Below are 72,089 nucleotides of genomic sequence, written 5' to 3' on the forward strand. Positions count from 1 at the left end.
AGAATAGATAAAAATCTATATCTGTCTCGATTAAGCTTAGGTGATACAAAAAACTGTTAGGTGAACCAATCTATAATATTATACTTACATATGTATGTAGCAACATGTTGCGAGAGTATAAAAAGTACAGCAATAAGCACTGTAATACAAAACTAACTTAATTATTATTATTAATTTCTGTAAATAAGCAAGTAACATTGGTATAATATTATACATATTTAATGCTGCGAATGCTGTTTATCCGTCTGTTAAAGGAAACGTAGCAAAATATTGAACAGAGGCCTAGCCCTGCGCACTGTTATGTTCGGTTTCATAGCTAAAAAAGTTATTAACCGATTTACGAATGCAGCTCTAATATACTGAACATAATTTTAAAATTACTTCTTATATCGTATATGAAGAAACTCGTTTTTGTGACAATTTTCCGATTCAAAAAGGCGATATAGTTATCAAGCTTCAAATTATTCTCAAGTTATCACTCGTGTTTTCTCAGGTTATCACTCACTCACAAGTCATTCATTCTTTTCGTTATTTTTATTATTTGGTTATGTATTGACATTTCCAATTCTTCTCCATTAATATTTCCTGCAAATACCTGAATTATTATAATTATATTTTTTATTTACCGTATTGGGAGTTTCCCTTCACTTTTTCTCTCATAAATTTTTGATGTCACAACGTCTCGAGCAAATCCAAAATCTGCAACTTTACAAGTGTGTTCATCAGTAATCAGAATATTCCTTGCTGCCAAGTCTCTATGAATTATCTAAATAAGGAAAATACTAAATATTAATGAATTAATATAATATATATAAAATGTACATATGTATACATATATACAAGCTCGCATGTAACCGAACATTTTATACCTCCAATAGCGAAGAAATAATTTCATGTGCTCGTAAAACTTCACTGTATGGTTAACAAGTTTGGGAGTAACCGAACCTCTCTTATAGCCTTGACAGACGGCAGCGTTAATCCGGATTAACTGCGCACTTAATCAGATCCAAATTTGTAGGTGACAAACGGCAGCTATGCGATTTTGAAACTCTCATAAACAGCTTATTGTCCTTTTTATAATATTTTCAATGAAAATTGATAGAAGATAAACATTACGGTTGTTAGCCGACCAATTTTTACCAAACCAGTTTTTATTACAAAAGCATATCAACACATTATTTTTAAAACTGCATCATAACATAGAAGTTTTATTGATATTATATTGAGAATTTATAAACAGCTGTCAGGGTTGCTTGAATTTCATTCACAATAGATGAAAATTGGCCATTTTTAACAATGTTGCCAACGAAAATCTCACAAACTCCCTAAAATTTTGAGAGTTATTTTTGGATTCAGCAACGGAGTTAGCTGTGGTAACTCCTGAATTAATCCCGAAAAATGCAATTAATCTGGTTTAACGCTGCCGTCTGTCAATGCTATTAGTCTCGTATTGACCCCATTTTATTAATTCTTGGCGGCAGAACATGATATTACCAACATAATAGGTATTAATAAAATTATAATAAGACTGTTACAACCGTACTGTAATTACTATATTATTTTATTGTGAATTTTGAAATGAAAAATATTTTTAATCGATCTGTTTCATCTAATGCTAGCTTTTCTTTAAAGTGTTATTATTTTTATTGATCAGTTATTAGTTTTTACTACATAGTACCTTTCACAATTACAGGTGTCGACTTTGCTGAGCCTTTACAGATAAAGGCGTCCTTGCTAAGGTCCCTCACCCATAATGGAAGGCTATGTGGCTTTCTTTGTCTGTTTTAAGATAAAAGCACATCGAGATTTTTACGGATCTTACAAAGAAGTAATTTCTCGCGCCATTTTCTCGCTTTGTCAGACGTCAAATACTAATGAGCGATAACGGCAAAACTTTTATTGGGGCCCTAAGAGCCACTAACAAACAGTTTTAATGTTTTATTGTGGACGGTTTATGGTAATCAGCCTTAAATATTATTAATCCCACTTCAAAAAAGTAGATGAAAACTATAAATTTAACTATGAACCAGGACATCTCAAAAGAGTACATATTCTAGTCTTCGCTGGTCGAGGCGTGGAGTCGCTATCTATATTGAATCGATGGGAAAGAATTAAAATTCTCTATCACCACCGAATGTATATATGTACATACATACGTGTAGTTGATCCCCACACAAGAAGCGGAACACTAACCAGACTGCTTGTGAAACTATATTTTCTGCCATATAATAACGAAACCGCAAATAATGAAAAAAATTCACCGATACTACAGCAATGCAAATTAAATATAACGTACCGATAAACCCACAAATAATAAATAAGTTAAAAATACTACAAACCTAACGGTCGGCCTACATGGCGACCCATTCCTGCCACATAACGTGGCATAATCGCCATATAAATCTGAATGCAACAAATCTATTATCATAACAACCTCTTCATACAGATCAATATGGATATGGATATTCCGACAGTACCCACAAAAACAAAGAAATCAACCATTAATGTGCTGCGCCCAGAGGCAACTCTAACGCCACGAGCCCCAGCGGCAACCGCCACAGTAACCGCTCCTCGTAGCGGCACCCGATCACTACCACACTCATTACCACGAGCAACGGAAACTTAGCGCAGCCGATGTCTCCTCTGCCGCCGCTGAACAAAACAGCACGGATTCGGCCTATTTACGTTTGTGGGTGACCCCTTCGTAATACCGTGTGTAGTTGCATTGCATTTTTTGTTGCTCCTTTTGTAGTACCGTGTACAGATCACCAGATCCTACAGTTAACTCATTACGATTATTTTATGTTGTTGTTCGTGATTTTTTATTTTTTTGTTTTATTTTATTACTACATTGCAACTAGTTCAGACAGAAGAAAGAACTAAGAATTTGAATATGTTTTAAACGTATAGTTATTACAAAATTACAAAACTACTCTGAGAGCATTCAAATTAACAAAAAGAGCAGTACATTTTGTTTTGCAGATTATTAAAGGTGAATATTTTCCGCGTTGTGTCACATACTTTTCTGTTTTTTTTAGCGTGAAGAACACATGAAAAAATTCAATTGTTAACAAAAAATTATGTAAAATATTATTATTTAAACAAATGGATCCTGAAAAAATATCTATAATATAGCACAAACATTTTTCTCTGACTTCACAAAATTCCATCAATTTATCTCCAGTAGTTTATGAGAAAAAAATTAAACAACTTTATCGTTCTCTAAATTTCAACCTTCAATAACTTTAACAAAAAAATAATTTTGACGAAATATTTATATCACATGGTATGCGTCTGGTCTCCTTCCTAATGAACTGCTTTTTCGGACTTCAAGCATTACTTGCTGCAATGCTATAGCAATGTTGGCCATTGTTAGACCATCATTGAAATGTTCCATAAGTCTCTTCATATGTTTTACTATGAAGGCAGAAACTTTGTTGGAGCAAAAAATGAATTGGCAGAATTACGCCAACAGTTTCTGAAGCAGCAACATGTTGAAGCTGTTTACCGGCAATGTTTTGTGGCATGTCCATAATAATACTTGATTTATTAAAATATAAAAAACTGATAAATATGATTAGAGATAAAAAGGGTAGAACGTGTTTGCAGTCGTGATAATGAGCGAAGATGGAAACATGAAGGTGGCACGTTAAAGTGATAGCTAGGCGAGTCTGCGCGTTGCGATATCTATCATGATTAATTTCTGCAGAGTTACATTTATGGTTGTCACAGTTTTATAGAAGGGATTGACTGGAAGTTTATTCCACCTCGGTCTCCTCTCTACAACGGCCTTTGGAAGGCCTCAATTAATTCCATTTCTAGCGAAATGTTGGTACTACAGTACCCACTTTTGATGAACATAGAACTCATAGTATGTCAGATCTCAGCAGTCATTAACTCTCGATCACTTAACCAATTACAGCCCCATTTCTTATTGGTGCAACACTTACATCTATACCGGAACCAAACCTTCCAACAAAATGCTCAAAAATTCTTTCGCGACGATATGCAGTGTTTATTTTTTCAGTAATAATTAATTGGATAAAATCGAAATTGAGAGCGCGATAAGTGGCGAGAGAAGGTGAGCGATTATACAATTATGGTCTCTTTTTTCTATTCTATTGTGCAATACATCAGCTAATATGTAAGTTATTTTAGTGGAATTAAGTGATAGAATAATATAATTCCACACTTCTGACTAATTGCAACCGTTTTTCAATTTCGCGAAGTAACGAATATAAAAATATTTCCCGGCCTTTGAATCATTTAAAATGGTAGAATATAAAATATTCGGCTACACCTGAACTTACTGATTTCTTTCTCGTTTATTATTGAGTTTTCAATACTTAAAAATTCAAGACATCGATTCTTGATCCAAATTTAGTGCTTACTTTTTTATACGTATTACTTATTTATGCATACATATTTGTTGCATACATTAGTTACTTACCCCTCGAGAAGTTAAGTAATCCATACCTTTGGCTACTTGATACATAAAAGAAGTTAAGTCACCCGAGGTCAAAGTTTTAGATTTTCCATGAGTATTCCCATAGTGCCTATTTAAATAAAAATAATACATAATACATACATACAAAATTGCAAAGTTGAGTTAAATTATTGAAAAATTACATATGTATATTTCTAAACAATTTTCTATTACTGCAGAGGAATTTCGTGTTATTACAAAAATGTGCGATTCTGGTTTACCACCATCTCCTTGTCAGTAATGAAAATCTATTACCATAACTGATTTAGACAATACAAAGAAAAAAATATGTAAACAAACAAATAAATTAAACGCAATGAATCAGAATTCACATGAAAATAGACTTTCAAATAAAAAACTGGGTCCATTATTTCCATTATATGGAAAATATTTAAAACAATACGACTTTTATAACAAAATACTATATAAGAATGTTTTCCTTTAATAAAATATGTAAACAAACAAATAAATTAAACGCAATGAATCAGAATTCACATGAAAATAGACTTTTCAAATAAAAAAATGGGTCCATTATTTCCATTATATGGAAAATATTTAAAGCAATACGACTTTTATAACAAAATACTATATAACAATGTTTTCCTTTAATAAATATTAAGCGATTTGAACTCTCCAATGGCAAAAACATCTGTTTTATCATCTGTCCAATGGCAGTGGGAATTAAATTAGATTGAGAATAAATGTAATCTAATCACTTAAAATTTTTGGTGGAAACATAAGGGGGCTCTTTTGCTCTTCCAAGATTGCACGATGACACAAAATGCAACAATTTGTGCACGTTCTGTATTCATTCTTAACAAAAAACGGTAACAAATCTTTATAATTTAAGTAGAAATTATAAAATATATTTAAAACTTACTGTTAACAATTAATAATAAATTCACTTAATTTAAATGATTTATACTGTGCAATTTGGCATCACCATTAGCCAGGTACACGCTGCCCTATCTGGCATCACCGTCAGGTGACCCATTTTCGTTTTGGCATTTCTACTGTTGTTTGGCTCAGATCATTGTGCAGTATACAAAAACAACTAGAAATACCATTATCGGGACCATTGTCCCGAATGCAGTAACAACATTATTACTTTTGCCAGTTCGCTTACATACTATTTTTATACCCTGAACAGGGTTTATTATGTTTGTCACGAAGTTTGTAACACCCAGAAGGAAGGGTTGGAGACGCTATAAAGTATATATATAAATGATCGAGCTCGTATGTCGAGCTGAGTCGATTTAGCCATGTTCGTCTGTCTGTCCGTCTGTCTGTATTTATATGAACTAGTTCCTCAGTTTTTAAGATATCGTTTTTAAATTTTGCAAACATCATTTTCTCTTCAAGAAGCTGTTCATTTGTCGGAACTGCCGATATCGGACCACTATAGCATATAGAGCTGCCATACAAACTGAATGATCGGAATCAAATGCTTGCATTGGAAACTTCCTCATTTGACGATATATCTGCACGAAATTTGGTATGAGTTACTGTTTATAGAAATAATGTAATATCAGAAGAAATTGCTCAGATCGGATTACTATAGCATATAGCTGCTATACAAACCGAACGAACGGAATCAAGGGGTTGTATGGAAAACTTTCGCATTTGACGTGGTATCGTTACGATACCATCTCCAAAAAAATTGTTCAGAACGAGTTTCTATAGAATATAGCCTCCATACAAACTGAACACATAGTTACTAAGAAGGGTATTTAGCTTCGGTGCAAACGCAGTTAACGTTTTTTTTTGTTCTATATAAGCTTGAGTTAAGCATAAGATTGGGCTCAGTTGTCCTTCAAATGAATTGGATGGTACTTGGAGAGTACCAAATAAATACGTGAATAAATTAATACTTAAATCCAATCGTGGTTTTATTACAGTGCAAATATATAACTTGTGTGTGTTAGTGCAATCCTAAACATTTTTGGTGCTTTCTGTGAGGAAGTGTATACCGTTTAAATTGCTGGTAATAAGTCAGCATTAAATTTGCGGACATCTATTTTGCTCATCTAGACTATGGGTCGGGCAGTGAACGAGGGCAAGACGAAATATCTCCTGTCATCAAACAATCAGTCGTCGCACTCGCGACTTGGCTCTCACGTCACTGTTGACAGTCATAACTTTGAAGTCGTAGATAATTTCGACAACAACTGATGAGTCAAAGTTACGAGTTTTCGAGAGAAAAGTTCTGCGAAAGATTTATGATCCTTTGCGCGTTGGCCACGGCGAATATCGCATTCGATGGAACGATGAGCAGTACGAGATATACGACGACATTGACATAGTTCAGCGAATTAAAAGACAACGGCTACGCTGGCTAGGTCATGTTGTCCGAATGGACGAAAACACTCCAGCTCTGAAAGTATTCGACGCTGTACCCACCGGGGGAAGCAGAGGGAGAGGAAGACCTCCACTCCGTTGGAACAACAAAGTGGAGAAGGACCTGGATTCGCTTGGAATATCCAATTGGCGCCACATAGCGAAAAGAAGAAACGACTGGCGCGCTGTTGTTACCTCGGCTATAATCGCGTAAGCGGTGTCTACGCCAATAAAGAAGAAGAAGAATACTATGTCGAAAGTGAACAGCTCTTGGGTAGTGCCCGACAACATTTCTCTCGTTTTATAGAGAGAGTTTTGCCCTCGTTTCCAGCGCATATGGAGCCGAGATGGCAGAGTATGATGATATGCTCGCTTCAACGGAGGCGATTTTCAACAACATTTTAAATCAAAATGTGAACGTTTAGCGAGCTTCTCAACCAGGAATGCAGTCATGCACCAGACATGCGTTTGGAACCCGTTTCAATTCCCAATCATTGACGAACAGCCGTCTAATTGGTTAGTATTAAGGATATGTTTGAGACGCTTGTTCAAAACAGAGGTGACTTTCAGCCCACCTATAAACTGAGAAATTGCGACAATTTGTGAGGGCGGAAAATGTTCCATCAGTCGGTGACTTGCACACTGGTGGGTATGAAGAAGTCTGGGCTGAACTGAAACAACGTTACGACAATCTTCGTACTCTTTCGGAGCATCAAGTTCAGCATCTTCTAGATTTACCAACCTACCCATCAGAATCTCGAGCTACGCTACTTAATTTTGTGGGTGATGTACGTAATTCTTTCAGAGCGCTTGAAATGATGAATGTGTCAGTAAAACAATGGGATGCTATAGCCATACCACTGCTATTACCGAAACTACCGGCTGTTACCCGAATCGAGTGAGGAATGAGACTAAAATCCAATGACATCCCGAAAATGCAAAAGGGGGTCATGTTTAGAAGGTTCTCGCAAGTGAGGAAAGTTCTCTGATCGCCATTCACTTGGGAGTGGCCAGAAACGATTCTTCTACACATAGCTCAAGCAGCTCACTACTTCCTGTCTTTGACCAAGTATCCTCTGGGTAGCCTAAGAACATCCGTTTGAAGCTAAGCTAAAGTGAGAAGGCGAAATATCTCCTACAGAGAGTAGTGCGTTGGGTTTGGGACCCGCCACGTAAAAAATCATACCAACGAAAAGGAACAACAAGTCTCGGATGAGTGACCCCCCTCTTGATGACGACTATCGCAAACGAAATTATGACTACGAATTGAGGGCATGCACCTGGAATGTCCGGTCCCTTAATTGGGAAGGTGCCGCTGCCCAGCTGGTTGATGTCCTCGTTAGAGTGAAGGCTGACATCATCCTCGTCCAAGAAATGAGATGGATGCGGTATAAGGGAACTGCGGGACGGCATTTCAAACTCCTTGCGTACACCTGCAACCGAAACCATTGGTTTTCGGAAAATGCAAAAGAACAGCAAGTACGACGTGGAGTGCCGGGTTGCGATCGATCACAACATGTGCGGGATGGGATAGATACCGAGAGTTGAAGAGGAAAGCGAGACGCACTTGCAGACAAAAAAAGAAAGAGGCCGAAATGCGTGAGTATGAAGAGCTCGATAAGCTGGCCGACAGGGGTAATTCTCGAAAATTCTACGAAAAGATGCGGCGGCTAACTGAAGGTTTCAAGACCGGAGCATACTCTTGTAGAACTCCCAAAGGTGATCTAGTGACCGATGCCCAGGTCCAGTGCCATACTTAAATTATGGAGGGTACACTTCTCCAGCCTGCTGAATGACAGTGAACGCACAATGCCAGGAGAAGGCAATCGATGATGATGGAGCAGAAGTTCCATTGCCCTACCATGTTGAAGTTCGAATAGCAATTACCCGTCCGAAGAACAACAAAGCAGCGGGGGCCGATTGGATTGCCGGCCGAGCTATTCAAACATGCGGGCGAAGAACTGATAAGGAGCATGCATCAGCTTTTTTATAAAATATGGTCGGACGAAAGCATGCCCAACGATTGGAATTTAAGTGTGCTCTGCACAATCCACAAAAAGGGAGGCCCCACAATCTGCGCCAACTACCGTGGAATAAGCCTCTTTAACATTGCGTATAAGGTTCTATCGAGCGTATTGTGTTAAAGAATAAAGCCCACCGTCAACAAACTGATTGGACCTTATCAGTGTGGCTTTAGACCTGGAAAATCAACAATCGACCAGATATTCACCAATCGCCAACCAGGTCTCGTAGAATTTCTGAATGGTGTAGATATTTGGCCTGCCCTCGTATTAAACGACGTTGTTGTCGGTTCTCATGCAAACCATGTGCATTACACACCCGTCTGGGATGGGTAGTTCTTGGTCCAGAAGCATCGAACGAGTCGGAATCAACCATTTTCCCTACAAAATGGATTGTTTTGAGTGATACTGCAAAGTTATATGATCCACTGTGGATGCTGGAAACAGTTGAGGTGACGGTTAAGATGTTTGTTCAAAATCTATGGTTGGCGAAACTGAGTTGGGATACGCTTCTACCACTTAATCTTCGAGAGACTTGTATGAAATACCGGAATAATTTCCAGGCTCTCGAAAGGATCAAAATATCACAATGTCTGGGGATCAGAGAACATTCTGTATCGACACTACAAAGCTTACGCAGCAGTATTTTACCTACGAAACACCAACGCTAACGGATGATCTCATACATATCTGATTTGCGCAAATATAGGAGTTTCTCTGTTAAAAGAAATAACTATTCCCCGCCTTGAACTTTCTGCGGCTCAGCTATTGGTTACAACTATGAACAACATACGTCTCGACTTGCAGTTGGAAGATACGACTTACACTTGATGGAGTGACTCAACAATTATTCAACGTTGGATTCGGAGGCAACCCTCTTGATTGAAACAGTATGTGGCAAATACGATAGCTCTCATACAATCAAAATCGGATATAAACGCGTGGCGACATATTCGATCAGAAAATCCGCCGACTGCGCCAGCCGCGAAATTACATCGATAGCAATCATGGGGAACGAACTTTGGTGGAAGGGGTCTCCTCTCATTCATGCGGTTTATGAATCATCATCAGCTTTACCAAGTCTCACAGCTGAAGAAAATCAAATTTTTAACGGATAAAGCCGCCCGTTAAGTGTGAAATCTTGGAGTTAACAGCGGGAAGTGTTTACTGATGATATCCTTTCGAACACAACGAATACCTTTGGTAGCAAGGTTTAGCCGTTTGTGTGCCTTACTGAATATGAGTTGATTACTGCTAAAAGGAAGGAAGGGCACTGATCACACATATTCGTCAAAACCAAGGTAATATGTATCATTCTAAAATTAGAGCACTCAAATCTCGTTCCAGCATCGACTCCTCAAGCAAATTGCTTCCACTGAACTCGATTTTGAACGAAGAAGGCATAACGCGTATAGGTGGTCAGTTAACAAAATCGGAATACCGTAAGAGCAAAAACATCCAATCATTCTTGCCAATACCTGTTCATTGGCAAAACTTCTCGTAAGTGATGCTCACAAGTGCTGTCTTCATTGTGGGATACAGGAAATGTTGCAGTACTTACGCATACGATTTTGGATTATGCATACACGTCAGATTGTAAAGTCATATCTTCATCACTGCGTCGTATGCCATCGACACTCGCGAACAACTCAGCAGCAACAGATGTCATCCCTTTCGAAGTCCCGGGTTGCGCATTTATCGATGTGTTTGATCGCTTCATAAGCTGCCGTGGAATATGTTTGATCCTTTAAAGCGACAACGATACGCAATTTGTAGGTCGAGTTCTATATCAAGACCTTCAAAGTTGGAGAAATATATATGCAACTCAGCATATTGGATCTTTCGGCACGCAATGGAAATTCATCACTCAAGCCGCACCCGATCATGAAGGTTTTTGGGAGGCAGCTGTGCGTTTAGCAAAAAAATATCTCTATCGCACAATTGGTCGCCAAGTCTTACGTTTCAATAAACTGAGTATTCTACTTGTTAGGATTGAAGCTTGTTTAAATTCTAGGCCACTCGTTCCTCTTCGCAATGATCCCAATGGTAGCTAAGCACTCACACCTGGCGACTTCCTCTTTGGTCGACCGCTCAATGCTAGACCAGAGCCACCTATTGGTGATATTCCAGAAAATCGTCTTTTATACTCTCAAAAATTACAAAACATGTTCGAGCTTTTTAGGAAGCGGTGGAACCATGAATATTTATCCAGCTTACAGGCGGGTCGCAAGTGGGAAGGGGGACGTTAGAATCTATAGCCAGGATATGTAATACTGATTCAGAATGATAATCTACCCCCGACGTATTGGCGCATAGGTCGCATCACTGAAGTTCACCCAGGCAGCGACGGATTGGTACGAATAGTAACTGTTGAATATAACAGTGAGAAACGTACACCTGAAGGACTTTTTGTGAAGCACCACTGCCAACATCCAGTGCAAAAGATTTGCCGTCTTATAGATCCAAATCGAGAATTTCTGAAACCTGACGGTGCAGGCGGGGAGGAATGTTAACGATTAGTAGTAAGTTCACTTTATTTAAATGATTTACTGTGCAATTCACATCAAATCTTAATTTTACATTTTTATTCTACAAATATTTTCTCCATACAATTGGGAATTAAGGAAGGGCTACGTTCGGGTGCAAATGAACATACATATTATACTCTTGCAACTTACACAAATCAAAATACTTTACGGTGTAAAACGTCAATCAGAGGATCGAAATCCAAACAATTTTATATATATAGTACATATAATATATATAAAATTAAAAACTAAATGACATATTCGAAAGAAATAAGAATGTCATTATACGAGTATATGGGAGTTGGGGTAGTATCGACCCGATTTTATCTTGTTTTGCCAATACCACATTCTTTTAACATGACACAAATTAAAAAAATGTTCCCCGGGTTTCATTAAGTACCTCACATACAATAAAAAATCATATGGAGCAAAGTTAGACGGATGTTCAAAAATTCCTGCTTATAGTTATATGGGGGCTTTCGCTAAAATTTTTCTAGCTTAGGCACAAAGATACACTGTTATGAGTGAAACAAGTTCTCCCATTTTCATTGCGTTCAAATATTGGCCGATATATCGGGGATTAAGTCGCCAGGAAGTTCGAAAATCTTTATATTAGGCATTAGAGTCTCAGGGAAGTATTGACCTGATTCAATTCAATTTTGATATACAGAATTACTATTGTCAAGAAATAATTTTGTCTAAATTGCAATTGTATATCTCACACATTGACTAAAATTTTCGGTAAAAAGTAAACTATAGATATTGAGGTCCACATATTCGGTACCTAGGGGCTTGAACAGTTTTGATTGGATTTGGACAATTTTCATAGATAAGGTTGCATACTTTAAAGGAATTATTAGTGCACAGTTTTGGCCCTTTATATCAATTACTTCCTGATTTGTGTATGGAAAATGAAAGAATCAATTGGAATTTAAAATTGTGCTATATGGAAAGTAGGCGTGGTTGTAGTCCGATTTCGCCCATACGGTGGTATAGAGAAATGACAAGAATGCCACGTACTAAGTGTACTCGAAATCGGTGTGTCGGGATTTGAAATATGTGATTTCACCAAAATTTTATTTCACAATGTCGTACAAAGGTCGATTATTACAAATTAGCTGGCCAAAAGTCCATTTTTTTAATAAAAGATTATCAGGAAATAGTACCTACGATAGAAAGAGAAATAGTCCAGTAATAAAAATTTACCACTTCCACCCACCAAATATGCACTGCGTTCTTGCGCCCGCACTTCGAAACTTGATCTTCGCATTATTTGTCTGATACTGTTGTTTGTGATCTCAATTGACGAAGTTAAAGAATCATTTGGGGTACTCACAACGTGCATACTAAAATAAGTTTACGCAAATACAACTCTGAACGCTATGTTTTCGGATCGTTATAACTTATAACTTTATGAATCTATGTGAAACCCCTAATTATTTTTGTGCTTTTTAATAATTATTTCGCAAATATTTTGATGGATTTCAGTAATTCAGGTAAGATTTGTTATATTCTATGGCCTTTCAAGTGTGTTAACTTCATTTCATAGTAACGGTTCAATTTTGAAACAGAGTATGTAGGAAATATTTTTTATTTTCTCGTCTCCTCTCGCGTTTTGTATAGCTTTTAATAATAGACATATTAGGCTAGCGTACGACACATATTTTAGCTGCGGATAGCTGCGGATATGCGACTTAAGGGGGTATTCTACTCTAGAATTTTGAAAAATTCGATTTTTTTTTCATATATTTAAAGTTTAGAACATATCCTCCAAAGGATTTTTAAAAATTAAAATTATTTTAAGAGCTACAGTTACTTTAGTGACGCAGTACCTAGCCCGGTTCGGCCGTATCGAATTTTTTAAACGCGTTTTTCTCGAAACTACTTTTTTCCACACGGTACCGCCATTATCTCAAGTTCTATAGAACCGATTTACTTGAAATTTTGTGTGAACCTTCTTTATATAATCCTTTATCGTTCATATAAGCATCGTGTCAAAATTTCTGTTTTTAATATTTAAAAAAAAATCAGGAATTTCAAAAATAGAAGCGTAAAATATGATTTTCATTTTCAGGCAGTCGCCATTTTTCCAAAAAAGAATTTTTCGTGTTTCCTGAGGTAGGGACTATAACAGCATCCTTACTGATTAAGAATTTCTTTTGCCTTTGTTTTGTCAGACCACTAGGAGAGTCAGGATCAATGTCACCAGGATGCGCTATTTTTTTTACACCTGTCTCTCCCCCCCCCCTCTAATTATTTTAATTTTTAATCTTTGTTTGTAAAATTTTTTTTCTCTATTCACAAGATATCAATAAAAAACACCATAAAAAAATGGATAATAAAAATATTAATTGCCTTGTTTTACGACACTTTAAAAATTAACTGAAATTCATGCTTCTAGAGTAGAATACCCCCTTAAAGGCTTTTTATGTTTGGAAGCCATACAGAAATAAAATAATATGTTTCTTTAAAATTTTATCGATTGTTTATTTTTTTGGCTTTAGGTACTTCTGGCGTAAAAATAGCGACGTTATCTTTACCTTGGATGAAACACTAAATTATTTTAAAAATTACCTTTTGGCCTGTTATGGTGACACATCATATAATATAAACAATTTGAAACAAACATTTTGGTATTTTAAAACATCCATCAAAGAAAAATGGTCTAAAGCACACAGAAAAGAAGCTATGTTCCTTAAAACGAATAAGTGTTGGTTAAGCGGAACGTCCGACAAATGTTGAAAATTGACCAGGCCGGTCATCAAATTAATTTAGCGATTGTAGTGAAAGAACTAAACGCAGAAGAACGGAAAAAACTAGACCTTTTTTAGTGAGGACGCCATAGTTCACGCAGCATACACCACACTACAGGGTCAAGGAAAACGAAACGCTTCGAAAATACTTCGAGACATTAAAAATTCTCCAACACGTGCAGGGAAATACAGAAAAGCTTTCAAAATAGCAAAATCAGATCAAAGAGAAGTTTCTTGTCTGTAAGTGGGGTTGTGATGGATCGCAACAGGCTAAATATAAGCAAAGTTTCGAAGATGCCCCAGACACAGACTCCAATATGTTTCTGAGACCGTTTGTTACTCTTAGAATAACTTATGGAAGGGAAGGAAAAAAATTATATGGCAAAACCCTACACCGTCATCGCCTATACATTGTAGACCAATTAGGTTTCGGTTTGCTAAAGAATCTGTGGATGTAAAGCGCCCAATACACTACACCAGCATGCTGGCGCAATCACCTGATGGTGCCAACAAGCTTGAAACATACACTACTGCAATATTATTTTTTTTACAAATTGTATGAATATGGAAAAGGTCGTAATGGACGGAGACAAAATTATTATCGCTATTATCTTAAAAAGAAAACGAAAAGAATGAAAGAAAAAAGCGTGTTTGAATTAAGGATTGGTTATAAGACAAACATGAATTAGGCAATACTAAACTTTTAAGACGGTTGGAAACCAAAGCCAAAAAGGATTTCCTTAATTTTGCGAGGATGGATGAAAATCAGTTTTATCAGTTATTAAAACCATTATGGAACCATTAATTAGGAAGGAAAGAACAAAGATTCAAAATTTTTCTACAATTTTGTTGTAACACTTGCTTTTTATTTCGCGGTTACAATATTTCGGACTCTTAATTCTCCACAGGCACGGCATTGATTCATATAGATCAATAAATTCTCCCCAAAATAGTTTTTCCTTTGAATTCATATGTTTCTGCGATGTTCAATTTTTGAAAATTCTAATTAAGTGCGGTAAATTCACAATACACTGCACTAGCATGCTTGTGCAATCAGAAAAATATTAAAATCGTTTTGGTTTTGCTCCAGCAGATGGTGCAATCACACCGCAAGTACATACATACACGATCAGTCAGCTGACACCATCAGGTGATTGCGCCATCATCCTAGTGTAGTGTATTGGGCGCTTAACAAGTTAAATTGCATGAGATTAAAAATTTCTTTGGACATGCACTCGCGGCAAACCTTACCACTCACAATTTTCGCGTATTGTGCATATTTTACTACATTTTATAGCAGTACTTTTTGCGGTATAGAAATTTTTTTGGTATAGAAATTAATTATTGAGATGTTATTAATCAAAAATATTAAAAGTTAAAAACAAAACACATTCAGCTATAGGTAAATCAATTGAAAGATAGTGAGTTTTACAAAATGAGCTCTAAATGTAAGAAATTGACATGCGATGAAAAATGATATTTTTTATTTTTTAATTTAATTTCATTTACACTATATTTGAAATTAATATTTTATTTACTTTTTTACTTTATTTAAACTCGAAGTTAAGTTGGTGTATCAGTTTAAAAACAATAAAATCGGCCGCTTTTGTATAAACACAGAAAAGCTAATTTGTGTTTTATTCATTTAACGTAATAAATTAAAAACTATAATTATAATTAGATAATATAATTTAGTGTAACGAACGGAAAAGTCCGAAAAAAATTTAAGAAAGTATAGTGGCCACGAGAGTACATACAAGGTGCTTTCCAAACGGGTCTTAAAAAAAACAGAACAAAATCAATTTATTTTATTCAAAATAGTATCCTTCTGCTTCAATACAGCTTTTTTCACGGTCCAAAAGCATGGCGAACGAGTGTTTTAGCTCGTTGGCCGGTATGGCCGCCAATATTCCGGTGCAAGCCTTTTGAATGGCCTCTACGTCTGCATAACGCTTTCCTTTCATGGGCAAATGCATTTTTCCAAAAAGGAAGAAGTCGCACCGTGCAATATCAGGTGAATACGGGGAGTGGTTAATGGTTAAAATGTGATTTTTGGTCAAATAATTGTCCTTCGAGTGTTGGATTCTGAGCATTTTTTGGTCGTCACACACCTTTCGCAAGCCCAAATGTTCAGTCAAAATGCGATAAATCGATGTTTTGGAGATGTTTAATTCCATTTCTGATTTTTGATGAATTTTTGCACAGTTTCGATGGAATTTCCGGTGATCACCGATTTTGAATGGCCCACATGTTGATCGTAATTTATGTCCTCACAACCACTTTGAAAACGTTGAAACCACTGGTGCAATCTGCTACGGCATAGGCAATCATCGCCATAAACTTGTTTCATCAATTTAAACGTTTCGGTAAAAGTTTTAGCCATTTTAAAACAAAATTTAATGTTGGCTCTTTGTTCGAAGCTCATTTTCGCACCGATAACACAAACATACTGACACTTAAAACGCAATAACTTCACTTCCAATCGATGAAATGTCATGAAATTCACTCACTCACTGTCACTAATGCACCTCTCTGCACATAGATGGCGCCACCAAGGGGCGCTAGATTCAAAAAGTCCTGTTTACTTTGGAAAACACCTTGTATGTATATTTAAAATAACGATAGTTGATGGCAAAGTGTATAATGCTGCAACTGATACCAAATCAAGAAGCATGTTTTATATTTGTGGAGCCACATCTTAAGATTTTATTAATCTGACTCTGAAATTACCGACAAGTTTTAAGGCTTTCGAATTTAGACTATATGTACTGCACGCCAGGATTTGACTTTCGCATTTTACATCTGGCATACAAGTTACCTGTAAAAAGTATGGACAAAAGAGATCGAAGGTAGAAGCACAAACAAAAAAAATATTCAAGAAAGACTTCGCATAGAAACTGGATTGTTGGTAGACATGCCGAAAGCTAATTTCGGCAATATCAATGATGGTAATACAAGTAGGAGATTTTTTGAAAACCCGCAGTTAGCTGCTGATATAACAAAAGTTGATTTAATCTCATCTATAGATTAAAAGTTATATTGGAAACTATCTAAAGTGGACATGAAATAGACACCAAAAGATTTGATGAGTATGCTATGGCAACAGTCAGATTATATTGTGATATCTTTGAGTGGCATCCCATGACTCAGACTATGCAAAAAACATTAATACATGGCGCAGAAATTATTGAAAATGCATTATTGCCAATAGGACTGTTGTCGGCGGAGGCAGCCGAAGCAGGAAATAAGCGTTTCGATTTTTATTTATTTATTTATTTATTTAAAAAAGAACTAATTATAAATAATTAATCCACTTGTAAGAATCAGCACTAGCTACCAGGGCCTTCGGCTCTTAATACTAAGATTATGGTAAAAAGAAAATATTTAGTAAGGTTATTTAGTTGTATGTGGTGTTATATGTCTTTGATGTTACACAGTTTAAGAAATTTATTAATGGCACTGATGTTATTGCTATTTGTTGCTTTGAAAAGGTCGGAAGGTCTCTTATTCCCAAAGGTTGATTTCCTTAATCAATGCAGTGCAGGACATTCATCGATGTGGTGAATGACTGATTGGGTGGGGGCGTTGCAATGGTGACAGCTTGGTTGATCGGTACCGTTAAGAATATGGCTGTGAGATCTTCTTCTTCTTTAATGGCGTAGACACCGTTTACGCGGTTATAGCCTAGTTAACAACAGCGAGCCAACCTTTTTTTTTCAGCGATTTGGCGCCAATTCGAGAAACCACGTGCAGTCAGGTCCTTCTCCACCTGATCTCTCCAACAGAGTGCAGGTCTTCCTCTTCCTCTGCTTCTTGTCGAAAGAGGACTTTACTTCTTAATTGCTTACTAAGTCCAAAGTAGCACCTGTTGGCAAGAGTTATTCTGCGTTGGATTTAGAGGCTGACATTGTTGTTGGTGTTAGTACTGGCGTGGGAGCTATGTCGCGAGTGCGACGGCTGTTTGTTTGATGACAAGAGATATTTTGTCTTGCCCTCTTTCACTACCAGAGCCATTTGCTAGTAAATGCTCGATTAGGCTCTGCAGCTCGAACTAGTTTCTCCAGCAGCAGATTGAAGAAGTCGCACGATAGGGAGTCGCCTTGTCTGAAACCTCGTTTGGTATCGAAATACGCACAAAAAGTTTTGCAGTACCTGCAAACATTTCGCTATCTTTATTGTTTTTTGCGAGAGTTACACTCGAACTTTATTTTCTCAATTGCGAGAGTATAAAATATTCGATTGCCTCGAACTTAGCTGTTCGTACTTGATATAGCAAATATTGAAAATGAAAACTTAACTGAGCATTTGGGCGGCTGTTAAACTTATTCATGTTTATTGAATAAAATTGTAAGCAGCACTCTTTTATTATTATTAAATAAAAGCGACAATTCAAATCATTTCAGTTCAGTAGAATAGAGCTTTGTTAAGCTCACTAATTCTGAGATACTAAGTATGTCACTATAAATTTAAATGGAAAGAATGATGTGTAGGTATTGTGCGGTCGGCAGGTTTTCATATACCCTAATATTAAATGTGCAAACAGCGAGTTGCTGGTTACCTTATTTACATTTGCAAATATACTTACATTTCAGCACGTGAATTTCTAAGGTAACTTTGTAATTTACCTCGATTCACAAATTCAATAATCACAAATAGCGGGTCCTTGTCGGTGCAACATGCAAGTAATCGGACAACATTGATATGAGGTTCAAGTGACTTCATTACCTGAAATTATATAAAATCAAGCAAGTATATTTATTTATTTAATTTATTAATAATGAATAGTTTAGTTTGGGCGTATTAGAGAATCACACTAATAACTAAAAAATATAGCATATTAATAATCGTGACTTGGACCACTATCTCGTTGCAGCGAAAATACGCACCCGCCTCTGTGCAGCAAAAGCCACATGTGAACAAACAGAAAGAACTTGCTTTCTGAGAGTCATCATCAGCAACACGGTATAAGGGAACTGTAGGACTGCATTTCAAGCTCTTTATGTACAAGTGCAAACAAAATAGCGAGAGCTGAAGAGGGAAGCGAGATGCATTTGTCAAAAAAGACAGATGCCGAAATGCGTGAGTACGAAGAGATTGAGAAGCTTGTAGACCGGGGTAATGTTCGAAAAATGTACGAAAAGATGCGGCGACTACCGGAAGGTTTCAAGACCGGCGCATGCTCTTATTAATCCCAAACACGTGATCTAGTGGCTGATATTCAGAGCATACTGAATTTGTGGACTTTTCCAGCCTGCTGAACGGCAGGAAAAGTGTAACATCTGGACATGATGAAACCGATTCCCCAATCGATTGCGATGGAATAGGTGTTCCCTTATCTGATTATGATGAGGTTCGAATAGCGAACAACACAACGTCGGGGGTTAATGGAAAGCCGAAAGCTATTCAAATACGGCTGCGAAGAACTGATAAGGAGCATGCATCAGGTTCTTTGTAGCATATGGTCGGACGAAAGCTTGCCGACGATTGGAATTGAAGTGTGCTTTGCTAAATCCACAAAAAGGAAGACTCCACAATCTATCGAGCGTACTGGGTGAAATATTAAATCCGTCCGTCAACAAACTAATTGGACCTGTGAGAAAAAAATGAAAAATCAAAAACTGACCAGAAATATTTCCTGTCATCAAACAAACAGTCATCGCATTCGCCACTTGGTGTCGTAGATAATTTCAACTATTTTCTATTATTACTCTTCCCAATTGGTGCTACTTCGAAGTGATCAGGCAATTGAGAAGTCAAATCCTCTCTCGAAAAACAAAGACCATTCTGCTATAAGGTGCAGAGGAATGGACTATGATAACAAGTGATGATTCTGAAAATTTATGGTCCTTTGCTCATTGGCAACGGCGAATACCGCAGTCGATGGAAGGGTGAGCTGTACGAGATATACGACGATATACGAATGGACAAAACAGCAGCTCTGAGGATATTCAACGCAGTACCCGCCGGAGGAAGTAGAGGAAGAGGAAGACTTTCTTTCCGTTGGAAAGACAAGAAGGAGAAGGACTTGGTTACATTTGGTATTCTCCAATTGACGCCAAACAACGAAAAGGAGAAAAAACTGGCTCCCTGTTGTAAACTCTGCTTCAACCACGTAAGCGGTGTCTACGCCAATATAGAAGAAGAATAGTCGTCAATTTCAAATAGAAGCGAATCGAAAAAGGATACATTTTAAAACTATTATGCTTGAAGATCATCGAATATTCTTTGATGGAGGTATTTTTATGTGAAATTATGTTAAGGGTTGTTAAATAATAACATTTTCAGTTTTGTCGAGCCAACAAAAAAAACGGCTGGTAATAAAAAATGTAACGGCGATGATGATGCAGCGATCAACTGAAATGCACCAGCAAACACCCGGACAGCGAAGGAAAACAAAATGCAAGGTGACAATGTACCAAGCAAAAAAGGGCCATTTGTTCAGACTGCTATTGTATTGATCGCTATATAAATGTAAAAAGGAAATTGAGTCCAATTAAATCAGCGGTGAATACCAAAAACTTCAACTAGGCACGCCAAATGGTAAAGGGCCAGAAATTCTTAATGCCAATAGATTTGCCTTACTGAGCAGAAAACCTAATGATGATGCAAATGGTACCACCACAGTCGTTAATGCCAAACCTCCTTCAATATATTTGCGAGCGCGTAGCTCAAATGCGCTTGTCTGAAAAGTAAGTACAATCGCGAAGGAAAAAAAATCAGTCCGATTACTTTCCGGACAAACCTTGTATAGTAGGAACAAACAATTTTTACATTAAGATAGATGTAATAAAAATTCAAACCTGCACTGAAAAAAGTTGTATGTTGTAACATTCTTATCAAATGATAACATGAATTACTACCCTTACCAACTGAAGAGCTCTAAAGGCCTAGGACTCTTCGGTTGACTCTAATGATGTTAAGGAAGCACTGGAAGAGTGTGGTTTTAGTACAAAATCAATATTCAAACTAGAATTGATCATCACATCCGATTTACAATTTAAAATATCCTCTCCATCGCAGAATCACTGCTGAGGAACCACATAAGAGAAATGGTAAAGTACAATGTACGAACGGCCAAGAGTATGGACACACGAAACGTATTGCAACCTACGCAGTGTCTGTGTGGTATGAGGTGACCTACATCCTACTTTAAAATGTACTCTCAAACATGGATTTAAATAAAAAAATTAGTAATTGTGGGGGAAATCACACTGTAAACTATAGGGGTTGCCATGTATATAAAGACTTAAAAACGAATTTGTCTGTCGGAACTCAGGCACGTCGCACAATGGGTCAGAAACGGCATTTTTCGGCAAAAATGTTGTACTTATTTTAAAACTGCTTGCTTATATAAATTTTATTGATAAGTGTGACTTCTTAGATCTAAGAAGTTGGTGAAAATATATAGCGAGCCTATAGCCTGTTGTAGTAGAGGTTGGTTCGCCCAAGATGAGCGAGACGAGTTGAAAAAGTAAAATGAAAAATTAAGTCACCAGTTGATTTTTTAACTTTTTAATAATTTAATTATACAGAGTATTCACTTTTTTTGGGTCATTATATAACATGTTTTAACAGGAATATCTTACACAGTGTACTTTTCATAGCAAGAAAGTGACTATAGAAAAAGAATTAATAATAACTGTTATTTATTAATATTTATCAGAGAATATTTACGATATATTAAATATTTACTTAACACTATCTAATCGCTCTCATTTTATGTTGATTATAATAAATAGTAATGAATACTTAAATCTAATAAAAAAATAAAGGCATAGTGAAACAAAATGATAACATGTAACAAACAAATTTAAGATTATAAAAATAATACGTTCTCATTTACTAAGTTTGAGATTTAATTTAAAAGTAGTCCTTTTGCATCTTCTGATCTATGTGCTTTATTACAGTTGTAACTCTTACACTTGATAAAAGTGGATCAGAAATAACTAAGAGTCTCTTTAAAATATCTTCGTTAGTTGAAGTTCGACTGCATTTCCTTGCGTAACGAAGGCGATAGTTTCTATAATCCTTAGTGTTGGCAATATGTTGCTTATGGTTTCCTGTATCCTTTCGACAATTTCTTTAGTATGGTTTGCGGTTTCCTTAGCATATTCAAATTGAATCGGCCGACAAAACTTTGTGGAAGAAGGCCTAAAGTTCTTCCATAACGTGTCTGTTTGGTCTATAGTTTTAAGCACTAAAGGCACCATTTATTTATGGTAAATTTGCATCAGATATACCATCAAATTCGTTAGGTATGAACTGGTGGTATTGACTTTGATTTGACGAACCGTCACAACCCCATTTCGATGTTAGAGTCATTATTTCTGGAACATGAGCTAGATTTGTGAAGTTCTCGGCGGCCAAAATAATTAATTTAGCTGACTTGTGTAGATTATGGTGTAATAGTAATATTTTCAGGGTAACAATGCCTTTTTTCCTCCCGAACTCTATAATACGGTGGCAACACATCACATCCGAAGTCTTTAAGCACATTTCGAACAACTTCATACTGATGCTTTGATAACTGTGCATCAATTAACATCGCCAACGCTTTTTGAGAATCTAAGTATGTCTTCTTATTAGCTGCTGATCCAGCTGCGGCCTTTAATTCTAGTTCAGAGTACTTATCTCGAAGTTGTTGGACCTTGTAACGTTTAGCCCGTTGACTACATTCTTCAATTTTCTTTACCGGTCGTCCAGCAATTAAACTACGTTTACTTGAAGTCCCGGGTAATAATTTATCAGCCATCTCTACAGTAAAATTTCTACCCAGCCATACAGAATGATTTTTAAATAGTACGTTTTTTTTCCTGTGGCACTGGTTCCATTTTGAACTGAATGAACTTATGTACCTATTTGTAATTTGTTCTAAAATTAACTTCACCTTATCTTCACTAAAAGAAGGGAATTTATCGCTCAAAAACTGCGTCAACATATCATTTTCTCGGCCGCACCGAATAAATTCTTCAGTAAGCTGTCGATTACTTATGGAAACGGATGACATTTTGCAAATATTATTTGCAATATATATTTATACAAATCACACTTGTTAAGAACTGTTAGGTTTTTATTACGCAATGAATTTCGAAATTACACAAACGCTGCTTTAAATTATCAATATGTGAAGACGCGCAATAAGTTAAACAATTGCGCCCGTTGTCACAACAACCGTTCATAGCTATCTTTGATCCTTATCCGCACGTATCCGCAGTTCATTTTTTCGTTATCATATTCCTTAAAGTGTACATAAAGTATTAGGACTAATTGGACTATGTGGGTACATGTAGCTAATAATCAAAACTATAATTTTTATGTAAAAGTGTTTAAAAAATGGTTTTATTTTAAAACTTTGTCAAAATTGACATGAATTAGGCCGATGAAATGAAAATAATTATTTTATAATATATTATAATATATATTAGCATAGACTTTAAAGTCACTTCTTAGTGCATAAAACGTCGAAACCCCATACGTCTGTCTTCATACTTTTCTCAATATTTTTCACAATTTTCAAGAGTTCTATTTTTTATTTGACTTTAAAAATACGTTGTTATGTCAGTGAAATGTCAATTTGCAAATACGTGATAAATTAAACTATATTCATTGTCTATAAACACTACTGGAATGAAATTTTGTTAAAATTAGATAGTTAAAAATTACATATTTTTTCCGCCTTTTACCCACTGTGCGTCGTAACCAAATGTTGAATTTTCCTCCAAATGAAAATATTGAAATCCCCGTCAAAACGCGTAAATCTTAAAGACAATGCTACACAAGGGAGCTATGCAAACTTAATGAAAAACAACATTGCATCAACTTAATCGCCCCAAAATCAAACACGTTTTTCAATCTTACCCAATATATGACACAATTTATGTTTACAATGCAAAATATAATGCAAGGGATAATCCAAGAATAAAATCAAATGTTGCAAACTTTTTTAAGTGAAAATTTAGTGTATTGAACATTTGTATGTGGAATGCTAACGGTGTTAGCCAACACAAATTGGAACTTATTAGATTTCTGGATGAAAATAATATAGATGTTATGCTATAGTCAGCAAATGTTGCAAACTTTTTTAAGTGAAAATTGAGTGTATTGAACATTTGTATGTGGAATGCTAACGGTGTTAGCCAACACAAATTGGAACTTATTAGATTTCTGGATGAAAATAATATAGATGTTATGCTATAGTCAGAAACTCAACTTACGAATAAAAACAATTTCTTTATACCGGGATTTAGACTCCATGTCACAAACCACCCAGAAGGAAAGGTACATGGTGGAACAGCAGTGTTGGTTAGAAAACGATTAAATCACTACGCATTAGAATCTCATGCTACAGCGCAGTTACAAGCTACATCAATATCAATAAAAATCGCTGCGGGCTTAAACCTGACGGCCATATACTGCCCACTTCGATTTAAAATTACAGACATCTAATTTAAAAACTTATTTGGAACGCTAGGTCATAGAATTCAAGCAGGTGTAGATTACAATGCAAAACTCATGTGTAATTAATCCGAACCGACAGCTGTATTATAAATAGGCAAAATAACTTTGATATAACACCTCCTGGTAAGACATATTGGCCTAGTGATCGTAACAAAATACCAGATTTAATTGATTTTGCTGTAATCAAAAATATAGATATATCGCACATAACATTTGATACATGTACTGCCCTATTTTCTGATCACTCTCCTGTACTAATAGAAATAAGTGAACAACCCATATTCGTTAATCCAAAAGTGGGCTTAACATCTTATAAAAGGAACTGGTTAAAATATAAAAAATACGTGAGTAGCCACATTAACGTTGAGTACAAAATAAATACAGGGAGAGATATTGACGAAAGCATAACATAACTCAATGATATAATAACTAACCCAGCTGTCTAAGCAACACGAAACAAAAGCTATAAGCCGCATGGTTTCAGAAAAATCACTAAAATCACTTCCACTCAGATTCAATTGAATTTTTCTGTAAATAAATTAAAAAAGGGCTTAAACTCGAGGAAGAAGTCCACGCTGAAATGTATATAAAGAGTCCAAATTCTAGCAAGCCCAAAGTCCATGAACCCTCCGTCAACTCCGACATGCCTACACGAAACTTGGGCCCGAAATGACGAGGAAATGCTAATTGTTTTGTAAATCACCTAGAAAAGGTATTACAACCTAATTGTCCAATAAACAACATTAAGCTGCCAATCTTACCCAACACAGCTAATGAGTCGCTCGAGTCTTTAAGACTTCACCCTCTGAAATTATTAGAATCATAAAAGAACTTAATACAACAAAGTCGTCAGGACATGATAATATTACCGCAAAAATGCTGATTGAGTTAACAGATATTGCGATAAAGGTGCTTTCTTTGCTCTTCAATGGAATTATGAGTTTCGGATACTATCCATTTTCATGGAAAAAGTGGCAGGTTATCTTAATAGATAATGATAATCGTGAAAAACATAGCACGACAGAGCAAATAAATAGAATTACGAACGAAATAAGAAAAGCATTTAAGCGCAGAGAGTACTGTATGTACTAGTATGCTTAGGACAATCACTTGTTCGCCATGGTACATGCGTAATGAAAATATCCATTAAGATCTTGGTAATCCTATGGTAAAGAAAGAAGTAGAGGACAGCAAAATGAAATATTTATTTAAACTACGAGATCACCATTACCCACTGCGATCAAACACACCTAAAAAGAAAATATAAGTATGCCTGCGTACTAAAAAGCAACGTTTCACCAAAACAGCTCAATCACTTGAGCTTGTTTAGTTTTTAAATAGATTTAAGATTTTATAACTTTTTGTTAGACTTTTAAAACAAAAAGTAGATCAAATAAATAAAGAAATATTGAAAAAAAACGGCCGGAATATTTGACTTTTAAGATGGACATATCCGCTGTTAATTGCTGATATTTATAATAATATAGTGAGTATTTATTATCAAAATGATGGAGGTCTTAATACAAAACTAACTGAATAGTATTTAAATATAGTTAGTAATTTTAAAACTATCGCTTTCACCGAAGTTTAGCTAAAACCCCACATTTTTGAAAATGATATGTCGAATAGCAAATTTGAAATCTTTAGATATGATCGACTGAGCAGAATAAAAGGTAGTTCAGTCAAAATAGGCTAAATTATGACACAAGTTTGCATTAATTCCCAACAAGCTGGATTTTTGTGCAGGCCTTGGATCCATCATTACAAATGACATGTTAAAAGTCCCCATCGATCCCACCCACTTGTGCGTTGTTTTTTATTCGAGGTCAAAGGTTACAAATTTGCGTTTTTTGCGTACATCTCTGAAACATTGAGAGCTAGCGAAAAATTTTTAGATCGTAAAATTGTCTACAAAACAGATCTCAACACTTTTTCTTTTACGGTGCACTGTTCTCGAATTATGGCTATTTCAAACACAGAAAGTCAGTATGTATCATCAGGTTAACCATTTGAGCAAAAAACATTAGAACATAGTTTTATTTGCTCCATGCACACAGGTACTTGAAAAATATACAATTCTGAGTGAGTTATCGTCCGTCCCTAATTCTATTGGCCTTGAGAAATATTTGCCTGCGACTGTGATGATTGTCAATTTTTAATACAAGAATTGAAAGATATTTGCAAAGAACCATCGATCGATAATAGAGCAATTAAGTCAAAACTCAAGTTAAAGGTATATCGAACATGTAGGTGGAGGATAATTATCAGAGTCAAACACTATCGACTGATTATCTTCTCGAACCATTGCTGTAGCTCCCTCAAGTATTCTTAATGTATGTATGTACGCAAAAAAAAAAACGCAAATTTGTGACCTTTGACCTCGAATAAAAAACAACGCACAAGTGGGATCCATGGGGACTTTTGACATGTAATTTGTAATAACGGATCCAAGGCCTGCACAAAAATCCAGCTTGTTGGGACTTAATGCAAACTGTAATGTCCATTTTGACTGGATTAAGGTGATGGGAGGATGGAGTCATGTGTAGAAGTTCACGCAAGTGAGGAAAGTTCTCTGATCGCCATTCACTTGGGTGTGGCCAGAAACGATTCTTTTACACATGGCTCAAGCAGCTCACTACTTCCGGTCTTTGACCAAGTATCCTCTGGGTAGCCTAAGAACATCCGTTCGAAGGCGAGCTAATGTGAGAAGGCGAAACACCCCTACATAGGGTTGTGCGCTGGGTGTGGGGCCCGCCACGTAAAACGCAATACCAATGAAAACTAAACGACAGCCTCGGATGAGAGATCCCCCTTTTGATGACGACCATAGCAAACGAATTAAGGACTACAATTTGAGGGCATGCACCTGGATTGTCCGGACCCTTAATTGGGAAGGTGCCGCTGGCCAGGTGGTTGATGTCCTCGAGAAAATAAAGGCTGACATCACCGCCAAGAAATGCGATGGACGATACAAGGACGGAGACGAGTAGGTCTTTTTGGCATTTACTACAGTGGCCATATAAAGGAGCGCAAGTATGGTGTGGGATTCGTGGTGGGAGAGAGACTCCATCGCCGAGTACTATCATTCACTCCGGTGAATGAACGTCTAGCCACAATCCGCATCAAAGCGAGGTTCTTCAACATATCGCTGATTTGCGCCCACGCCCAGACGGGAGAGAAGGACGATGTGACCAAAGATGCCTTTTATGAGTGCTTGGAGCGCACTTCTGAGAGCTGCCCCCGCCACGATTTCAAAATCGTTCTTTTCGACTTTAACGCCAGGGTGGACAAAGAAGGTATCTTTGGCACTAAGGTCGATAAATTCAGCCTCCACGACGAAACATCCCCAAATGGGTTGAGGCTGATCGACTTCGTCGGGAACCGAAATATGGTTATCTGTAGTACTAGGTTCCAGCATTAAAAGATTCATCAAGCTACCTGGCTGTCTTCGGAGCGAAAAACTACCAACCAGATTGATCATGTTGTGATAGACGGAAGACGCGTTTCCAGTGTTTTAGATGTGCGTGCGCTCCGAGGTCCTAACATCGACTCGGACCACTATCTTGTTGCAGCCAAGAATCGCACCCGCCTCTGTGCAGCAAAAAACGCACGCCACCAAACACAAGGAAGGTTCGACGTCCAGAAGCTGCAATCACAACAGACAGCCGAACGATTCTCTACTCGGCTTGCACTCCTGCTCTCTGAGAGCACTCGTCAACAACTCGGTATAAGGGAACTGTGGGACGGCATTTCAAACTCCTTACGTACAGCTGCATCCGAAACCATTGGTTTTCGGAAAGTGCAAAAGAACAGCTGATACGACGAGGAGTGCCGTGTCGCAGCGGAGAGAAAACAGACTGCCTAACTCGCAACGTTACGATCGACCGCAACGCGTGCGGGATGGGATAGATACCGAGAGTTGAAGAAGCAAGCGAGGCACATTTTCAGACAGAAAAAGAAAGAGGCCGAAATGCGAGAGTATGAAGAGCTTCATAAGCTGGCCGACAGGGGTAATGCTCGAAAATTCTACGAAAAAATGCGGCGGCTTACAGAAGGTTTCAAGACCGGAGTATACTCTTGTAGAACCCCCAAAGGTGATCTAGTCACCGATGCCCAGAGCATACTTAAATTAGGGAGGGAACACTTCTCCAGCCTGCTGAATGGCAGTGAACGCACAACGTCAGGAGAAGGCGAACCCGATTCCATAATCGATGACGATGGATCAGACGTTCCATTGCCCGACCATGAAGAAGTTCGAATAGCAATTGCCCGCCTGAAGAACATCGCATATAAGGTTCTATCGAGCGTATTGTGTGAAAGATTAAAGCCCACCGTCAACAAACTGATTGGACCTTATCAATGTGGCTTCAGACCTGGAAAATCAACAACCGACCAGATATTCACCATGCGCCAAATCGTGGAAAAGACCCGTGAAAGAAGAATCGACACACACCACCTCTTCGTCGATTTCAAAGCTGCTTTCGACAGCACGAAAAGGAGCTGCCTTTATGCCGCGATGTCTGAATTTGGTATCCCCGCAAAACTAATACGGCTGTGTAAACTGACGTTGAGTAACACCAAAAGCTCCGTCAGGATCGGAAAGGACCTCTCGAAGCCGTTCGATACCAAACGAGGCTTCAGACAAGGCGACTCCCTATCGTGCGACTTCTTCAACCTGCTTCTGGAGAAAATAGTTCGAGCTGCAGAACCAAATGGAGAAGGTGCCATCTTCTATAAGAGTGTACAGCTGCTCGCGTATGTCGATGATATTGATATCATCGGTCTCAACACCTGCGCCGTTAGTTCTGTTTTCTCCAGGCTGGACAAGGAAGCACAGGAAATGGGTCTGGCAGTGAACGAGGGCAAAACGAAATATCTCCTGTCATCAAACAAACAGTCGCTGCACTCGCGACTTGGCTCTCACATCACTGTTGACAGTCATAACTTTGAAGTTGTAGATAATTTCGTCTATTTAGGAACCAGCGTTAACACCACCAACAATGTCAGCCTGGAAATCCAACACAGGATTGCTCTTGCCAACAGGTGCTACTTCGGACTGAGTAGGCAATTGAAAAGTAAAGTCCTCTCTCGACGAACAAAAGCTAAACTCTATAAATCGCTCATAATTCCCGTCCTGCTATATGGTGCAGAGGCTTGGGCGATGACAACAACCGATGAGTCGACGTTACGAGTTTTCGAGAAAAAATTCTGCAAAAGATTTATGGTCCTTTGCGCATCGGCCACGGCGAATATGGCATTCGATTGAACGATGAGCTGTACGAGATATACGACGACATTGACATAGTTCAGCGAATTAAAAGACAGCGGCTACGCTGGCTAGGTCATGTTGTCCGAATGGACGAAAACACTCCAGCTCTGAAAGTATTCGACGCAGTACCCGCCGGGGGAAGCAGAGGAAGACCTCCGCTCCGTTGGAAGGACCAAGTGGAGAAGGACCTGGATTCGCTTGGAATATCCAATTGGCGCCACGTAGCGAAAAGAAGAAACGACTGGCGGGCTGTTGTTAACTTGGCTATAATCGCGTAAGCGGTGTCTACCCCAATTAAGAAGAAGAAGAAAGTAGTGTGTTGTTGCTTTATATTCTTCACTTGCATCTGAAGAAGTCGATGTTCTTCATGCAGATTTCACTGAGTTTAAGTATTAATTAATTGTATTAATAGTGGTCATATTTACTCAACTTTATCATATATACCGCATCAATCATACTTATCTGTCTATACGCCGGGTGTTTCTTTAACAAATAATGTTTTCTCCATTACGAACAATACTGATTGTTTTGGGAGATTTAAATCTGCTGATTACCTCGTTTTTGTTAGTATGTTTTAACGAGTTTTTAGATGAAATGTCGGAGTTGGTTCTTAACCAAATTAATTTAATTTCAAACAAATTTGGTAAGTTTTTAGATGTGGTTTACGCTGATAACGCTTCAATATTCAGATGTTATCCATTGGTTCTGCCTGAGGACTCGTATCATCCTGCTTTGGAAATTAATATCGAAATCATAGCCAACTTATTTCATAATAATACAGCTACATTAGACCATTGTTCTCGGCTCAAATTTGCGAAAGCTAATTTTAAGAAGATTAATTGCGAACTTTCTACAGTAACTTGGCCAGATTACTGTGGCAATATTGAGCTTAGTGTCTCTCATTGTGTTGTTACTGAAAGAATAAGTTCTAGATTGTGGGTTTTGAGAGTGTTATGTAAATTAAAAAAAAAAAAAAGTTCCGTGCATTCAAACGTAAAAAGAAAAACTGGCTTAATAGCTTTTTGTTTAAAATATTCTAAATTGCGCCAACATTTTGCTGAACTTAACAAAATATGTTATAATAAGTACATAAACAAAGTAGAAAATAATATTGTATGTAATTCAAAATCGTTTTACAGCTCCAAATACAATATTCCTAATTTTCCATCCGCGATGAAATATAAGTCTACTATGTCTATTGACAATCACATTATGTCTTATATGTTTTCTGAATTATTTAGGTCCAATAACTCCTTAAATTCTCCTAAAAATGTTCCGTGTCAGCAAAAATTATGTCCGATTTCTGTAATTAATACACCTACTACTTTCGAAGTAGATGAGTTAAATATATTACTATGTTAGAACAATCACTTAACCATCATCGAGACCAACGGGTCTGCCCAGGCATATTTTGTTTTTAAATGTTATTTAAATATATTTAGAGTGTAGCAAACGACTTGCGCTTCCAGGTAGCTTCCTAGAATTTTATTGTCTATAGAATTCAGAAAGAAAAATTCAAGGATATGGTATCGAGAAGGACGAAAAAAGGATATTATAATATTACACTTTAGTCGAGACCAATGGTGCTTGGCTAGAAAAAGAGGGAAACAGTCAAAAGAAGAGTGTGTTTACAAACAAAAACAAGATTTTGTGTGTTTATTTTTGCTACAGTATTCTTCTTCTCTCTCTCTCTAATGATATCGTTTTCTGTATTATTTTATATTATGCAAGTCAGTTGATGACAGATAGTTGAACGCACAACATATTACTGTGAAAATACGCATATTTCGCGCCAGTTCTCATCTTGTTTTTTATTATTCTGTTCGCTTTGGTTATAATAATGAGTGATGAAGTGGAATATGTGCATAATACACGATTACGTTCTAGAAACATCAGTGCAGATTTTTATGATCGCTTAACATCAGCATTGGTAAATGACATTAAAAATGAAAATAATGATCTTGTGCGTGAAGAAGTGGATCCATTCGAAAGCGATAACGATGACAGAGATGTCGATTATGTGCCATTTGAAGATGCATCGGATATTGAAAATGAAATCGAAATCGAGCCGAATGAAATACTAGATAGCGACGAAGAGGAAGTAATCGATGGTGTAGAAGAAGAAGAGCGCGAAACTCCAGCTGCTACTGAAACTTCTTACTACTACTAGCCTAATGAAGCAATTCGTACTCGTGCACACTATATTATGCGCTTTAAGCTTGGACTGAAGCAACAAAACTCTGTTCCCATTGAGGCATTCAAACATTTTTTTACTACCAATATTTCATTCATTATCATCAGTCAAATAAATCGTTATGGAAGAGACCAATTTGCAAAATGGAATGCAGAAAATCTAACCTCAAAACCTAAAGTTTGGGTGGATTTCACTAGCACCGAACTTGATGCATTTATTGGCATTCTTATTGCTTCTGATGTAACGCACAATAATATGCAGTTTACACCACTTTTGTGGCAAACAGATGCTCTTCTCATCTTTCGAGCGGATAAAAAGGATGCACGACGCACTTTTCTTTACAAGAGAACATTGGCAACGCCCAATATCGAAAATCGTATGAACAATCCCAATGTCATCAAACATCTATCTTGTCGTTTGGCTTTTGAAAAGGTGCTGATACACTCAAAGGAAGGAGAGATTGCAGACTTTGTTTGCAAGAAAGCGATAAATTGCGTCGTAAAACTCGATTTTTCTGTTCTAAATGTTCAAATCCAGTTTGTCAACAGCATTCGAAAATTGATTACGTATGTTTTTTTGTCAGGACCCATCAACATAAAATCAATTGAAAAATCGCTCAAAAATTATTCATATGCTTCTAAATAAATCAAAAAATGAACGAAAAGGAATACGTTGTATTTCTTTTTAAAAGCCGCATACGAGTTTCATTTTTCTTTTTCAGGTAGTTCAGAGTATGCCCAAACCAAATCGAGAGGTATGAAATTTCAAAAATGTATCCAGATTGTACATATATGAGCGTAAATACAACACGTATTTCCATACAAATGTATGTAAACACATAGGCCTAGCCAAGCACCATTGGTCTCGACTAAGTGTATCAGACCGTTGGTCTCGACCAGGATTAATTATAGTCCGAATATGATTCCCTCAAGCTTCTTTAATAAATGTGCCAAATATACTATATACCAACCCTTAAAAAAACTATTTAATGTAACTCTTAGCAAGGCTTATTTCCACATACTTATATGAAAAAAGTTATTTATAATTCCTTTACATACTCGTAAGAGTGGATTTAGGTCATCCATTGAAAGCTGTTGGGGAATAGCAAAGTTATCAGCAACACCTAAACTTTTTTTTAGCAATTATAACAGATGAAATAACCTTCTGGATTTCTCCATTAATTTCTTATTCTCAGCACGGTTTTCGTAAAGGGAAATCCACAGTCAATAATTTGCGAGAATTTGGACACATGTATCAACGAGCTTTGCGGAGAATAGGCATACTGATGTTATATGCACAGATTTTAGTAAAGCTTTTGATAAAGTAAACCACTCAATTCTTTGGAATAAACTGAAACTTCGTAGTTTTTACCGACATTTCTAAAATGTTATATTTCAACAAGTTATATTTAACGATAATTTTTTCGGTTTAATTAATGTCCCTTCAGGAGTTCATCACGGTAGCCATCTTGGTCCAATTCTGTTCTTGTTATTTATTAATGTTATGTCTTCTGTATTAAGTATTCAATAGTTTTGTTATATGCTGATAATGTAAAACTTTTTAAGTCATGTACTTTAAATAGTGAAAAATGTTAGTTGCAAACAGACTTAAACAACTTAGAGTCTTGATGTGTTAGAAATAAAATGCCTGTAATCTGTAGATCCTACTTCATACGTTATACAAAACTTTAGCTTAGATCCAATATGCCATTAATCTTCATGCATTTTCCGTAGTTTTTAAAGCTAAGGGGCTCTTAGTATTGTTAAACGTTGGTCTAAAGAATTTAGGGATCCGCATACTACAAACATTCTTTTTATATACTAGAGTAGGCTTCAGCGATATGGAACCCTAGTTATCAAGCCTATTCGGAGAAGTTACAGTCCGTTAAAAAACAAATTTTTACTTTTTGCTTTAAATTATTTTCTTTGGGATTTTCCTCATATGTAGTATGGTAATAATCGTTTAAAACATACATATAAATCTACCTACACTCGCTAGTCATTTCATGGTATAATATTTCTTGTAAAACTTATGAAAGGGTCAGTCTGTCGTCTGATATTAATTTTTACGTTCCCGTTCGCTCAACCAGGCATTTTATACTTTTGCTTTTAAAAGTTTCTAGTTCTATTATTTTGAGTTGAACAAATTATTCTCTTTCCAGCACATTTGATCTAAAGGACTTACTCTTTGTCGTTAAAAAAATTATTTAATCTACTCTAAATACGTAAAATAATAAACTTCCAAGTCTTAATTTAGGCTGATGAAATGTTGGGTTCTGTAGCTGAGCAGCTTAAGATCGCAACGCTTAAAACTCTCTTGCCTTTTATAACTCAGCTAATTCCTCTCGTTTGCGGATCGCGCCCCTCCCGTCTTGATGTGGCGGGAAGGGGTAATCGTTGGGTATTATTATTCCTGGTAGAAAATAATATTTTCTAAAAATATTTCCCTAAAGATTATTCCTGCACATGGCTGAGCAAACCAATATAGTTATGCATTACACAAAAGTATCCCAGCAATAATTTTTTAAATCAAATCTGAGTCACTCTTACAATATATTTTAAATAGCAATTTAAATATATGCATCAAGGGCGATAGACCGACTTTTATTTTCCCCAGGTTTTCGGGTTAGAAGGAAATACTGAACCTCACGATCTCAACAGAGACAGATAGTCTCATTGTAGAGGACTGTAGGGTGTCCGATGAGCCTTCCATATCGGGTCCCCCGTGGATACTCTTCAGCATTCGCGAGATATTCAGTACTGTTCTCAAATATCGAAACCCTAGAACAACAGCATGGGAAAAATTTACAAGAATAGCAACAATACGTCTTATAAAAGGATGCAAAAATGGTATCAGCAATCCTCATAAATTTGTCACAGAGGTAGAGAAGATAAATAAAAAAAGAAAGTATCCGCTTTGGTGGAAGAGTGATCTTAAGAAATTGAGAACACAACTAAGGAAAGCTTTCAATGAGAGTTTCAGAACCAAAATCTAGTAACCCGACAAAGATATCAGGAAAGCCAAAACGGACTCATGGCGATCTTTCTGCTCTTCGGTAGAAAGTTGCAGAGAATCCACTAGGCTGAGTAAAATGCTATCCAAAGCGCACACAAATATTGCCTGCAGATGGATACAATCGATGCTTAGAAAAGGAAGATTATAGCATCAAACGGCGCTGCAACGCAAAGAAGTTGTGTGAGCAGAGGGACACCTGAAGGAGGGGTCCTCTCCTCGCTTCTATGGGTTGTAGCGCTGAATGAAATATTACTCCAACTAAGCGGTGGATGGGTGAAAGCAGTAGCATATGCAGATGATATAGTGTTGTTGGTATCAGGCATGTTGAACAACAGTCAGAGAAATCATGGAAAGAGCACCACGCAGGTTATACCTATGGGCTAGGCTAGGTGTTAACCCTAATAAAACAACTGACGCTGTTCACAGCCAAAACCAAAATCCCCCAATTTCAACTTCCCGTGCTAAATGGTACAACACTCTCTCTATCCCCCTCAGCTAAATACTTAGGGGTGGAGATTGACACCAAATTGTCCTGGAAAATAAATAAAGAAAAAATAATACATAAAGCTTATATGGCCTACTACACGTGAAAATCAGTAAAAATTGGGGCCTTAACCCTTTCGCGCAGGAGTTTTATTTCAGTTTCCAGAATATTTTTGTGGCATTTTTTTTCAAAATGTGAAAATATATATATAAGTCCCAATCAGAATGTCTCATGTTCAAAAACCATTAATTTTGAAATATTATAAACATATTTATTTAAAACATGTTGTAGCTTTTCAACAATGTTTTTTTGCGATTGAGGAACTTTGAAAAATACTTTCTTCCACCACCTCTGAGATTTTCGATTTAGACCGTATGCCGCTGATTTTTGATCGGCCAGATCTACGCCGTTCATTATTTGGTTGTAGTCCACAATAGCTAAGGGACATTCAACTTGTTTCTTTTTACCATTCTTTTATTTTCTGTTTACGTTGGATATTATTAGGTTGTGGTAGTTAGAAGTAACTTTCTTGGAATCCATCCAACGCGTAGTCATTATACATACCATCGCGTCTTATTTGGAACTGGCTTTGCCCACGTACTAGTCGCGACTCGAACTACGGAGTTTCCCATCGATTTCGCATATATGTATGTTCCAACGGACGGAAAAGGAATAATTTTCATTAGTGAAATTGATGTGAAAAATCAGTCGAATGCAAAGCCACTTCCTTTTCACAGATAGTATTAGCTAACTTTGTAATAACCCTTCCACCAAGTGTACCAGCAAGATTTGGAGTGATATATTTACCAAGCATTCAAATCGTACGTATATCCGGTCTTTGCATCGCATCGCAACCAAATTTTAACACCGCGCTTAATTGGCTTCATAGGCATGTATTGTTTTAGACTAGATCGCTCTTTGAATTTTGGCATGCATTCGTCGATGAATGGAAATCATTCAAATACAACTTCGAAGAAAGTAATGTGAAGCGATCCCGAGAAATACTATTTTTTATCATTGCATTTCTGATTGGCATATGTTTGACCCAATAATAAGACGGCAAATGATTGTAGTGCATGACAATTATTACACCTAGAAATACCAATATTTCATGTTCATCCGTTAGGGCCCTATTAGCGTTTTTCTCTCTATTCAGTTTTCTTATTCGCAATTATTCGCTGATTTGTACACTGTGCGATGAAAACGTACAAACTTTTTGGAAAAAGATTTCTGAATGCATTGAACTCGGTAGCTCCTCGAGAAAAAATTAACAGAACTTGCAGATCTCTTTATAAAGGCATTTCAAATTTGGGTTCAAAGTTCACCTCTTCCGTTAGATTAGTCCAGCTAGCAACAGCAACAGTTCTTCTTCCTCTTCGAAAATTGCACCTAAGTCGTCTTCAGGCTGTTTTTCGCTGCCATCTTCACCTGTTTCAGTAATATATTCTTTATAAAACAAAGGCATATAGCTGCTTTCAGAAGGGCTAAAATCTTCATCGTTGGAGCTTTTGCAAAATATATCTGCCATCTCTTCTTCTGTGTACTCCCTTTTCGACATCTGTTAAAAAGAATATTGGGACAAATAAGTCCCATATTTACCTCATATTGGGACAATATGTTCCAAGAATTTAAAACTTGTATAAATTTCACCGTTCTGAATATTTTTTATATTCATACGTACTTTTGACAACTTTTGTCCTGCCAATTTTAAATACATTTGGAGGGATTTTTATCATAAACAAAACTAAAGTCTTGTATTAGGACATTTGAGTTAGAAAAGAAAGATATAGCATTTCGAATGCAGGTGGGATATATTGTCTCAATGAGCGCGAAAGGGTTAAACCTAGTATAATCATGTGGATGTATACGTCTGTCATAAGACCAATACTTACATATGGCGCACTGGTATGGTGACCAGCTTCTTTAGCACTTCATCAGAAAATTAAATGGAGTACGAAGAGCAGCATGTGCAGGTGTTACTGGTGCAATTAAGTCATGTCCGACTGACGCGCTTAATACGATCCTGCACCAGCTTCCCATTTATATTTATATTCACCAAATTGCAGCATGTTCTGCAATAAAAATAAAATAATTGGGAGGTTGGAATCAGAAGAACTATGGACATAATGATATCCTAAACCAACCTAGTGTAAACGTCAATAAATCTGACTACATTCTCCCAATGCCGGATTTCAATAGACTCTCCCAGGTGAGGATACCCTCCAGACGTGAATGGAGAAGGGGCATAATAGGGAGGAAGATACCATTTCAGTATATACCGATGGATCCAAAATGGACTGCGACGATCTGGACATCTCTCTCTCTCTCTATCCGCCTAACGAACTCGGCTAGCATCTTCCAAGCGGAAGTACTGGGCATAGAGAAGGCCTGCGAAGCATTATTGGTTAACTACGAGAGGATACATAAATCAACAATATACAAGACTCTCCTGGCCTTGTCGTCGCCCTAATTCCAGCATAGTCCTTCACTGCAGGAATGCACTGAGCTTACTAGAATACAAGCTCCACCTAGACTTGATTTGGGTTCCCGACGACAGGAACATTTTCAGCAATGAAAAAGCAGACGAGTTGGCAAACACGGAAGCTTTCCTAAACGAATCCGACGCAGAGTGGATACCAAGTCCGCTAGGATTGATCAGAAGAGAGCTTAATTTACAATTTCAACGATTAGCAAACATTATATGGAAAAATATAACAAAATGCAATATAGCTAAACAGATATGGCCAACATATGACAAGAAAAGAACAAAGGACTTATTACATAGGTCCAAGAACAGTAACTATATACTAACTGCTACTATAACAGGGCATTGGACATTTGGAGAACATGCGTCCAAAATGGGTATGCCCTACAACATCTGCGAGGCTACGAACTAGTAGGGAATAGGGAAACAATTTTACTGCAATATAAGCTTTACGGGGTGTCGACCGCGTATTTTCAAGCTTGTGTATATCAGACCACAAAAGTCTACTCCACATATAAGAAAGGGCCGTAGTGTTTGAAGTCTTTCGACTGGCAAATTTCCCATTATTTGGTTTTGCAACTTCGGCTTGTAATGAAAACAATGTATACAGTTTCTTACGGTTCTACTGCAAGCTTCTCGGGCATTAATTAGCCATATGCGTTCTCGAAGAAGAACCGTAAATACGTTATAATGAAGTGCGAACTTTTATTTAGTAAAAGCGGAAATTTGGCATCGAATGGGAGAGGTGCATTTAATAGGCGATCTCCTACTCGGATTAATTTGAACGATAGCGACTTATCCGAGTATTCACACAAAAACGGGTTGAGTTTTTGCAAGTTTGCGGGTAGGGTGGTGCCTTTGTGCAATTTTTGAATAACATCCGGAAATTCTGAAGTCCGCCAAACCATATCGAATTATTCAATTCGTCCACATTACAACCCCGAGACATTTGATCCGCAGGATTTTGATTTGTTGGCACATGCCGCCAATGTACTTTGTCAGCCAACTCTTGAATTTCGGACACTCTGTTTGCGACGAAGGTTTGTAGTGAGGATGGATGTGTTTTAATCCAATGTAAAACGATTTCAGAGTCTGTCCAAAATGTAATATTTTCGTAATGTCGACTCAACATAGGCGCTACTCTTCACCATAATTTCGAAAGAAGATGTGCTGCCGAGAGCTCAAGACGCGGAAGAGATTTGGTCTTCAGCGAGCCACTCTACATTTTGCAGTAATCAGCCTACATTTAATACCACTAGCAGATTGGCTTCGTATGTATATGCAGCATCCGTACGCCCTTATTGAGGCGTCGGAGAAGCCATGTGTTTGGCAGACGGCACTCGACTCAACGTTTACGTAACGAGGAATGCTTATCGATGAGAGCTGCATTAGGTTGGCTTTAAAGTTCTGCCAGCTTGTGTCAAGACGCAATGAAATCGACTCATCCCAATCTACTTTTTGGATCCAAAGCTCTTGCAATAAGATTTTAGCTTTGGTAACTAGTGGGGCTAGTAACCCAAGGCGATCAAAAAGGCGAGCAGAAACTGGCAATATATTTATTTTAGTGGCTCGCAGATTATTAAAATTGTCGTCAAAAACAAAGCGAAACAAATTCTCTTTCGACAACCAATGGATTCCTAACGTTTTAGTGGAACTTTTGTCATTGAAACCCAATGACTGTTCAAAGCAATCACTGTCGAAAAAATTAGGGTGGTTCGAAAACCATTTCGTTAAGTTGAATCCGGCCGAGTTTAATATTTCAATTACCTCACTTCTCAAAAGATCTAGAGACTCAAAATTTTCGGACCCTGTTAATAAATCATCCACACAAAAATGTCCCTTTTGATGGCCAATGAACCGAGTGGATATTTATTTCATTGTATTGGCATTACTGAGCATTTGCAAACACCGTGCTGCGAGAAATGGAGCAGGCGCAGCGTGGTATGTTACGGTGTTAAGAGGAAAAATTTTAATTTGCTCAAAAAGATGCTCTCTCCACACAATAAGCTGACAATTTCTGTCTTCTTAATGCTTAATTATTTGACGGTACATTTTAGTGATGTCCGCTGTTAGTGCATACTCGAAGCATCAAAGACGACACGTAATTTGGTTGTTGTGCTCTCGGGTCTTAAAACGCATTGATGCGGAATGAAGTAGTGTGGCTCACTTGGGATCTTATTGTTTTTGGACTCATGTGGCCCTGTGCTCTATATTCATTCATAAAGTCCAGATACATTCTACAAAGTTCTGGATCTTTTAAAGTCCTTCTCTCCAGGGCCTGAAACCGCCGAACTGCGGTTTCATATGAGTGACCGAGTAACTTACGGTCATCTTTAAAGGGCATTCTGACTTGAGGCCGTCCTGAAGGCAATACTTGAGTAGTATTGATGAAAAAATTTTCACACTCTTGTTGCTCTGGTGTTAATTTGATGCCATTTGATTCTGAAGGTAATTCTTCTAGAGCCCAAAATTTTTGGACTACTGAAACTATTGACGTTAAATCGTCTTCAGCTTGGCGTAATGTGCTATGTAATTTGGGAGGAGAACTAAGATTGCTGACGTATTTGCCAGATACAACCCACCCGAAAAGGGTTTTCTGTAATGTTGGTTGATTAGGACCATTTTTAATCTGACCAACAGCTAGAGGATCGAAAAAGATTTCTGAACCCAATAAGATGTCAACTTTTTTACATTTGTGGAATTCTGGATCCGCCAATTCAATATTGTGCGGAATTTTCTAGCCATTAACATTGATATTATGGTCTGGATGATTAGCCGAAATACTTCGCATTATCCAGAATTTCGCCGAAAATTCGTAATTATTTACCGCGACTTAACAAACGCGCTTAATTTTGCTCCCACTTTAGTATTGGAATTGCCAATTCCAATTACGCTTAATGTTTTGTGCTGACGTCGAATCCGCAACTTCTGTGCCCATTATTTACCGCGACTTAACAAACGCGCTTAATTTTGCTCCCACTTTAGTATTGGAATTGCCAATTCCAATTACGCTTAATGTTTTGTGCTGACGTCGAATCCGCAACTTCTGTGCCCATTATTTACCGCGACTTAACAAACGCGCTTAATTTTGCTCCCACTTTAGTATTGGAATTGCCAATTCCAATTACGCTTAATGTTTTGTGCTGACGTCGAATCCGCAACTTCTGACCAGGACCAGGTAATCTCCACAGCTGGTCCTCACTTGAACCACTGCTGTTGCCAACATGTCCCGATCTGGCATACTGGCTGTATGCATGGCATGTGTGGTTGATGGTTGCCGGTGAAGAGCAGCAGAGAAGGAGACTGGATACTAGTGCAACAGTGTGTGATGCGATCGATTGCACACCCGACTTCGATCCGCTCTGTACTTAGAGACCGAGTGCCCCTTACGCAAACAGTTTATGCATAAGGGCACGATTTCACGAACTCGAACCTCTGTTGCACCGGAAGCGCTTTGAAGGTGGGGCAGGCAGTCAAATAGTGGTCCTTGGATTTGCACTGCTGACAAGGAGGCTGCCTCGTATTTGCTGCAACTAGCGCCGATTTGGTCCTGTCCATATGTTGTTGTTTCCCATGACTCGCATTGCTTGTTTGTATGGGCTTCGTCCTTGAGTGTGATGCTCATTCCGCTGGTAGCTGCTGGTATCTTCGATTTAGGGTGGCTTCACAGTCCTTCCACAGTGGCAATTTATCATAATCCCATAATCTTCCCATTTGGATCGGGTGGCAGGGTCAACCTCTGTCATTACAATGTGTATAATTATTTCGTTCGTTATTTGTATTTCATCGCCCAGCGATCGTATACCGCTGGCACTTCGTCAATCATTGAACGCAATGAAGGTGCGGATGGCTTTGAAAAAAATCAAACATTTATTATCATAAACCTTTTTGAGACTTGCCAACGCTTTCGGGTAATTTTCATGCGACATCTGAAACGCTTTAACTGTTCTTAAAGCCTCTCCAGATAAACAATTTACCAAATGGTTAGATTTTTCTATATCTGTGATATTTGAATCATTATGAACCCAGCTCTCAAATAAACTCATAAAATTTTTAAACTCTGAATATTCTCCCTTGAATTTGGGCAATTCATTTTAGGGAGTCTTGAGCTGTGAGAAGCTACAAAAGATGTTTCGGCAAGTGAAGTTTTATTTTTCGCTAAAATTGACTTTATTATGGACTTCGTTTCAACGATTATGTCCTCTAACTCCCCTCGGGCCATGTCGTCTTCATCAATTTCTTCAATCTTTGATTGACATTTCATTAATTTTTCACTATGTGAATTTAATATATCGAGCGACATTCCAATTCGATTGGATCTAAAAACATAGTCTTTTCGAGAAGGCCCGTTTTAATGCGCAAAATACTATTTTCGCAACCGTTATTTGACGTCTTAATGACTTTAAGTCAGTCAACTCCTTACTTGGAGACAGGTTTGCGAGAGTTGGCTTTGGCTTGCTCATTTTGCTTGTTTAAATAAAATTTCCGAAAAAGTTTGTTTGTTATAAAGTTTGGCAACAAATATATTAAGAATCGACAACGAAAAGGAAACAAAATAATATCGATTTCCAAGTATACGAAAGCCAAACCAATGTGCAATCAAGGTTGGCAACAAATATATTTCGACTCGAATTTTCGAATATAAAATCGACAAAAAATGCGAAAAAACGACCGATAATCGCGAAAACAGATCGAAAAAATTGCGAAAAAAATATAATAATTCAATTTTGAAATTAAGAACTTTTCACCTTTATTTTAAAATAAAGAGCCACCGCAAAATCCCTTGATTCACTTTAAATTTATACATTTAGATATAAACATACGTGGGGTTCAAATATATAAATTGTATAGTATATAATATATGTATATATTGTTATATATGTACATATGAATGTCAATACAGTGAACAAAAAGGGAGAGCCAAAAACTGAAAGTGTGCACTTTGTTTTTTATTTGAATTTTCTTTTATTTGCACCACTTTCTATAATCCGAAATCGTTACCTGGTGCGTCGGCTGTTTGCCGGCGCTCACTTCCCTTTGGCATATGATGCAGTTGCAGCGCATTCCCACGACGGTCAGCAGCAGCGATAATGTTGGCGTAGATGCAGCGGCAGCGATAACGTTGAGGCAGCGGCGATGATAGCGTTGACGCAGCGGCAATGTTGGGGGTGACGTAGACGTTGGTGGAGATGTAGCAGCACTGGAGACGAAAATGTTGAAACGTTACGTTATGTGTTCCACTATTGCGGCACTTCACACGGCACTTTTGACCCAACGGAAAATTAGCGGCACTAAAGATTATAGCGTTTTCTTTTTTCTTTGATTTTGTTTTTTAAAATAGCGTTAAGACTGCACTTTTAACTTTTTTGTCACTGTACTTTCAAGCGAAACTACTTCAAACGCTTGGTGGAATTTTTTTGTAACTCACTGTACCTACCGTTTCCCAGTTTCCTTACACTTATGTACATATGTTTTGTTTGTCTCTTTTTCAGTTAAGCACTTTCTTTACTTTTGCAAGAACTTGTACATATGTATGTATGTATGTTCTAATAGTATGGTAAAAAGCGGGAATGTAATAATTAGTACATACATATGTATTTATATGATTTTCTTTTCAGCAACCACAATGCACGTTTCTTCTCCTTAACTTCTTTTTATTCGTTTTAGAAATTTGGTAGCACAGGTAGTAGAAAATTTTAGCCCACACTATGTCACGTATATAGTTATGTATAGAAATTTGTATGTATATTTTATTTATTGCAGGTAATTTTACCTTTTTTTTACTTCTTTTTTAAAGATTTGCCGCTGTACATAAAACATCACTCACTTCACTTTAACGTAAGTATATGCACGTAATTGATTCTTTTTATTCTTTTTTTTTTATGTGTTTAATTATATAACACCAGTATTATATTTATTTTTTATATTTGTTCACCACTTTCACTTGACCGAAAACAGAGATCCGAAAGGAATTAAACACACAGGTAATTGGTTTGAAATATTAATTAATGTACTTGTTTTACACTTCTTAAGTGTATTTCAGTTTAAATTTTTTAATTGCGCACTTGTCCCTGCTTGGGCGCTATGAAAATTCTCAAGCGGTTTTGAGACACGAAAAATAGTTAGGGATGCGCAATTTCAAATACACTGAAATTACCTGTCGCGACAAGACTTTTAATTATTCCGGTAACGGCGTTCGGTATATATATATATATATATATATATATATATATATATATATATGTAATATAAATAATCAGGGTGACGAAAAAATTGGTATCCGGTTGACAGTCTGTCTGTCCGTCCGTCCATCCGTCCATCCTTACAAGCTGTAACTTGAATAAAAATTGAGATATCTTGATGAAACTTTATAAGTGGGTTGCTTAGTACAAAAACAAATTCGAGTTCGTAGATGGGCGTAATCGGACAACTGCCACGCTCACAAATCGCCATTAACCGAAAACCTATAAAGTGCCATAACTATGGACTAAATTAAGATATAAAACTGTAATATGACGCAGTGGATCGCAGTAGCAAGGGGCAACTGTGGATAGCATATTAAAACAGTAAAGCTACAACAACCAAATTCGCCTACAACGAATATTATAAGGAATCTTCCCGATGATGTGAAAATGGATAAAAGCGAATGAAAACCCTGCTCACTAAATACGCCAGAAACGTAAAAGCTTGCTGTATGACAAGGCTTTACAGGAACCGGTGCGAAAATTGGATGATGAGTGTGCCATCGCTCACTTTTTTGTGAAATCCCATATCTCGGGACCCGAATGGTCGATTTCCACAAAATTTAGAAAGTGAAATTCTTTCCATTTCGTATGTCACTATGTGAAAATTAGTGAAATCGGACTGTAACCCCGTCCACTTCCTATATTGCAGAATTTTAAATTCCGCTTCATTCGTTCAGTTTCCAGTTTCCACACATAACAAGAAGCAATAAATATAACGAAATTAAACTTTGCACGAATAATGCCTTTAGTGTATGCCATCTTATGACAAAAAATTGTTGAAATCCAACCAAAACAGTTAAAGACTCTAGGTACCGAATATGTGGACCCCAGTACCTATAGAAAACCTTTGTTCGAAAATAGCGGTCAATGTGTGAGATATGCAATAGAAATTCAGACAGAATCCTTTTCCTGCAGTAGTAATTCTATATATCCAAAGTGGGTGGAATCGGGTGGATACAATTGGGCGAAAACTTGACGTAGCCCCCATATTACCAGTACCAGGATTTCCAAACATCCGTCTGATTTTGTATATGCTTTGATTCCTGCAAGTTGCAAGAGTATAAAATGTTCGGCTGCATCCGAACTTAGCCCTTTATTACTTGTTAAATATATAGTATCTCTTCGCCTTTCATCCCATCAAGTTGCAATTGTATAAAAACTACGGTTATACCTAAACTTAGCCCTTCTTTCTACTATATTTGCGTAGACACCGCAAATGAGTTTATAGCCGAAAGCCCTTATTTATTTTATTATATATACATATGTATAAGTAAGTACTTAAGTATGTGGATACAAATTCAGCATATGAAATTCAAGATCTGAATAATTAGATATGTTTTTTTTTATGATAGGTGAAATGCTTTGAACATGTTATATAGTGTTTGTACTAATAATAAATGTATTTTTTTCCAAACAATTAGTTCTAGTATGTAAGCTGTAGTAGGTTTGTGCTTACCTCAATTTCAGTCATAAGGTCCTTCTTTTCGCTTTCAGTAGCGTTTTCCTTTAAAGTTTTCACAGCCACAGTTGTAACCCCTTCTATACCTATAATTTGATAAAATATAAAGAAATGAGCGTTTATTAATAATTGGTTTCCATCACTTTAATTTTTTATCCCTCACAGAATGAATTGAACTACGAGATTGTTTACTATTTTATAATTAGAATATAGTTTCGCTCGGGAGCTGCTAGTAGATGCACACACACATTAATTTTAAGGACTTGCCCACTCTGAACATAGGTAGCACCCTCACCATTATCAATAGGCAAATAAGGGATATTTTAATTCTAGTATAAAACTAACAGTAACACTCTTTTTATAACGCTTTTATTAATTTCACCTGCATATATGTATGTGCGTAACTTTTCCAATCCGTCAGTAACTTGAGTAAAGCTTAAAATAACTTGATGAAACTTGCGACATATGTATATTTACCGGTACTCAAGACCGGTCGGTGTTGCAGATGTGCGCAATGGTACCACTGCCACGCCCACAAAACATATAAAGTGTCATAACTAGAATTGGGAAGGTGCCGCTGACCAGCTGGTTGATATCCACGTTAGAGTGGAGGCTGACATCACCGCCGTCCTTGTAGCAATTACTACAGTGGCCATATAAAGGAGCGCAAGTTCGGTGTATGATTCGTGGTGGGAGAGAAACTCTGTTTCCGAGTACTGTCATTCAACCCGGTAGATGAATTGTTCGCACCCGCCTCTGTGCGTTCTTCTCATCGTGCACTCCTACTCTCTGAAATCACTCTTCAACAACTCGGAATAAGGGAACAGTAGGACGACAATTCAAGCTCCTTACGTGCAGCTGCAACCGAAACCATTGGCTTTCGGAAAATGCAAAAGAACTGCTGGTACAATGAGGAGTGCCGTGACGCAGAGGAGAGGAAACAAACTGCCTACCTCTAAACATTGCGATCGACCAGAACACGTGCGGTATGGGATATATACGGAGAGTTGAAGTGGTAAGCGAGACGCAAATGCGTGAGAATGAAGAGCTTAACAAGCTGGCCGACAGACGTCAAGCTCGAAAAGTCTACGAAAGATGCGGCGACTAACAAAAGGTTTGGAGGTCGGAGCATACTCTTGTAGAACCCCCATAGGTGTCTGGTAACCGATACTCCGAGCATACATAAATTATGGACGATGTAGCAGACGTTCACTGCTCGACCATGAAGAAGTTCGAATAGCAATTACTCGTCTGAAGCACAAAGGGGTAGGGACCGATGGATTGCCGGCCGAGCTATTCAAACACGGTGGCAAAGAACTGATAAGGAGCATGCATTAGCTTCTTTCTAAAATATGGTCGGCCGAAAGCATGCCTAACGATTGGAATTTAAGTGTGCTTTGCCCAATCCATAAAAAGGGAGACCCCGCAATCTGCGCCAACTACAGTGCGATAAGACTTCTAAATTTCGAATACAAGGTTCCATCAAGCGAATTGTGTGAAAAGTTAAAGCCCACCGTCAACAAACTGATTGGACCTTATCGGTGTGGCTTTAGACCTGGAAAATCGACACCATGCGCCAAATCTCGGAAAAGACAGGTGAGAAGAGAATCGACACACACCTCTTCGTCGATTTCAAAGCTGTTTTTGACAGCACGAAAAGGAGCTGCCTTTATGCCGCGATGACTGAATGATGAACTTTGAAGTTGTAGATAATTTCGTCTACATTTAAACCAGCATTAACAGCAACAACAATGTCAGCCTCGAAATCCAACGTAGAATAAATTTTGCCAACAAGTGCTACTTTGGACTGAGTAAGCAATTGAGAAGTAAAGTCCTCTCTCAACGAACAAAAACCAAACTCTACAAGTCACTCATTATTCTGGCCTTGCTATATGGTGCAGAGGCGTGGACGATGACAACATCTGATGAGTCGGCGCGTTGGCTACGGCGAATATGGCATTCGATGAAACGATGAGCTGTATGACATATACGATGGCATTGACATAGCTCAAAAAATTTTATTTTGCTTATTCCTTCGATTAGTTTTGTTAGATTTTACATTACTTTGACCGCAAAACATCTTTTTTCAGAGGAGCTCCCGGAGATTAGATGTAGTTCCTTTCCAAATATATATTTTTATAATACCAAATCTTAAACTTCAGTTCAAAAATACCATGGCATGTGCACAAATTTTTCGGATCAATAAATTTAAAAGTTATCTCACAAAAAGTAATGGAAATTTCGCTTATTTTCGGCCTTCTAACTGTACAAGTATATAACCCCTCAAACTTAAAAGTAAAAAATGAATATGGTTTAAAAATATTAAAAAAACACGATTTTAAATCACATCAAACTAAAATGAGAGAAATAATTCCTAATATAACCTGACAACCATAATAAACCACATGCACTATTGTTTTGCTAAAAAGAGGTAAGTTGTTTATGCCTTATTTCTCGTATATTGAGCAACCCACGCAGTTTTCAGTGTAACAAGAGTAGCTTTCGTTTAATGGATGCTTTTCCCGGGCACCTAATCTCCCGTTGAGGCGATTTGCACTGGCCAGCAAGATCGACTGAATTGACCGCTCCAGACTTCTTTTTGTAGGACTTTTTGAAGGTGCGGGTTTATGTCAACAAGCCCCAGACTCTTGTAGCTCTTAAAGACAATATCCGTCAAGAATGTGAGGACCTATGGCCGTAAGTTCTGGCCAAAGCGATGGAAAATGCTATAAAAAGGGCTCAAATGACAATCAACTGTGGCAGCGGCCATTTACATGATATCATATTCTCGACTTAATGTAAAACAAGTAAGGAAGGGCTAAGTTCGGGTGTCACCGAACATTTTATACTCTCGCATGATAAAGTGATAATCGAGATTTCATTATCCGTCATTAACATATTTTTCAAATACCGTATTTGTTTAAAGTTTTATTCCGCTATCATCATTGGTTCCTAATGTATGTATATACTCGTATTATATAGAGAAGGCATCAGATGGAATTCAAAATAGCGTTATATTGGAAGAAGGCGTGGTTGTCAACCGATTTCACCCATATTTCGTACATGTCATCAGGGTCTTACGGGAATATTATATACCGAATTTCATTGAAATCGGTTAAGTAGTTCCTGAGATATGGTTTTTGGTCCATAAGCAGGCGACGCCACACCCATTTTCAATTTTTAAAAAAAGCTTGGGTGCTGCTTCCTTCTGCCATTTCTTACGTAAAATTTAGTGTTTCTGACGTTTTTTGTTAATCGGTTAACGCACTCTCAGTGATTTTCAACATAACCTTTGTATGGGAGGTGGGCGTGATTATTGTCCGATTTCATCCATTTTTGAACTTTATATGAAAATGTCTGAAGGAAACGACTCTATAGAGTTTGGTTGACATAGCTATAGCGGCTTCCGAGATAAGTACAAAAAACTTTGTAGGGGGCGGGGCCACGCCCACTTTTCCAAAAAATTACGTCCAATTATGCCCCTCCCTAATGCGATTCTTTGTGTCAAATTTCACTTTAATATCTTTATTTATGGCTTAGTTATGACACTTTATAAGTTTTCGGTTTTCGCCATTTTGTAGGCGTGGCAGTATGCTGATTTTGCCCATCTTCGAACTTAACCTTCTTATGGAGCCAAGGAATACGTGTACCAAGTTTCATCATGATATCTCAATTTTTACTCAAGTTACAGCTTGCACGGACGGACAGACGGACGGACGGACATTCAGACATCCGGATTTCAACTCTACTCGTCACCCTGATCACTTTGGTATATATAACCCCAACTCTATAGTTTTAGGACTTACAAACAACCGTTATGTGAACAAAACTATAATACTCTCCTTTGTTGCGAGAGTATAAAAATTTAAAAGACCGAATAAAAATAATCCACAAGCAGAATCAATGTTTTTAACTTTTTAAGAAAGTTTTTCATTTTCCAAAAAACATCGGAAGGTATTTAAATGTTTGATTTTTTACGATCGGTGCGCCCACATGTGTGTCGTGTATGGTGTTGTGTGCGCACAAAATATCATTTCTCTCGTATCGCCGAACAGTGAAGATCGCGGACGAACAATGGCAAGTGTTAAGTACCTGCTTTCGAGGCTTCAAAAAATCGATTTTTTTGAAGATTTTTTTGGGAGGGAAAGAAATAATTGATTCAAGCGAAATTTCTACGCTTTATAGTTATAATTTAAACATCTTGCACAAATTTTTTGGGTACGAAATCTTTGATATTCTGCCTTTGGGAAGCAATTACCCGATGCATCTCGCATGTACATTTTTCGGACGGCGGGCAGGATGCAGGTCGCAATTTCTATCGGAAACAAAAACTTTAAAGAGATTCATATTTTTTAATAATTTATCTTCTAGTTAAACTAAGCTAATTCCAAAAAAAGTGTAAAATTTTACAAATTTTTTAAAAATTGAATAAAAAGTGGCTTTTGACCAAAAAAATTTTACTTTATGTTGTTTAAAAATTTGTTGAAACTTGATTTTTCTTAATTTTTTTAGTTTAAATAGAGGATAATTTTATGCCAATGATAATAAACTTTGCCCCAATTCCATACGACGTTCAGTTTTTTTCTATCCTGCCCGCCAATTAAGAATTATCGTATAAATGAAAAAATGAAAAAGCGCGCTTGAAATTTTTCGCTTTTTGCCCAAGCGCTCATACATATACATACATATCTGCTAGACGCTCGGTCACTTCCCTTCTAGTTCGGTAATATTTCGAATTCTCATCTATAACTTTGGGACATATTCTTAGATAATTTTTAAAGAAATTTATGCAAAAAAAAAACAAATCGATTGTTTGAAGCTTCTAAAGCAGGCTCCCTCCTTAATAAAGTTTTCGTATCAGAATTTATTGATCTTAAAAAAAATGAATTGGCAATTAGGCAAATGAAAAGTGATAAATATAAAAATAAAATTGAGAAAAATAAAAGTTGGAATAAATTATTAACGAAATACAAAGAAATAGATAAAAGTGCTACATTAGAAATAGATTCGAAGAAATGTTCCGCTTCCCTGTCGCACATGTTAACTCTGTGAAGAACGAACGCAAAATGGATTTGTGTCTCGTGTATGGGCAAACGAATTCATACCGATCGAACGCACTTGTGTGCTCGTGTATGGGCACTTTTATTGCAGTGATGCCCAAACGCACACTACCAAACTGTGTGCTTGTGTTGGAGTATGAGAGAGCTTGCTGCTACACCCACAAAAAATATAAGACTTTAGTATTAATTAATATAAAAAAATTTGAAAGTGATTCGACAACTTTAAGAAAATTGTGAAATTAATGAAATTCCTTATTAATTTTTTATCAATTACAAAAATAAAGACAATTCACGTGTCAAAAAGAAAATAAAATTCCAAAAGTTTTAAATATTGAATTTATGTTGAAGTTTTCACCTAAACGGCTGTATCAAAAAACTAAAAATCAATATTTTCCTGGTTTTGAACCAACTTATCTAAATCTAGTTCGGAGCCGCAAAACTTTATACGAAGTAAGTCTTCAAGGTGCCGCACGCTAATTTTATTTTTAGTATTTCATTTTATTAATTTCAAAGTGGAAAACGAAACTTTGCAACAATAAGAAGTTCCAAACATTGAAAAGAGTTTCCACATTTCGCTCTTTAATTTCGGATAAAAGTTGTCGTTCAGATTTTTTCAAAACTGTTGCCCAGTTTCACGAGGCAACAATAAATCACGTTGCATCTTTCACCCCAGAAAGTATTACACCCAGTAGGGTCGTTATGAATTTCAATAATCTGCTTAATTTTATAAAAGTCATGAAATCGGTTATGAAAATTAGTCTGCAATACTTCAGGGATGGGTGATATTCTTGCAGCCTTGCATGGTTAGAATATTTTTCTACAATAAAGCGTGTTCTTCAGTGAGGTCGTTTTCTTTAAAATTATTAATAAGCAAGCTTAATTTATGGTGAAAATTTCAATTGCTAAGACTAAATCGAATATTTGTTTATCGCGACCTTGTAAGGTCAAATTCAACTGATTAATTTGTTCACTTATATCCACAAGAAAAGCTAGATCTAATATAAAATTTGGATCTCTAAAAGATATAAGAAGTTCTTGGGACTCTGCTGACGAATCGTTTTCTAAAAATGAGACAATTTGCCTGCGCAAATCAAAAACTCGCTTTAAACTTTTTCCGCGACTTAACCAACGAGCCAATATAAAAAGTAAGAGGTCACCATAATCTGCATCGATTTCTTTTAAAAACTTCTTGAATTTTCTATGCTTTAAAGAATTTCGGACTCCCCTAATCCTATTTATAATTTTTACAGAAACTTGCATTGCATAGGTCATATTCAAACACTTTGCAAATAGGGCTTGTTGATGTACATATAATGCAGTGAAAAAAAGGGAAATTGTATCCGTTCTTGCTTAGAGTTCCAGAAAGTCCTTCATTTCTACCTACCATGACTTGAGCACCATCTGTACATATGCCACTTAATTAAGTTATATCAAAGACTGCAAGGACCGTTGAATATACAGCATTATACAGAATGTTACCAGTCACATGGCCATGCATACATACAACCGAAAGCAAGTCCACTTTTGTATCGAAGTTTTCATCTACCGTTTTTACATAAATAATTAATTGGTTCACATCGGATATATCTGTACTCTCGTCAATACATATGGAAAAATACTTGCTTTCTTGCACCCTTCGCATAGTCATATTATAAATATGTCGGCCTATTACTTTAGTTCGTCGAGTTATAGTTGTCCGTGATAAAGGTATTGAACTGATAGCAGCGAAAACTTCCTGACCTATAGTATTGAAACATTGAAAAACCTTTTGACACATATCTTTAATAAGAACTCCGTCCTCGAATGGTCTTCCCTTCTTTGCCAACTCTAAAGCAACAGCAAAACTAGCCTTTCCCTGAGCATAACGAACGCTTGAGTTTTCCCCAATGAATCATTAATGAATTGCTCTTAAAACGGTTTTTTTAGTTGGCATATAAATAATTCTCTAGAACTGCCCGTTACCGATTCATAAATAGAATGGTTTCCGCTATAATGTCTTTTAACATAGTACTCCCCTAAACTAAACACTCAGCATTACCGAAAAAGTTTTCGGAAAATAAAAAAAAAAGGTGCGTGGAGTCCCTACGCGCGGATGAAGTTATACTTCTTAGTGATATTCCCAGAAATGCATATCATTTTGTATGTAAGAAAACTAGAAAACTTAAATTCACTTTTTATAAATTTATTATAATTTATTATCTCCCCGAGCATGCCTTTGCCAACAGCTGGTCTTTTCGCGACGATGGCAAAAGCTAACAAGTAAGGAAGGGCTAAGTTCGGATGTCACCGAACATTTTAAACTCTCGCATGATAAAGTGATAATCGAGATTTCATTATACGTCATTTACATATTTTTCAAATACCCTATTTGTGTAAAGTTTTATTCCGCTATCATCATTGGTTCCTAATGTATATATTATACAAAGAAAGCATCAGATGGAATTCAAAATAGCGTTATATTGGAAGAAGGCGTGGTTGTAAACCGATTTCACCCATATTTCGTACATGTCATCAGGGTGTTAAGAAAAGATTATATACCGAATTTCATTGAAATCGGTGAAGTAGTTAATGAGATATGGTTTTTGGTCCATAAGTGGGCGACGCCATGCCCATTTTCAATTAAAAAAACAGCATGGGTGCAGCTTTCTTCTGCCATTTCTTCCGTAAAATTTAGTGTTTCTGACGTTTTTTGTTAGTCGGTTAACGCACTTTTAGAAGGAAACGACTCCATAGAGTTTGGTTGACATAGCTATGGTAGTTTCCGAGATATGTACAAAAAACTTAGTAGGGGCGGGGCCACGCCCACTTTTCCAAAAACATTACGTCCAATTATGCCCCTCCCTAATGCGATCCTTTGTGTCAAATTTCTCTTTAATATCTTTATTTATGGCTTAGTTATGACACTTTATAAGTTTTCGGTTTCCGCCATTTTGTGGGCGTGGCAGTGAGCCGATTTTGCCCATCTTCGAACTTGACCTTCTCATGGAGCCAAGGAATACGTGTACTAAGTTTCATCATAATATCTCAATTTTTACTCAAGTTACAGCTTGCGCGGACGGACAAACGGACGGACGGACAGACAGACATCCGGATTTCAACTCTACTCGTCACCCTGATCATAAGTATATATAACCCTATATCTGACTCTTTTAGTTTTAGGACTCACAGACAACCGTTATGTGAACAAAACTATAATACTCTCCTTAGCAACTTTGTTGCGAGAGTATAAAAATCATAAATTTCACAACTTTCTGGTGCTTCTCGCAAAAATCGATATGTATTCACGATCATACGTATACATACATACATATTTACACATGTTTGTAGGCGAAGCTGCTACAGCGGCAAGGGGTGACAATCGGCGGCCATTACTTTACTTATGCCATAGAAATTCCATTGCTACGAATATGGAAATGACAACGAAATAATGCAAATATGCATATTTCTAAAGGTCATTAATTTCTTTTAAGAAATGAAAGGAATGAATGATCCTGAGAAGTATAGTCCTAACTTTTCAACGGCCAACGCAGAGCATTTCAACCAAAAGGAATTTATTCATTAAAATCACCACTCAGAAGTCGTTTTATCCTTGTAAGCGATCGATTTTCGAAGAAACATCATTTCTAATATGCCACAAGACAAAATTAGAAATGAACTTCTTAAACCTCACGCTGTCAGATAAAACGATATACCTAGTCATCGCGGGTCGATTTTCAAAAAATGTAAATGAAGACTAACTACAGAAATAATCCTGTAAAGTATAGCTTTAATTTTTCAACGGCCAACGCAGGGTATTTCAACAAAAGGTCACATAAAATAGTTGAGAATTCGCAGAAATGAAAGACAATGAAAAGAAAAAGCAGTATAACTTCAATAAGGAACAAGCACACAAACATACATATGCGCAGCAGCAGCAAGGAAAGAGGTAACAATCGGCGATCCATTGTATATTTCTTTCATGCATAACCAAACCATAATTAGGACAATGCAATTCAAGTGTCAAAGGTGGTCTAGGTGGTAAGCGTTTCAAAAGTTACGATGAGCACGTAGGAGGTGCGTAGGTTCGAATCCCAACGGAATTGATTTTTTAATTGAATATGTCACCAACCAAAAATTGAAACATTGTTCTACAAAAACAACAAGAGCATAAGCATGGCAACATTGTGTTGTTGGTAGAAAAGCCGAGCTGTGCCGAAAGAAACGAACGAACAAACGATCGCCGATTGTCACCGCTTCGCTTGCTGCTCGAACATCTTCGCGGACAAGGTTGCGTAGATTCATATTGAGCAAGGTTGCGCTACCTGAATCTATCGCAATTTTTTCCGAACTCGTATAAGAAGTATAACTTAAAAACTTGTTTTCCCACTCAATATTAAACATAGTAAAATTGTTAATCAGCGCGCACATACAAATTACATGCGTAGCAGTCAACAGTCGTTGATCAAGTGATTTTCAAATGCACATTAATTTTCCACAATACGTGTGAGCGAATCTGTGAGAGAGCAATAAAGTCGGCCGCCCGCGGGCTAGGTAAAGCGCTTCACTGTTTTATTGCCACACCATTTATGTACATATAACTGTAAAATTAACGAATCTACTTGCAAAATCAGAAGGTTTAATTTTTGCATTTACCATCAATGTCGTTTGCTTCACAACGCCAAACTTGACCAAATGCACCTTCACCCAAAATATTGAAGAATTTAAGTCGGTGCCTCGGGAACTCCCAACAACATTTGCCATTCATATTAAAGGTTGAGTTATCAACTGCATTTTGGGAGGCATTTATCGAAAAACCAATAACATTATCAGTAATACTTTGTAGTTCATTAATGTTATTTGTCACATTAGTATCGTCATCGTGTATAGCTCCGTTGGTGGCATTTGACGACAGTTGTGATGTTACCTATTTTTTTGTGTACACAAAAGTATGGTGTTATCATTAGTAAGAGAATTTTGTACAAGTATGTAAAATACTATTGAATATTCTTACCAATCCATTCTGTTGAGGATCTCTCTCCCATGGCACGTAGCGATTGTTGTAGGCAGTAGGGCCATTCCAATGTTGCATTACCATTGAATTTCTGCCATTGTCAGCTAAATTGTTACTTAGATTGTCTTGATTAGATTTCTTAAACATTTCCTCTTTAGATTTTTTTTTTAATTTTTTACTAATGGCGCACAAATGTTTTCGATATAGAAAACCAAAAATGACAATAGCTACCAAAAATATGCATGAAGAAGTAAATATAATTGGAAGCACGATTGTTTTTGTCGAATAATTAGTACTCAAACTTTCATCGTATGAGATCTTATCTTTTAATATTTTTATGGAATCATCATTGACAGTGATGGCAGATTGAGTTTTATTTAAATGTAAAATTGAGTCGTTTTGATTGTGTTTGTATTCATGTTGTATAGTAGTTATTGGCGTCAATTTCAAACGACCTGTTGGTCGTGTTTGTTCATTGTTATTGCTATTAAGCGGGCGTAGAAATTTATGCTTATGATTTAGTTCAAATAAACCTTGATTGGAATCGAAATTTAAAGGTATGTGATTGGTTGGACGTTCTTTCGAATATTTATTTCGTACTGACTGTACTCCTGGTAAGGTGTCAAAAGGTGGTAGTATTTGAGAAATATTTTGTACAACATTCGTAACTGATGGCGGCGCGCGAAAATTAGACGAGGTATCGTTCTCCTTAGCGAGGATGTTAACAAATACTTCATTTTTAGCAGTTAAGTCTCCATCTGTTACAGTGATATATAGAAAAAAGTTTTCGCCACCCTGAAATACAAAGATGTGTTAAACGTTTCTTTGAGTTCATTAGTTGCAATATTGTAAAGATGATACATGAAAAAGAACAAATATAGCACTTATACTGTACATAAGAACTTACTCTCCCAATCAAACTTTCGTTCAAGTAAACTATTCCTCTGACTGAATCTATACGAAAAGGTAAATTTTCCTTATCATTATTATTGTTAAAATTAGATAGAAAATGTGGTTCAAGGCCAAAAACCATGTCATCGTTTTCTGGATCTTCAGCACGTATTCTAGTAATAATTTGGCCAACAGGTTCGGTTTCCGGTATTCTCCAGTTCCTTTCAGGCACATAGAGTATTGGGGGTGTATTAAGCAATGAAGTGCTTGCTATACAAATATATTAAAATAAAAATTAAAATGTAAATATTTGCTAATGTTAAGTATGTCGTATTACTATTCGTAACATGCGATAACTCACTAATTAAAAATGTCAAAATCATTCAATTTCACATCCTACATGATACAGCTCAGGAACTATTCGATCAATTTCAAACTTTATTATGGGTCATAACATTAATTTAACACGTTGAGGACGGCGTGACCTTCTAAGGTTTCATCTCGTGTCACGCTGGCTTTGATTCAGTACTAATTTTTGTTAAATGAAATAAAACTATTTGGTATCAAAACAAATTTTTAAATATATTTATTAATATTTGTGGGTTTCTTTTTTAAAAACTACCACTACTACTAAAAGCTGCGCCGTCCTCAACGTTTTAAATACCAATCAAATTGTTGGACTTAAACCTTGCAACCTTCTTATTGCAGCTTCAAAAATCGGTCACATCGGCTAAATAATTCTTTAATACTTGTTCGGACCGACATTGAAAACATTTTGAAAATACATTTGTATGTTGTGGAACGTAAGTCGTTCGGACCGACAATTTGTGTTTTCGCTGAGTTTTCACTGACAGCTCTCAAATTTATTTGTTTGTTTACATTTGAGTAACAAGAATGGTAAGTTTTGAAGTCATTAATATTTGCTTTAATTATTACTAAAGATCGTGTTTTTTAGAAATCTGAGAAAAAGATGTTAATTGCGAAAGCATTGGCTTTGAGAAGCCAAATAAATATCCTGCTCATCGACAATTCCTCAAGAGAACTATTGGGATGTCTTACTACTCAGCACCATGCCTTGGCAAAAAAAAACCGAGTTAAAGAAACAACATCTAATCGTATTAGATTTTATAAAGAACCTTGGGATGCCGATTAATTCATGTTGGACAAAAGTGTGTATACGTTCCTACTGATGCAAAAGTTTTCAATCATATATTATTAATTCCAGCAACGTAAGAATCAGTTTTGGGAACACGATTGCCAACGAAACGGATCTGCTGTTTTTAAAGAGAACTTTCGCATGGATCGAAGTTCCTTTGATAAATTAAGTGACATCCTCCGCCCGTTACAAAAAATGGATACAAATTACCAAAAAGCTATTCCTATCGAGAAAAGAGTGGCTATAACATTATTTGCTTTAGGGTAATCTGCAGAGTATCGTAGTATCGCCAACATGTTCGGTGTAGGAAAATCTACGGTTTGCGAAATTTTACTGGAATTTTGCACCGAAATCTGGAGATTACTGCAGCCATCCTCTTTTAAAATGTTGCCTCTAAACAGAGAAAATGTAACCGCATTGGTGACTGGTTTCGAGGTAATTGGATTCCCACAATGCTTAGGAGCAATTGGTAAATATTGGTTATAAAATCTTAAATTTGCGCTAATGTTCTAATAATTGTTTACAGACGGATGCCACATTGAGATTCATCCATCATCTGACGAAGCTGTGGATTATTATAATTATAAAGGTGGTATTCCACCGTTTTAATGGCATTAGTTGATGCTAAGTAAAGTCTAAAAACTCAATATACATATATTATTATTATTATTATTATTTATTAGAGTAATATGAAATATTAAACTAACTTGAGTAAATACACACTAGCTACCAGGGTCTACATATAAGTACATAAGTAATATTTACAATGTATTTTCAGATACTGTTTTACTTACATAAACGTAGGAAGTCGTATGAGACGTCATCACTTAAAAAAGAAATGGATAGTTGTCCTTTACTAAGCGCAATGTCTAGAGAAATTTCAGGCGTAAATGTGCCAGTATTCATTATTGGGGATTCGGCTTTTCGATTTAGCAAACAACTAATGAAACCGTATCCATTTAGCGTAAATCAAAATAATGGTGAGAAGGTATTTAACTACGCCCATTGGAAAAGGAATTGACAACTCTGTACAGAACGCCAACTCCATAATAAAAGCATGTTGCGTCCTTTACGATTTTTTATACTCTCGCAACAAAGTTGCTAAGGAGAGTATTATAGTTTTGTTCACAAACGATTGTTTGTAAGTCCTAAAATTAAAAGAGTCAGATATAGGATTATATATAGGGTTATATATACGAAAGTGATCAGGGTGACGAATAGAGTTGAAATCCGGATGTCTGTCTGTCCGTCCGTCCGTCCGTGCAAGCTGTAACTTGAATAAAAATTGAGTTATCATGATGAAACTTTGTACATGTATTTCTTGGCTCCATAAGAAGGTTAAGTTCGAAGATGGGCAAATTGGCGAACTGCCAATTAAAGTGAAATTTGGCACAAAGGGTTGCACTAGGGAGGGGCATATTTGGACGTAATTTTTTTGGAAAAGTGGGCGTGGCCCCGCCCCCTACTAAGTTTTTTGTACATATCTCGGAAACTACTATAGCTATGCCAACCAAACTCTATAGAGTCGTTTTCTTCAGGTATTTCCATATACAGTTCAAAAATGGAAGAAATAGGATAATAACCACGCCCACCTCCCATACATAGGTTATGTTGAAAATCACTAAAAGTGCGTTAACCGACTAACAAAAAATGTCAGAAGCACTAAATTGTACGGAAAAAATGGCGGAAGGAAACTGCGCCTATGCTTTTTTTTAATTGAAAATGGACGTGGCGTCGCCCACTTATGGACCAAAAACCATATCTCAGGAATTACTTCACCGATTTCAATGAAATTCGTTATATAATATTTTCTTAACACCCTGATGACATGTACGAAATAACGCTGATGCCTTCTCTGTATAATATATACATTAGGAACCAATGATGATAGCGGAATAAAACTTTACACAAATACGGTATTTGAGAAATATGTAAATGACTGATAATGAAATCTCGATTATCACTTTATCATGCGAGAGTATAAAATGTTCGGTGACACCCGAACTTAGCCCTTCCTTACTTGTTAAATGATAACAACGACACGCTAAACGCTAAATGGGTACACGCTTTGGAAGAGTTGGAGACTAGACGCCAGAATCCGTGTGATATTTCGTATGCATCTGACGACCCAATTAATGGAGAAATGATTCGGACAGCACTTTGTACATATTTTGGTAAGTACTTGTGCATATTGTATCGCAATATCTACATTTTACACAATTAAATATATGTACATTAAGTCAAAGATAAAGTTGTACGCACAAAACAAAATTCAATTTTATTTTCCATATAAAAACTAATACATATCAACGTTAAACATATATTATTAAACAGAAAACAATTATATTCATTAATTTTTTTTATTTATTTAGAAATTGAAGTAATCGTTCATTTGTTTCTTTAGAATCTTTTATATATTGTTCCATCATTTCGGTTTTTTTATTGTCGTTTTCAACCATTCTTTTTGTTAAGTCCTTAATTTCTTTACTGGTTTCAATGTATTCCTCACTTGCTTTCTCGAGCTGTTTTTCAATTTGTTCAAATTTTTTTAATATGGTGCTCTGAAAATGATTCCTTATTTTATTAATAGAATCACTCGGCTCGGGAGACGGTACTGGTAGCGAAGAAGTATCGGTTGGCGACATCGACATCGCTGAGGGCGATGGTAGGCAAACCGGTGATGACTATGGAGATGCAGCAACAAATGTAGAAGACGCAGCCGTTTACACCGAAATTTGGAGTGGTTCGGAGTTAGTAGAACCTTTTTAAAAATGTAATTATATATGTATGTAAATATATATAATATATTGAATTACAAAACAAATGTTTCTTACTTTGAAAACTTTCCTCCACTAAGCCCTCGGTGTTGTAACTGACGTGCGGCGACAGTACGGCTCTCATTTTATCATAAAGTGGCCACTGCGAGGGAGAACCGCCAGTTGACCCAACTGCTGTCTTCTCTTTCCTGTAAAACATGATATATATGTAAAAACGCTATTTCTCCTTACTTTTATTTAATTACATACCTATATCTCTGTGAAAGATTGTGCATTTTCATTTTATTTCACTCGCCGTGAAATGCACACCTTGTTGCTGCAACTCCATTGCCATTTCCTCCACTATGTGGTTGTTTTTCCTAGGACCGCGAAAAGCACTTATTTTGCTCTGCCACAATTTAATTAGTAGGGCTTCTACCCTATCACTCCAACAGCTTCTTTTCTTATATTTTTGTTTTTCCATTTTTTGAAATTAATATCAAGTGACAGCTGTATTTTTATACGGAATGTAAACAAATATCAAGTTACAATTTAGGGCCGGCAAAATATTTCTTCCAAAAAAAAATCGATTAAACTAGAGCAGGCACCGATTATAATGAGTGGAATGTAAGTTTTCAAGTAGTTTTCAGCGAAAACTGTGTTTTCGTTTGACAGATTTTACATGGACGAAAACACAAGTTTTCGTGCGAAAACCATTTTTTCCCACGAAAACATGTTTTCAATGTCGGTCCGAACATAGTATAAGCCCCCATATTCCTAATAAATCTAAATATTTTCGAACGTGCAGATTGCTTTACACTAAATATGGTATATCTGTCAGTATAGGAGTAATATTATTACAATTCCAAGACCATCTTTTACTGGTAATAATATGTGTTTATGCTAAAAATGTGTAAATCGGTTCAATACTACCCCGAGCTGAAATTTCGTTATGTGCGCGTATAACGTTCTAACTGCAGCACTGAAAGACACACAGGGATTTCTTTAGTCCTGCAGAAGGAAGGGGTAATGTTGAACAGATTTTATTAAGTTTTAGCTTCACTATTCTTTATTACCAAAAAGGCCATTGACAATGTTTTATTAAGAAATCTCACGTATTGATATGAATACGAGTAAAATCAGCAGAATGTTTGAAAATCTTGCATACCTAATATATACATATGTATATATGTACATGTTGTATTATGTTGTATGGTGTTCATCAGATTTTATCCACTTTTGGCAAAAAAACACACACAAGATATGTTTTACGAATTTCGTTAATATAACTAATACATATATTAACCCATATATGCATGTATGTAAATACGGTATAAAGTTAACTGAAAGTATAGGAGCCGGTACTAAACTGAAGTGCTGCGCGTGGCACCGATAACTTTTAAACAAAGTCATTTATCTCCAGATGGGCGTAACTGAACGCCCATATGGTTCTATATGGAAACGCACATACTTTTCATAAAATACAAATATAAATTGCATCTCGCTTTCCAGTACAAAAATCAAGCACCAATGAATATCGAGATACAATTTTGCACAAATAGTTATATTAACACTATACCTACCAGTACCGATAAAATTGACTGTTTTCAAACTTTTGTAAAACTTTCACATTTTTAAATGTTATAACATCGTTATCAAACTGTATGAAAATTATTGGAATATGCATATAATATTTTCTTCATTATTCAGTTTTAGTTATTATTTTCCATTTTCCAAGAAAAATTTGTTATGTGACCTGCCTACCTAGGTAGGTTAGTAAGACCAGTGTGAAAATATTATACAGTTGTCTCAGAGTAAAATGTGTTGTAATTATCTCAGCGCCGGTTTCAATAGAAAAATGAAGACGGCATTTACTCTTATCATTGATCAGCGTATAATGCATCATATTATAAAATGTACAGAAGAAGAAACATTTATAGTGTTAGGGACTAAGTGGGAGCTAAAAGCATTAAAAGTAGATGCATTCATTGCTTTGCTATTTGCTCGTGGCGCATATGAGGCAAAAAATTTGGATATGTCTTATTTGTCGAATAAAAATTGGGGTCCCGCTTTTTTTCGAAAACAATGAGCCGAAACGACTTTACTGAAACTATAAAGTTTACACGATTTGATAAGAAGAGCGAAAGAAGTCAGCGTTTACAAGCCAATAAATATGGAATCGATTTATTGAAAACTCACAAAATTATTATAAACCTGGTGCATATATTGCTGTTGACGAGCAGTTGTTTTTGTCGAAGACTAGATGTACAAATTTGGAACAGAGTTCTGGTTGGCGTGTGACGTAAATAGTCAGTACATAATAAGTGGGTTACCCTATTTGGGAAAGAATGAACGGAGAGACTGTTCAATGACCCTTGGGGAGTTCGTTTTCCTAAACCTGATGGATCTTTTTACAGGATGCTGACGAAACGGATAATTTTTTCACGAGTGCATCATATCGTGGCAACAAAAGAGAATTGCCACAGTTAGCCAAAGAAAGAAAAGATAAAATGGCTAGATTTTCAAGCAAACTGTATAAATCAAATTACATTACTTTGACAGTGTAGAAAAGTTAGCCGAAAAAAATTTGGACGAAACTTCATGAAATTTTTTTATTTAATACACATTTAGCAATAAATAAACAGTTATCTGATTTGAATTATAAAATCGATAACTTCTTTTAATTACCTGTCGATTTGACTGCGCGAGGTAGGAATAAGTATATAAGAATTGTCGGTAGGCTTAGTGTTGTGGTATGTTGGTATTTAAAGTTGGCTCTTTGTTCGAAGCTCATTTTCACAGATAGCACAAGCATACTGACACTTAAAACGAAATAACTTAATTTCCAATCAATGAAATGTCATGAAATTCTCAGTGGACAATCGATGAAGATAACAGATTCTAACGCACCAGACATATAGATGGCGCCACCAGAGGGCGCTATATTCTAAAGGCCTGTTTTTTTTTTTGGAACACACTTTGTATGTACTTGCATACATATCGACGAACGAAATTAAACCATTTGCTTTCAGTTGCATGCCCCTTCGATGGACTTTTATGCAGGATAACGCTCCTAAGCATACATAGGGGATTTTGTCCATTTCATTTATGTAATTTCTATATCGTTCATCTATTGTCTGGTCTATAAAGTCAGGATTTTAACTATTGTTAGGAAGGATTGAATTATGTTTTGTACTTCTGTCTGTAGGATTTGAGTCACAATGTTTTTTTATTAAGCAAGTTAATTAATAATTGGAGGATGGAGTCATGTGTAGAAGTTCACGCAAGTGAGGAAAGTCTCTGATCGCTAATCACTTGGGAGTGGCCAGAAACGATTCTTTTGCATATGACTCAAGCAGCTCACGACTTTCGGTCTTTGACCAAGTATCCTCTGGGTAGCCTAAGAACATCCGTTTAAAGGCGAGCTAAAGTGAGAAGGCGAAATACCCCTACATAGGGTTGTGCGCTGAGTTTGGGACCCGCCACGTAAAAAACAGTACCAACGAAAACTAAACGACAGCCTCGGATGAGAGACCCCCCCTTTTGATGACGACCATCACAAACGAAATAAGGACTACGATTTGAGGGCATGCACCTGGAATGTTCGGTCCCTTAATTGGGAAGGTGCCGCTGCCCAGCTGGTTGATGTGCTCGTGCAAATAAAGGCTGACATCACCGCCGTCCACGAAATGCGATGGACGGGACAAGGACAGAGACGAGTAGGTCCTTGTGGCATTTACTACAGTGGCCATATAAAGGAGCGCAAGTTTGGTGTGGGATTCGTGGTGGGAGAGAGACTCCGTCGCCGAGTACTGTCATTCACTCCGGTGAATGAACGTCTAGCCACAATCCGCATCAAAGCGAGGTTCTTCAACATATCGCTGATCTGCGCCCACGCTCCGACGGATGAGAAGGACGATGTGACCAAAGATGCCTTCTATGAGCGCTTGGAGCGCGCTTTACAGTCGGTAAATTCAGCCTCCACCAGGAAACATCCCCAAATGGGTTGAGGCTGACCGGCTTCGCCGGGGCCCGAAATATGGTTATCTGTAGTACTAGGTTCCAGTATAAGAAGATACATCAAGAAACCTGGCTGTCTCCGGATCGCAAAACCACCAACCAGATCGATCATGTTGTGATAGACGGAAGACACGTCTGCAGTGGTTTAGATGTGCGTACGCTCTGAGGTCCTAACATCAACTCGGACCACCTATCTTGTTGCAGCCAAGATCCGCATCCGCCTCTGTGCAGCAAAAAACGCACGCCACCAAATACAAGGAAGGTTCCACGTCGAGAAACTGCAATCGCAACAGACAGCCAAACGATTTTCTACTCGGCTTGCACTCCTGCTCTCTGAGAACACTCGTCAACAACTCGGTATAAGGGAACTGTGGGACGGGATTTCAAACTCCTTACGTACAGCTGCAACTGAAACCATTGGTTTTCGGAAAGTGCAAAAGAACAGCTGTTACGACGGGGAGTGCCGTGTCGCAGCGGAGAGAAAACAGACTGACTACCTCGCAACGTTACGATCGACCACAACACGTGCGGGATGGCATAAATAGCGAGACTTGAAGAAGCTATCGAGGCACATTTTCAGACAGAAAAAGAGAGAGGCCGAAATGCGTGAGTATGAAGAGCTTGATAAGCTGGCCGACCGGGGTATTGCTCGAAAATTCTACGAAAAAATGCGGCAGCTTACAGAAGGAACCGGGGCATAATCTTGTAGAACCCCCAAAGGTGATCTAGTCACCGATGCCTAGAGCATACTTAAATTATGGAGGGAACACTTCTCCAGCCTGCTGAATGGCAGTGAATGCACAACGCCAGGAGAAGGCGAACCCGATTCACCAAACGATGACGATGGAGCACAGGTTCCATTGCCCGACCATGAAGAAGTTCGAACAGCAATTACTCGTCTGAAGAACAACAAAGCGGTGGGGGCCGATGGATTGCCGGCCGAGCTATTCAAACACGGCGGCGAAGAACTGATAAGGAGCATGCATTAGCTTCTTTGTAAAATATGTAATAAGTGTGCTATGCCCAATCCACAAAAAGGGAGACCCCACAATCTGCGCCAACTACCGTGGGATAAGCCTCCTCAACATCGCATATAAGGTTCTATCGAGCGTATTGTGTGAAAGATTAAAGCCCACTGTCAAAAAACTGTATGGGCCTTATCAGTGTGGCTTTAGACCTGGAAAATCAACAACCGACCAGATATTCACTATGCGCCAAATCTTGGAAAATACACACACCACCTCTTCGTCGATTTCAAAGCTTTTTTTGCCGCCTTTATGCCGCGATGTCTGAATTTGGTATCCCCGCAAAACTAATACGGCTGTGTAAACTGACGTTGAGCAACACAAAAAGCTCCGTCAGGATCGGGAAGGACCCCTCCGAGCCGTTCGATACCAAACGAGGTTTCAGACAAGGCGCATCCCTATCGTGCGACTTCTTTAACCCGCTTCTGGTGAAAATAGTTCGAGCTGCAGAACTAAATAGAGAAGGTACCATCTTCTATAAGAGATATTAATATCATCGGCCTCAACACCCGCGCGGTTAGTTATGTTTTCTCCAGACTGGACAAGGAAGCAAAGCAGATGGGTCTGGCAGTGAACGAGGGCAAGACGAAATATCTCCTGTCATCAAACAAACAGTCGTCGCACACGCGACTTGGCTCTCACGTCACTGTTGACAGTCATAACTTTGAAGTGGTAGATAATTTCGTCTATCTGGGAACCAGCGTAAACACCACCAACAATGTAAGCCTGGAAATCCAACGCAGGATAACTCTTGCCAACAGGTGCTACTTCGGACTAAGCAGGCAATTGAGAAGTAAGGTCCTCTCTCGACGAACAAAAACCAAACTCTATAAGTCACTCATAATTCCCGTCCTGCTATATGGCGCAGAGGCTTGGACGATGACAACAACTGATGAGCCGACGTTGCGAGTTTTCGAGAGAAAAGTTCTGCGAAAGATTTATTGTGCTTTGCCTATTGGCCACGCCGAATATCGCATTCGATGGAACGAAGAGCTGTACGAGATATATGACGACATTGACATAGTTCAGCGAATTAAAAGACAGCGGCTACGCTGGCTAGGTCATGTTGTCCGAATGGATGAAAACACTCCAGCTCTGAAAGTTTTCGACGCAGTACGCGCCGGGAGAAGCAGAGGAAGAGGAAGGCCTCCACTCCGTTGGAAGGACCAGGTGGAGAAGGACCTGGCTACGCTTGGAATATCCAATTGAAGCCACGTAGTCTGTAAAACAATACAACCAAACCAGACTTACAAAAACTTCACACCAGAGCAAACAGTGACGCCACGTAGGCTGTAAAACAATACAACCAAACCAGACTTACAAAAACTTCACACCAGAGCAAACAATGTACGAGAAAACCGACAGGCGAGATAAATTCAGCAAAAGATACGTTCAACATACAGTTAAAGAGAACCTTGAGGACACGATTTTGACAACGAAAAGGAGAACTACACATAAAGATAACATCAGAAATGTTACGACAACTCCTTATACTTCATCTAACCCTAGCAATAGTAAATCCAAAAGCCAAAAAGAAGAAACGGATGGGATGTCTGCCAACAAATCACATACAACAATCACCGAAAGACGAAAGCAGTCAGGAGGAAAATACTAAGGTACAAAAAAAGAAGCGTCACATCAAAGGTCGTCCGATGTGAAAGAGGAAATGTCGACAGGATACCCTTGTAACAAATTTGAAGGAATGCGGGAAGGCGCATAGTCATTGTGAACGTCACTTAGTTGACGAACATGACAGGATCACAAGCTGTGGTCACTTTTTCCAGAAGTCACTTTTGCCGCCCGGGATAATGTTCAAAATTGAACATGTTCGTTGCTACCAACGGACAGACTACAATAATATATTTCGAACTTTTATATATTTTACATAATGAATAAAGAAAGATAGGAAATATGTAATTCTAAATATATAAAGCATACAGTCCACTAATATTAGATATTTATGTTAAAATATGTTGCACATACATACACATATCCATTGCCATGCAAAACAATAGCATTCAACAGACAATAACACAAACATAATTACTAAGGATAAGATGTTTGCATATGATGGGTTCTCAGAATACATTTAAGCAACTGCTTGTACATGAAAACAAACCCAAGGCCACATAACATATGTTAAAACAATACGCAACATACATATGTACAAATAAACATACACATATGCACATGTATTTAGTTATTTAGAATATTCTGAAAAATAGTATATAAAGTTTTGAAATTTGAAAATAAAAATTAGAATGAATAATTCTCAGCTCAGTGAAAGACTCATTTCCCCCACCAGCGGTAAGGTCTGATAGAGACTACAAATTGAAATGAATTTTTGATGACTCATGCCCAGCTCTTGACCGATGCTACGGCTGCTACTATGCCGGTCTCTTTCGACCAATTCAGCGATTTTATCGCAATTTTCGACGACAGGCCTTCCGGACCGTGGCGCATCCACCACCTCTACACCAGAACGAGAACGTTGAAACCATCGTTGTGCGGTGGAAATGGAAACTGTATCGGGTCCATCAACTTCACAAATTTTATTGGCGGCTTGAGCTGCATTTTTGCCTATATCGTAGTAGTACTGTAAAATATGCCGTATTTTCTCTTTATTTTGCTCCATGTTTGCGACGCTATAACTCACGAACGACTTAAAAGAAACGACAATCAATCAAGCGCATGTTAGCGCGTGAAATGAGGTTTCCAAAAAGGTACAGCATGACCCGATGCAACGAATAAAACTGGCGAAAATACCGCAAGACTTTTTTGACAACCTATTATCTATGTATGTCCTGTGTAAGCATTTGTTTATTTTGCTTGGATGGATGGAATCATGTGTAGAAGTTCACGCAAGTGAGGAAAGTTCTCTTGGGAGTGGCTAGAAACGATTCTTTTACATATGGCTCACGACTTGCGGTCTTTGACCAAGTATCCTCTGGGCAGCCTAAGGACATCCGTTTGAAGACGAGCTGAAATGAAAAGGCGAAACATCCCCTCGACAATGTTGTTTGCGAAATGCCACGTAAAAAACGCCCCAAATGAAAAGGAACAAAAAGCCTGGAAGAGAAACACCCCTTCTGATGACGACCAATGCAAACTAAATAAGGATTACGATTTGAGGCCCGACGGAAGAGAAGGAGGATGTGGCCAAAGATGCCTCATATGACAGCTGTGATTTTAACGCGAGGGTGGGCAAGAAAGGTATCTTTGGCACTACGGTCGGTAAATTAAGTATCCACGAGGAAGCATCCCCACATGGTTTGAGGCTGATCGATTTAGCCAGGGCCCGAAATATGATTATCTGTAGTACTGGATTTCACCATAAGAAAATTCATCAAGCTTCCCGGCTGTTTCTGGAACGAAAAACCACCAACCAGATCAATCATGTTGTGATAGACGGAAGACATGTCTCCAGTGTTCTGGACGTGCGTACGCTCCGATGTCTTAACATCGACTCGGACCACTAAGTTGTTGCAGCCACGATTCGCACCCGCCTCTGTGCAGCAAAAAATGCACGTCAGCAAACGCAAGGAAGGCTCGATGTTGAGAACCTGCAATCACAACAGTCTGCCGATCGATTTACTACTCGGCTTGCACTCCTGCTCTCTGAAAGCACTCGTCAACAACTCGGTATAAGGGAACTGTGGGACGGCATTTCAAACTCCTTACGTACAGCTGCAACCGAAACCATAGGTTTTATGAAAATGCAAAAGAACAGCTGGTACGATGAGAAGTGCCGTGTCGCATCGGAGAGACTGCCTACCTTGCAACGGTAAAATCGACATCATCAATACGTGCGGGATGGCATAAATAGCGAGACTTGAAGAAGCAAGCGAAGTGCATTTGAAGACAGAAAAAGAGAGAGGCCGAAATGCGTGAGTATGAAGAGCTTGAGAATCTGGCCGACAGAGGTCATGTTCGAAAATTCTACAAAAAGAATCGGCGACAAACAAAAGGTTTTAAGATCGAAGCATATTCTTGTAGAACCCCAGAGGGTATCTAGCGACTCATACCTAGAGCATACTAAAGTTATGTAGGGAACACTTCTCCAGCCTGCTGAATGGCAGTGAAAGTACAACGCCAGGAGAAGGCGAAGCCGTTTCCCCAATCGATGACGATGGAGCAGACGCTCCATTGTCCGACCATGAAGAAGTTCGAATAGCAATTACCTGTCTGAAGAACAACAAAGCGGCGGGGGCCGATGGATTGCCGGCCGAGCTATTCACACACGACGGCGAAGAACTGATAAGGAGCATGCATCAGCTTCTTTGTAAAATATGGTCGGACGAAAGCATGTCCAACGATTAGAATTTAAGTGTGCTATGCCCAATCCATAAGAAAGGTGACCCCACAATCTGCGCCAACTACCGTGGGATTAGTCTCCTCAACATCGCATATAAGGTTCTATCGAGCGTATTGTGTGAAAGATTAAAGCCCACCGTCAACAAACTGATTGGACCTTATCAGTGTGGCTTTAGACCTGGAAAATCAACAACCGACCAGATATTCACCATGCGCCAAGTCTTGAAAAAGATCCGTGAAAGAAGAATCGACACACACCACCTCTTCGTCGATTTCAAAGCTGCTTTCGACAGCACGAAAAGGAGCAACCTTTATGCCACAATGTCTGAATTTGGTATCCCCGCAAAACTTATACGGCTGTGTAAGCTGACGTTGAGCAACACCAAAAAACCCGTCAGGATCGGGAAGGACCTCTTCGAGCCGTTCGTACCAAACGAGTTTCCAGACAGGGCGACTCCTTTTCGTGCGAGTTCTTCAATCTACTCTTGGAGAAAATAATTCGAGCTGCACAACTTAATCGAGCAAGTATGACCTTCCAAAATTATCAAATACGCAAAAGCTGTATTATCTCCGATACAAAACAAATGGTCGAGCTGGTGTCAAGCTGGTGTCATCGTAATGACGACAATTTCCATATGGCTTGGGAAGCTCTGAAATCAAGATACGAAAACGAACGAATACTGGTAGATAAGCAACAAGTGAAGAATACCTATATGAAACTTCAATCCACAAAACATTCCCACAGAGAATTACGATCCAATTCTGGTAAATATATGCACCGCCGCAATACCAGAAAATCGTTATAGCTATGGGAGCAATCTCTGTCATCAAGGAAAAAACGCCCCACATGGCAACAAATGAAAGATTTCCTAACCATCCAGTATGCAATCGCCGAAAGGGTGGATAAAAAGATAACTAAGCCAAAAGGTATTTCCCATGACCTTAAGCACCTTAGAAGCTTCAAAAGACCCCAAGCCAGAAGCAGCAACAATTTAAATACTTATAGAAGCTTCTTCAAAAATCAAACGTTCCCATCTGAACAGTACAAACAATCGTCAAGCAAACTATGCACAGGGGGGCATAAACTTAAATCTTATAATAAATTTTAAAAAATTAAATATACTTGACCGAAAATATTTTGTAAAGTCAAACATACTTAGCACAAACTGCTTATCACATGCGCACATGCCTAAAGACTGTGAAACTAAATTTAATTGCGTTTATTGCCATAAACAACATCATTCAATGCCACATATAGCAAATTTTTCCAGCTTACCAGCAAACAGCGCAAACGTACAACAGCAACAGGTTTCGTTGCAACAACAAATACAGAAAACTACCAAGAAGCACCACACTGCTCAAAGGCGTTAAAATCCCAAACGCTATATAGCGAAAATCACAGTAGGGTACTACTACCCACAGCAGTCGTCTCCATCGAACACCGGGTAGAAATGTTTAAACTATACCTTGACTTTAATAGACCAAGGATCTCAACGATCATTTGTAGCGTCTAGGGTACAAAATAGGCTACAACTGCCTACAAAATTAGCCAATTTTGGAATTACGGGAATGGGCGGAAGAGTAGTACAAAACTCCAATAAAATCTGCCCCAGTGCCCTAATTTCCCGATACACGATAAAAGTGAAAATTTTTATACAAGAATTATGGCTAGATGGTACACTGGGACGAACAAGTTCGCGAGCAATTTAGACGATATCGACGACAACGCAAGGTCGAATTACACTGCTTCTGTGACACCTCTGAGAAGGAATACTGTTCCACTGAGCGCAAAAAGCGATAGCGCCACCACAAGCCACTTGTTAGTAGCAAAAGCTAAGGTGGCTCCTTTAAAAACGCTAAGTCTACCTCGACTTGACCTCTCTGGCGCCTAACCACTCGCAAAATTAATTTTCATGGTGCCGATCACCTTAAACATGAATAAATACAGATTGCAAATCTGGTCCAATTCTGAAATTGTTCTAGCTTAGTTGGAAAACCACCACACGCATGGAAGATCGTTAATCGTTCGTCACAAATACTTGACCTAGTGGGATCAGCCACTTGGCGTCACGTAGCCAGTGCTGACCATCCTGCCGATTTAGGTACAAGAGGGTGTAAACCGCTGCACCTTCCCACCTCCACC

General features: G+C 37.6%; 1 protein-coding gene, 1 long non-coding RNA gene and 1 pseudogene across 4 annotated transcripts; 1 reads left to right on the forward strand and 2 right to left on the reverse strand.

The window, feature by feature from the left end:
• Positions 1 to 31: 31 nt before the first annotated feature.
• On the reverse strand, positions 32 to 58,898 carry LOC120780139 (tyrosine kinase receptor Cad96Ca). 3 transcript variants are annotated; one of them, XR_005705817.1, is made up of 9 exons: positions 58,626 to 58,881; positions 56,692 to 56,945; positions 55,785 to 56,579; positions 55,427 to 55,697; positions 45,732 to 45,820; positions 18,711 to 18,850; positions 4,451 to 4,556; positions 382 to 766; positions 32 to 316 (listed from the first exon to the last, which is right to left on the reverse strand). XR_005705817.1 is itself a non-coding variant. In XM_040112427.1 (8 exons), exons 1-8 carry the CDS (start codon positions 58,735 to 58,737, stop codon positions 623 to 625), a joined length of 1,911 nt encoding a protein of 636 aa, XP_039968361.1. In that variant the 5' UTR covers positions 58,738 to 58,881; the 3' UTR covers positions 32 to 622. The 3 variants fall into 3 exon arrangements, 2 of the variants coding, with proteins under 2 accessions (XP_039968361.1, XP_039968362.1); XM_040112427.1 differs by having other exon boundaries at positions 32 to 766; XM_040112428.1 differs by lacking the exons at positions 32 to 316; positions 382 to 766; positions 4,451 to 4,556; positions 18,711 to 18,850 and adding an exon at positions 37,440 to 37,617 and having other exon boundaries at positions 58,626 to 58,898.
• LOC120780141 lies at positions 54,361 to 54,562 on the reverse strand (annotated as a pseudogene).
• Positions 57,533 to 58,695, forward strand: LOC120780140. The gene is made up of 5 exons (XR_005705818.1): positions 57,533 to 57,572; positions 57,631 to 57,844; positions 57,901 to 58,300; positions 58,358 to 58,420; positions 58,610 to 58,695. It is a non-coding gene; the product is annotated as an uncharacterized LOC120780140 (long non-coding RNA).
• Positions 58,899 to 72,089: the final 13,191 nt, after the last annotated feature.

The sequence above is a fragment of the Bactrocera tryoni genome, unplaced genomic scaffold (assembly GCF_016617805.1).
Source record: "Bactrocera tryoni isolate S06 unplaced genomic scaffold, CSIRO_BtryS06_freeze2 scaffold_187, whole genome shotgun sequence".
Taxonomy (NCBI): Eukaryota; Metazoa; Arthropoda; class Insecta; order Diptera; family Tephritidae; genus Bactrocera; species Bactrocera tryoni.

What these genes read in the sequence shown, in the direction of transcription:
- LOC120780139 (XM_040112427.1), bottom strand. Translation starts at nt 58,737, where the DNA reads ATGAATACTGGCACATTTACGCCTGAAATTTCTCTAGACATTGCGCTT. An exon ending in ACGAAAGTTTGATTGGGAGA is followed by an intron (nt 56,580 to 56,691) that starts GTAAGTTCTTAT and finishes TTTGTATTTCAG; the next exon opens with GGTGGCGAAAACTTTTTTCT. An exon ending in TGAAGCAAACGACATTGATG is followed by an intron (nt 45,821 to 55,426) that starts GTAAATGCAAAA and finishes ATCAAATTATAG; the next exon opens with GTATAGAAGGGGTTACAACT.